Genomic DNA, 72,089 nt, shown 5'->3' with positions numbered 1-72,089 from the left:
ATTATACCTGGAAAGGTGAAATTGATCTACATGACATTGTTGATTCAATGTGTCTTGCAATCAACAATGTGATTTTCTTGTTTTTATATTTTTTAAAGATCTTCCATATGAATTAACAGTTGATAATTTATTGTTGTGAATTTCAGGGTGTAAGGTTTGATCCTGACTTGCCACAAACCTTAAGGTTGGAGTTTGCAAAGAGCAACACAAAAGTCACAAAGCCTAAACAACAAAGTCCACAGCCAGCTGCCACCCATCCTACACTAATCCACCCAATCACAGGGCGTAAGTAAAATCACATGACATAAAACAACCAATCAAAGGGCATAAGTAAGATCACATGACAAAAAAACACCCAATCACAGGTAAAAAATAACATGGTGTAAGTAACAACACATGACAAAAATCATCCAATTAAAGGGTGTAAGTAACATCACATGACAAAAAAAATCACAAAAAAAATCACATGACAAAAAGAAACAACACAATCATAACATGGTGATATAACTTCATATGACAAAAATCAGCCAATCACAAAGCATATGTATCATTTCATGACAATGTCATGCAAATTTATGTGTTATTTTTAATACAAAGAATTTTCTTTGATTGCAATAAAATATGCTATACTGATAATCAAAGATTCCTTAAGAAAGAAATGCCAAGGGAGATAATAGTTTAGAGAAGCACCACTGACACATGGGAATAGATGTTTTAAAATTTAACAAATTTTGCTTCAGTGTAACTGGTTTTTAGACATATTTTAAGCTTTAAAATTATTTAATGATGACAGATTTAATAAATTTGAATTTAATTGATAATATGAGATTTTATGATTTAGCTAGATAAATTGTAATAGCAGTGTGTTTGAAAAGAATACAAAGTTTGTTTTATTTTGATGAAATGAGGTATTTGTTGTGTGATGTGTTAGAGGGTGGTTTCAGGTAAAATTACTTGGGTGTATGTACCGAATTATTTTGAATTTATGGTTAATTAAGGGTGTACCAGCAGTAGTTAAGCTTCACTAACAGGTACTCAGCTTTTATTTTGCACGTGTGGATGGTCTCCCTTTGCTTTTCAGAGGAACTAAGTGCAGCGTTTTTCCCAGGAGCCACTGAGACCTGGGCCCCACATCCTCTGGCTGCCTACCCAGAACTGGCAGCCCCGACAGCAGCGCTTCACCACCACGCGGCGCTCATACAGCACCCCGCCCTGGCTCAAGTCCCGGTACGGGTTAGTGGTCAATTTACTATACCTCTTACTGCACACGTGCAAAACACTGGGACACAACAGGCACCATGGCAATAACGTCACCTGGGGTATCCATGGCAACCACTGTTTTTTATTTATAGGGGAATTTAAAGGTCACTAGAGGTCACTCTGTCACTGAGATTTACACCTGTGTGTGAAGTTGTGTTGTATGGATAATTTGGTTGGGAGGAATGTGAAACACAGATAAACATTGTTAAGATGAACATTTCACTGTATATTTTGCTATAGCTGAGCACATTTACTAATTATACTAGACAAAAGTACACTATAAAACAAATAAATAACAAGCAATTAATATGCAGAGGCCAAGAGAGAAGATTAAAAAAGAAAGAAAGAAAGAATTTTTTAGGTTTATTTTTAGCAAGGAATTTTTATCTTGGTCAGTTTATCAGTGTGTTCAGCACTCACCTAATTTGGACCATGTCTGCTAGATATAAACTAAAACCTTGGTTTATAAATTGTTAGACAAACAGTGAAAGTACTCATTTAGCCTTTTAGTTTCTTAATATATAAGTAAATGTGCCGATAATAACAAACAAGTCTCCTATTTCTTTCCCTATTTTACGTTAGATGTGTTTCAGCCCTCAGTCTTTTTTCAGACATGAATTTCACACTGTCCAAGTACTAGTCTAAAAATTTAGTCAAAGACATAAGAAAACTTATGTGAGCTATTATGATAAGAGAACCAATGTCTTTGGATAGCTGATTGGAAACCACTTTTGTCAAACATTAGCCTGCCAATATGATAAGTCACAAGGTTACAACTTTCATCAAATACTTGGAATCTAAGATTAACCATTATTAGACAGACTTTTGAAGGTTAAGGAAACCCTATATTATTTTGCTGAAAGTCCTCAATAAAAATAAAGTAATATATTTTGAAATAAAAGAAGTGTTTCAGTTTCTATCTCACTGGGCAGCTTGGTCGTGTGTTGTAGAGTATTGTCATTTGTTGTGATTGATGTGGGTAAAGAAATCAATGCACCATCCGTCAAATAATGGGTAAATCTGCTCATCCATAAGTCCTTCCAAACATTATTTAAAACAAAAATGTAATTTAGGTTCTGAGACTCCCCCAAGACTAATCTAGTTGTCATTTGGAATTGTGAGAATTATCAACAGGTCTGTTAGAAACAATGGGTCAATTTGGAAATCATTTTGTGTATCCTCAGCAAACATCATACAACAAAATGTAATTTAAAGTTTTGAGACTTTTCCATACTTACTTGGTGGTCATATGGAATTATGGGAATTTTCGGTTCTCTTCCTGTTGTTCCCCTGATCAATGTTGTTTTGCACTGTGTTGTAACTTGTATAAGGAGAGGCTATTTTTAGTAATGGTTAATTTAAGAATCAAAGCCCTCCAATGAAGAAATGAGATGTTGAATGATCACACACAACAGCCAAGAAATAAAAACAGCCAGAAATGAGATAACATAAGGTCTTTTCATTGACAATTAAGGTTATTGCACCTTTTTAAAACACTTGCTACAAGCAACAACAACAAAAATAAGAGAGAAATGACACATTCATTGTACCTGCATAAACACTGTTTTAGATGTGTTCATTTTAATGTTAATAAAAACAAATTTGATAGCAGCAAGTACAACCTTAGATATACTGAAAATCTTAAATTTTGAAAACAAAAATTCTATGTTGTGTGAAGTTGGCTGTTGTGTGTTATGTAGAACTATATTAAGAGTTTGACAACTTGTATGGTGTTTAATTATTAGTTAATTAACTGTGACTCTACTAATAATGAATCTTGTTTGCTTTTTCTGACTTTCTGCAAGGAAATATCAAAATTCTCTTTTTCTTGAAGAAAATTTTCCTCCTTTCTTTCTATCTGTTTTATAGCCAGATCTCCTCAGATTCTGAGTAAAGTGCAAGTAAAAAATGAAATTATTCATTTTCAAGCCATTGAAATTAATAATGTTTTTGTATATTCACACTGAAATGAAATAAGAATCTAAATTTACAAAAAAAGGGGGGGTATTTAACCAGTGAAATTTTATGTAAGGGTACTAACAAAAATAACTTTGAGAAAAAATAAATAAAAACAGAAAAAAATGTTGTTTTTGCTTTAGCATAATTCTATATGTAACCTTTTGACCTTGTTTTGTGACCTTTGACCTCTTGTAAAATTCTAGGAATGGACATTTCACACCCTCCCTCAGGTATGATAAACATTATTTACTTACTCTCTCACCTGGCACACCACGCAAACTGTTACCAAGGCAACAAACCAGCTCTTCCTAATCCCCTCAAAACAAAAAAATTCTGACACGCTATTGATCTCCCCTTCTAGCTTCTATTATTGAAGATTCTTAGCACCAGTTATATACTTTATCATGAAAAATCTAAGTACTGAAAAGCCTCATAAAAACAGCTTATCAAATTAAGTCCCATAGCATGCTAAAATATATAGATGCACTTGCTAAATTTATTTCCGTATTGGCTAAACTTGCACTTAAAAAGTATGAATTGCTCCCTCAAGTGTAAAACTGTCAGCAAAGGCTAGTTCATTCAACACCCACAGAAATTGTTAAAAATTTAATGCTAGAAATCAGACATGGATTCAAGTATTTACTGATGCACTGCAAACTTTAGCACCATGGCAACACTATACATGTAGTCATAGTAATGGGCACTGCTCCTATCTACAATATTTTGTGAACTGAAAAGTAAAAAAAAAGTATAACTGAAGCATTAAAAAGTTCAGCAGAATATGGCTTTTGTAGGTCAAATGAGAAGAAACATTTTAAAAATCCAGTTTAAACATTTCTCAATAAGGTGTTATTATACTATTATAGGAATGGATTCCTCATATTCAGGTAAATTTAACTGATTTTCAATAACTTTCAAGAAGAATATGTGTCTATTCAAGCGGTATAATGACCAGTCTTTTCTTATTTGCAAATCTTGAGTTTATTAAATTAGGAAAAGCATCTTTGTTGGCTTGGTAAACTCTGACCCGGAGCACCTAAATCACACCAGCCCTCTATAGATTGTACACCCATCAGCAATCACCAGAATTCATCTCGAACACGCTTCTGTGTGTTCTAAAAATAGCATGAATGAAGCCTGCATGTGTTTTGATCAAAGCTCTCTTTCTCTCTGATCTTTTAAATCCAGTATTCACCAATCTAACCCAACAAGCCATTAATGATTTGCCTACAAGATCCATCTGTATACGTACCATACTGTAATTATGAGATGTTTTTAATATACAGGGATCCCTTGACTAAGTAGGACCATGTTATTAAATAGATTCTTTCACTTGTTTATATAGATGCTTTGTATTTGCATGATATGTCATATATTTAATTTTTCATGGACCTCTTTACATCCCAGCTTAATGAAATTACTTTAAGGTTCTCAAAATTTTCATCTCCAATGCAGTAAATTAATGAAATTAATAATTTTCATGTGCTAAAATGAGTCAAAACATAAAATTTTGGAAGAGTCAGAAACATATTTCGAAATCATTTTACGTATTTTTTTCTTTGGATGTTTTCTGCTTTGTCCTTTTAGTTTATAATTAGAATAATCAGCTAAAGCCAATTCCTAAAAATCCTTTGATATGGTGAGAGAAAAAGAAAAAAAATCAAGAGAATTTCTTTCATTTCTTTCATTAAGCACCATTGGAAGATTTAAAAAAAAAAATGATACAAAGCTGTGATGTGGAGGGTCTGCACTTATAGAGAAAGCCAATGTCTTTTTCAGCACCCGAATTTTCTCTGTATAGAGCACACAGTACGGTGTCCTTCCCAGCATTCCTCAGATACACCTAGCCAAGGGCTGCATGCAAGGAGGGCTTCTATCACCACTCTCATTCATTGCTAACATTCACTAAAACCAACGTATCGCTCTGCAGCTTTATTTTTATAGTTTTTGTTTCTCTTATTGCATATTTTTCACTCAACGTTTTTTTGTATTACAATTATGTATTCTATACTTTGGGTACCAAAAAGTTATCTTCCTCTTTCTTTAATATCCAAAGTTAAAAAAAAAATAAAGAAAAAAAAAATAAATGGACATGGTTTAGGAGGCAAAGCACTTCATTTACTATATTTTTTATATCCTTAAGGAGTGTGACACTTGTTAAACTGTAGATTTTTCGTCCCACCTTATAAGTGTAACAGTAGAGTAAGCTTTTCTGTGTGGCACTTTCTACTCTTCTTATTTCATTGCATTAACGTAGAAACAAAAGTTACCCCGTGTTTTTTTTAGACCACATTTAGTAGTCACCACTGCAAGCGACAGAAGATCTAGCAAAGTCTTTCTTTTTTAAAACGTTTTGTTATTGATATTTCCTGCACACGTGGGACATTTACACAACAAAAATACAAATTTTAGAGCGAACCCATTTGGTAAACATAAATTACAAATTTTAGAGCGAACCCTCTTGGTAAACATAAATTGAGGAACGTTGGAATCTGAAAGCTGGCTTTAGACATAAAGAGAAGGTAGGTCGTAAGTCCGTTTTTTGGACCCAAAAAATGTAACGAATGAGCAATGAATGAAAGACATGGGATTGAAGCCTTCCTATAATTTTGTGGGGTTATGTCATCATGATCCTCACACAATTGATCAGGCTAACTCCTCACACAATACATCAGTGTAACATACAAATAGGAAAAAATGGAGCATCCGTGTGCAGACTTCCTAATATCAAATGTTTTACAGCAATATTTCTTTATTCGATACCTTTTTATTTACGTATACATTTGAGTAAATTTTTGGATTATACACCACCATGGGTTCTGAAAAGAGAAATTGTCAAAAAATGAAAGTCAAACAAATCAATCAAGACATTTTTCTAAAAAGAAAAGAAATTTAAAGGGCCTAAATTCCGTTTGGTAACAAGTCTTTTTGACCACATGCAGAATGTATGACCCCATTAAACATTTTCTGGGACTGCACACCTCCCACGCCTTATAGCTGTATCTGGGGACACAACCACATGCTGGGGAGGGGCCCCGCCACTGACGCCTGGGTTATTATTAACAGATTCACCATCCCACGGTGGTAGCGCCCCCGCAAGCCGTGTCTGCCGCTCTGCCACATCCTCCTATTGCGGCCACGCCTATACTTACTAGCCCACTCAGCACTAGTGTCAGCACATCCGGGGCACTGCAAGTGCAGACGTCCTCACAAAGCCCGGGGTTGTCTGTAGCGGCACACACCAGCAACTCGCCCTGCTCCACACTGTTTGTGGCTAATCTCGGACAATTTTCGTCCGAGCAGGAACTCAAAGACCTATTCAACAGGTGAGTACCCATAATGCGCCTTTGAAGCGTCTTTGTGACATGGACTTACGGGGGTTTCAAACGTGCTTTGAATTTAAAATATGTTCATACAATCTCTGTTTGTTTAGAAATTGGACTGTTACTTGCAAGTGACAAATCTCAGGGAAAAAAATGTAATTTAAAATATTTGTAATGAAACATGTTAGACGGTTAACTTGGTACATGAGTATTTAAAAAGGTACGTATAGATTATATTTTAAACCATGGTCGATTTTTTTGCTGGAAAGTTTCTTTTCTTTAACTGGGTGATCAATAATTTATTACTCACGTTTAACGTAAGCTTCTAGACGTGCAACAATGTAATTATAAGAAAATTAAACACGAGAACACTTTAAGTTCAATTTGAAGACTTGCAAGGTAAGAGAAGAAAATAAAAGAGGAAACCTAAAGACAGATCGAGAATTGGATTCAGTGGAATCGGGAGGCGTTAACGGGCATGTTTCCTGTGGATCGAGACGCCCCAATATTATGCATGGAATCACTCAAACCCAACTCACTAAATCATATCTTTGTTTATTTGTCCAAATTGGAAAAGGGTACACTCAGTGTTTGTTTACCTATTAATTGTTTGTTCCCAATCCCAAAACATTTTCCCCAGAATCATTTATTCTCAAGGTGTTTTACTGTGTACCTGTGTTATTTTTACCTGATATTTGATGGTCACATCTGACTGTGTACCTGTGTTATTTATACCTGATGTTTGATGGTCACATCTGAATTAGTAACGTTAATCTTGTAGATATAACGTTAAGTCTTGAAGGTAAGCGGACATGTTTAATCTCCATTTTATAGATCACAAGAACGTTTGACATCTTTACCATCATTTATAGATCACAACAAGAGTTTGGTAGACACTGATTACACCGTAGCTATATTTGAAGCACTTCAGCGCTTGGATGGAAGTAACTTATATAAGGAGTCCCCTTCACACTCTTTTACACGGCTATATTATTATATTGTTATTATTTTTCTGGCTGATTTCTCAATATATTCTGCACTGTAATCAAGGCTTGACCTTTATCAGATAAACCATTAGACGGGTTGCTGTGAATATTACAATCAAACTTTGAAAAGATATTTCATGGTTTTAACTGCAATTTGAGTTTTAGATATAGACTTATCTTGAACATCGAATGCAATGATTAAGGCTTCAAATTTTGACCTGCTTGCACATTTATTCACTATAAATTTAAGTGTGGAATACAAGTTAAATCAAACCTGCAAAAAGATGAAGCAGTATGTTTGGACAAAGAAACTCAATTCTTGAAAATTTACATGAGCCCCATTTCTCTGGTATTGGTCAGTTCTTGGTTACCTGCAGAAGTTGGACCATAGCTCCAATTCTGAAGCAGCTGATCCCAGGAAAATATGTCACCTTTCTTTTTGACAAAGACATTAGTCATGCTTATACATTTTTTTAAGTGCTTAAGAATATTTTTGAATAAAAAAAATCGTTGAAAACGCAGTGACACAAGTTCATTCTTTAAGTTGATAGCATCGAACACGTGAAAGGTGACACATTCCAATACTGATATATACGTACAATCAAGTTTCTCATTTCAACAAGGAATTTGAGACAGCTGTTATCAGAAAGGATCACATGATCTTGTTGACAATTGCTCACTACTATTCAGATTATTCCTTTGTTCTACAGTAGGAATGAATTTGAAAAGAATGAAGCATTGTCAATCAAGAGTAATCGCACCAGAAAATATAAGGAACAATTGTCAGTACTTTGTTATACCTTTTCTGGTGATTTACAAATATGGTCCTGTACTTATTGCAAAGAAAAATATGATTAATTTCAAGTTAAACATGCAATCACAAATTGCCTCCCCTTGTTCTACTTAGACCACAATGAGTTATCTCCCTTGCATCATGATTGGAATGAGGAACATTTATATTGTTTAACATGTTCAGTTTTTTAACCAGTTCTCTGTTCTATCTCTATATATCGAGCTTCGCATTATTTCCTTTATTTTTGGTCACAGTACTATATATACCAATAAACCTTTTCTTTCACCAAAAGAAGAATTGAAAGACAGATTGAAATACATAAACTATTCACAATAATGTTGAAGTAATTTTAAAGAAAAATTAGTGTAGCACGTTTATTTAGCTGCAATAGTCGCCGAATAACATCTACTGTAGCTATAGACAAAGCCAGTGCAAAGATTATCAAGTTCCACTCGTTCACACACACACCTGGGCTATAACTGAGGAAAACTTATTAAAATAAGATACCACCAAATTGGCTTACAAATTATAGAAAACACCATGATTTGGTTTATAGATATCTTTTTTTTCTTCTTCAAAATTTCACTTTATTCACAGGATATATAACGCTTTGGCTATTTAAAGAACACGTGCACGATTTTTCAACATAAATTAAGATTTTTATCTTGTATCCGATATTTGAATTTTAAATTACCTGAACCATTTTTGGATTTTACACCTTTAACAGTTTTTATGGGAACCAGATTTTTGCAAAAATACATGCATTTATATCTGATAAGGAAGAAATTCTATCACAGTGGTGAAATTACCTCCCCTTGAGTCGCCATTTTATTACTTTTGCATGCAGCCTCGTTTTCGGTCACAACACGATCCCCCTGCAGTTCTATTTTTATGGCACTGCTCCTGGGTTTGGCGCTCCACTCATATTTACTTACATCATTTTGGCAATTCCAAGTATATATTTAAAGAGAAATGAAAATGAATTCAATGAATCCAGCACCAATTGTTAAGTGTTAATTTTTTGGAAGTATTCAAGAATTTTGATGAAATATGGATCATGGTACACAAAGAGACATAAAAAATGTTTTTATATAAACCTGGTAGAAACGAAGAAAAGGTCCGATTTATTATATCGATGATATTTAAAATTTGTTTTTGACATGATCCCTTTGAAAAAAATGAAAATACCTTTGTATATCAATCCGCTAATTTGTTCATACAAGTTCTGCTTAAGGGGCAGATTTCGAGAGGGAAAACAGACAATGCAGCGTAATAAATGAGAATTGATCTGAGATTAGCTGATTTCAGTGTGATTTCAGTGACGATGACGTAATGACCCTTTCTCTGGTTTCTAGTTTCCAGGGTTTCAGCCGGCTAAGAATGCATAACAAAGGCGGATCCCCCGTAGCGTTTGTAGAATTTCAGGTAAGTGATCTTTATTATTGTAGTTGACTGTTCTATTGTTATGAATTGACCTCAGATTTGTTTTCAACTCGTAAAATATTACAGAAATGACGGTTTTCAGAAAAAAATATTAAAAAATCAAAACTTGCATAATATTAGCACACTTAAAGATGACTGAAGGAATTTTACAGGGAAAAAGTGACTTTAAACAGAGAGTTATCTCTCTTAGCGAAGGGCTGATGAACCTTAACGTATTTGTTTTTATAACAGGATGTGAGACAAGCTGGCGAGGCTATGGGGCGGCTCCAGGGCTTCGTCCTTCTTTCTTCAGATCGAGGCGGAATCCGCATCGAGTATGCTAAAAATAAAATGGGGGAGGTGGTGAGTGGACTTTAATGTTTCCCCGCCCACCTACCGATAATATGCAAGTAAGAAGTTTTATTTATAGACATAGCGCCATCATCCACTGCTTGCTGCACCTTAAAAGCCAGGCAAGGGAGACAACTATGTCTGGGAGAAGTCACTGCTTTTACATAAATAGGGGAAAGTTTATATTTTACAGAGAAGGGGACAGTTTATATTTTTGAAATAAGAATTGTGCTTAAAAAAATTCTTGGGAAAATTTATGAAGTAATTGTGGGGGAGACGGTGTTTTGATATTTTGATTTTGTATTGTAATCAAGTTTTTAACAGAAACGAAGACAAGAAATATCAAGAATTGCAACTGAGTCATATAAATCAACTTACGGAATTTTTGTATGATGTACGTGTCATTGAAAAATAACTTTTTGGGACCAGTAGTGATAAAAAAGTTAGGGTTGTGAATTTATAACCTTCTCCTGCTTGGCTTAAATAGTAATCACTTTTAACTGCATGACGGGATGGGAAGTTGATATAACTATAGATATTGTGTAATCTGAGTGGAGATAATGCAAATTATTTATAACTCCTTCAGGAAAGATAGACACATTTGATTTTGCATGTACTTAACTCTGAATGAAACTCTAAAACATGTGTTAAGAATATCACCGAAAGCAAATTGAACCTGCTTAAGGATTTGCTGAAAGTTTTACAACAGGAAGTATTTCATATACAGCTCAGTTGTATAACCAATCATCTCAGCTTGTTTAATCACGTGACACAGCAGTGCACTCCATTGTCATTTCAAACTCTCTGCATGTTATTAAAAATATATCGTTATATTTTTGCTGTGAAAAGTAATTCTTGATCATCGTAGCAAAATTCTATAAAGTATCATCAATGTAAAATCTATATTTAGCTGTAAGTTGATGAGACATGCGAGCACTTGTTTATTATTCACCAATTACCGAAGTGTCTAAATAAAAACGGAAATTATCAAATAGACAGTAAATTAAGGAAAGAAAAAAAATCATTCCTACAAATATATACTTTGAAGTTATTTTGAACTTGTAAGTTTAAAGCTGACATGAACTCTTAAAAAGCCATCATTTTTCATCTTTGTACGACTTACTACATTCCTGTACGCCTTTGTCCGCCATATTTCTTCGATTCCGCCATATTTAATTGAAAATTTTTGGTCACCTGTACCTGCTATATATAGCCTTGTACGATTGCTTCACTTGAGCGATTTTCTAGCCTGACTGTCGACATGTACACATCTCCGATAACAAAGTTTTTAGAAGTCCATAAACTGACCAAATACATGTTTGAAAAGTAAAAAATCACCAAAAAATAGAACTATACCGAGAATTAAATTATTTTTGAATGCATTTGCTGCAATATAGAAAATAAACTAACACGGAATACATACATGTACATCAAACACCCATGCGGGTCGAGAAAACGCGTCAAACGCAGTGATAAAAACATTTACCTGACTACTGCTATCGTTACAGGGATGTGCACATGTCGAAAGAATTATCCTATTTTACTTTTATTGAAAAATGCATCTCAGAAGTCATGTAATCCACTGCTAACTCAACAGTAAAAGATGCTTGGACACACGTGGCCCATGCCGATCATTTTATTTGGTCAGGGAAAATATCAAAGGTTGAAAGCTCAGTGGGGTTGATTGAAAAAAAAAATGCAAGTATTTTTTTCAAAAATAAACATTACTCTTGTCTGTACATGTTGTAAATAAAATTTACGATTAAGTATATGGTTTAACTTCATCAAATACATAAAAAAAGCAGGCATTTTTACGAATCATTCACCTTTGAAGATATTTTCCCGTGATATGAGGGGGGGGGGGGGGGGGTGTAATAAAACATGCATAACACTCTCAAAAAAAAAATGTAAGAAAAACGTCTGAAACAGATTGGATTTTTTTATGATCAATTATTATCAAATAAATACTGTGTATTGGCTTTATTAGACCTAATATGATTTGATTTAAAGTTATTTATAATTTTATGCACTATGAAAGAAAAAGTGAGCACGTTCACATACCCCACGCTCCCCCAAAAGTCGAGGTGCTGAAATTCCCAGAAAAAAAATAAAGGAATCGTAATTTCCTTGTAATATGCACATCTATACACATTGTGTCCTAAATATCTGCAAAGTTTGACGAAATTGTGTGCAGCGGTTTATGAGGAGTTGCGCTGACAAACAGCTCACCTCTATATTCAAGATATGACCAAAATCTAAATGTAAAAGTGCGGAAATTCCTGAAAAATAAAGAATTCGGAATTACCTGGTGATGTGCAAAACTACACACACATTGTCTCCTATAAATATCTGCAAAGTTCGACAAAACTCTGTACAGTGGTTTATGAGAAGTTGCGCTGACCAAAAAAAAAAAAAAAAAGAAAAAGACTGACTGACGGGTCAAAAACATTATACCTCACGCGTGGGGTATAATAAACGAGTTTGATTCTTTGGTACAATGATAATGAAAATAGAATTTAATGTGAATTAAATTTCTAGACATAAATAATTAATGATTATTAGAAAAAGCATATAAGAATAGAGAGTAAACTCCTCATGAGAATTCCACATTCTACCTAAAACTAGCTTTTTAAAAATTCTCTTGTCTGTTGTCCAAGTTCGACACATACGTTTGAGAAGGTATTCGAGAAAGTCCCCATTCCTGTGATTTATATTTCACGTTTATTATATCCCCCGCCTGAAAAGTGGGAGGTAATCGTTACGTCCGTTCGTCTGTCTGTTACGCTTTGGGGTACCCATCTCTTATCCGCAAATCCTCTTACACCACTTTGAGAAATTTAATGAAACTTTCAAAGAATCTTAAGTTTATTACATATTACCATTATGCACCTCCTATTTTACTTTTTGATCTGACACGTATGGGTAAATAGCGAAATATGGACTTTGCCATTATAACCATATGGGAGGCAGGGGGTATCATTTAGTGAGTTCATTGCTCATAATACATGTACGTCTAGTTTCTCTTTCAATTTTAATAAAGTTATTATTCAATTAATGAAGTTTCGACATCCCGCCTGAAAAAAATCCTTGATCTGTCCTAACGCATAATAAATGGTACAGCACAAAGTGCGTAGGATTTTATACCTATCATTGCCCCAACGGGTGGTTACAGAGAGAGAGAGAGAGAGAGAGAGAGAGAGAGAGAGAGAGTTCAATATACAAAAGAATAAATAATAATTATCCGTATTCAACCAGTGTAAAGTATCCCTACCCTAACTTTTAAAATTATCTCCCAAATTCACCTACAGAAATCATTTATATATGTATATAAAAATACCTAGACTATCAGGCAGGGATACTGAAATCTCGAAATACTTCCTGTAACAACATAATTATAAAACAGTTACATTCCTCAAAATGCACATACTTTGTGGTCGGAGTGACACATTTTTAAAAAAAATCTCAAAACTGAATTCGGCAGAAATGCCTGTCTTCCAAGAATATTTAAATAACGGTCATGTCAATTATTTTTGTATGCCCCCCCCGTCCAAAAAAAATCAAATGCCTAAATGTCAGTCTGAACAGGGGATGGCCTTTCTCCGTGTGTGTATGTGTTAAAGAATGTATAGATGTACACATAAAAATTTGTATTCTGGTTAATTGCTTTTAAGATTAATTTTGAAGTAAATTATAGCCGTACATCAAATTACTTTGTTTAGATTTGAGATTAGTACTAAAATAATCAGTTATTGACAAATGAATTTTGCGACACAAACCAACTGCAGAGTATATACATGACTTTGTATAGAATGTTTATTAGAACTACATGTAGGTAAACAATTCACAATTATAGCTTATGAACATCAGTTATAATACCCCCCCCCCCCCCCCCCTTTCAGCCGCGCAAATACCAAATAACTTCTCTTTCCACTTTTGATATTTTCCCTGACCAAAATCTGATCAGCACGGACTAAGTGTATCGTCGTGCTAGTGTGTACGGAGTAATGACAGTGTGTTTACTATTGAGCGTTTCTGGAGTTTATTTCTTTTTTGTGATGCATATTTCAATAAATGGAATTCAGGGTGTATTTCACTTGACTTGTGCACATCTTCGAACCGATGCAGTAACCTTATTACCAGGTATGGGTACGTTTACAGCGTTCGAGGCGTTTTCTCGATATGCATCAATTGCATAGGACCTGCAAATCAAAGACGTTGGTTGTTTTGTTCCATTCAAATGATATAATTTCAAAATGTGTTTGCAAATTTTACTGCTTTTTATTTCAAGTTTATTCTGCATAAATTGGCGCACTGTAAAAATACGTACTCATGCATCTAAATTTCTCTTCCAAACTTGCATTTTTTTCTTTTGATTCAAATCAATAATCATTCAAAAATATGATTATTATGTTGTTTATTTTGTTTTTGAAATGTCTTGATAACCTCATGTGTTCTCATATGCTTTACCATCGGAGATGTGCACAAGTCGATACCCAATCCAAAAAATCATTCAAGTGTGACGAGCGCATTGGGGTATACATCGTTACAGTGAGACAAGGTATCTGAAAGAAATATGGCGGAATACGGCTATAGTTGGTATGAAACAAGTCGTACATAGATGAAAATGTTGCGTTTTTAAGAATTCATGTCAGCTTTAATGTACAATGAGACATATATATATATATTGGTTGGTGTGAATTTATTGTTACATGTGTAAACATAAGAATGCTTCGAAACATGGCTGCATTATTTGATATTGCACTGAAATATATATTTTTGCTGTCAATTATATACTCACCGTCAATAGAAACGCAACACCCTAATTTTAGGGATGAAAATTACATACGGGATATAACCATGTACCAAAAAAGTTAGGACATCTTTTACTTTGCCAAATCAGTTATTTAACGGTTGAATGATTTTCATTCCATTACCGGAAGTTGATTTTTAGCTCCCTGAACAGAAATCAAAAATTAGCATTTTTAATAAAATTATTGACAATATTATGGGTTTTCAAGGTTTTGTACCTGTTAATTATAAGTCTTGTACTAAAAGTCCGGAAAAAATATCCTTCTTTCTCTTCCGGATGTGATGCCTGTATTTCCTCAAAGTAACTGAAAGAACGCATTTCCATTGCTTATGTTGGAAATTTTCAAAATAAAGAAAAGGGAGAGTTACAAATGCAAATATACACTACATAACGACTTTTCGGGCTCATGTGTTTCAAAAGCATGAATGACAGTTCCTTGACCGGAAGTCCAAGGGTTACTACACTATGCCAAGTTAGAGAAAATTCGACCTCAGTATCTGAAAAACAGGCATTTAAAAAAGGACAAGAATATTTATTTCGCTCAGATTAAGACATTGATAAACTTAATGCATGGTAGAATTCGGGCTGCTTATGTTGTACCTGGCGGACTAGCACGTTTTAATTGAATGGTCGGAAGGGGGGATGTTTTAGAGTTATGTGTTACTTTATAAGGTTTAAAGATAAGATTAAGAATGAATACATAAATGTAAAAAGTAAATTTTCAAAACAATGATACTTCATTTAAACTTTAAATGTTATCTCTAGACCTTAGAAAGTAACACATAACTTTTAAAACATCCCCCCTTCCGACCATTCAATTAAAACGTGCTAGTCCGCCAGGTACAACATAAGCAGCCCGAATTCTACCATGCATTAAGTTTATCAATGTCTTAATCTGAGCGAAATACATATTCTTGTCCTTTTTTAAATGCCTGTTTTTCAGATACTGAGGTCGAATTTTCTCTAACTTGGCATAGTGTAGTAACCCTTGGACTTCCGGTCAAGGAACTGTCATTCATGCTTTTGAAACACATGAGCCCGAAAAGTCGTTATGTAGTGTATATTTGCATCTGTAGCTCTCCCTTTTCTTTATTTTGAAAATTTCCAACATAAGCAATGAAAATGCGTTCTTTCAGTTACTTTGAGGAAATACAGGCATCACATCCGGAAGAGAAAGAAGGATATTTTTTCCGGACTTTTAGTACAAGACTTATAATTAACAGGTACAAAACCTTGAAAACCCATAATATTGTCAATAATTTTATTAAAAATGCTAATTTTTGATTTCTGTTCAGGGAGCTAAAAATCAACTTCCGGTAATGGAATGAAAATCATTCAACCGTTAAATAACTGATTTGGCAAAGTAAAAGATGTCCTAACTTTTTTGGTACATAGTTTTATCCCGTATGTAATTTTCACCCCTAAAATTAGGGTGTTGCGTTTCTATTGACGGTGAGTATATAAATCTTCATTAAATTTCTAAGACGGTCATTGGTAGAAAAAAAGTCCATTTACTTTTAATGAAATATAGAGATAACATTACTTTTTGTGCCCCTTAGTTAAGGGCCTAAAAATAGAATCAACATTTCGAACACTTCCAGAAAAATACTCACATTACACAGAGATTAAATGTTGTTTTTATTTCACAGGGAAAGAAGGACGAAGCACTCGGTCAATCCCCAGTGGGCGTGACAACGATTTTCTCATGAATATTCATATGGTTGTGTTTCCATAGGAACACCTTTTTTTCTCTCTTGTCTACTTGAGGACCCTCGTCTGTGATGAAGGAGATGTAACATTTTATTTGGAGTAAATTTTTTTTCATTCTTTGATAAAAATCAACGTCTCATAATGTTTGATTGATTGTTTTTCTGTCATTTTATTTATACTATATATAGTAACGGAGGTTTTTTTTGGTATATCTGTTTATCTCTGAGATATTATACATATAATTATATGCGTATACAATATGTTTCTTGACATTGTAGATAATTCATGTTACTTAATGTTTATTGTATATTTGATATTATCTATGTAATGAAATTGAACGCATATTTATATATATGCATAAATTAATAGATTGATGGTGATTAGAGAGTGGAGGTCAGCTGATGTCAACGTCACAAGATATGTGATCCAAGAATACGTCACAAAAATACAAATCTTGAATACATTTAGAACAGAACGCTCAATATATACTGAATGAAGCTAACCTAAAAAGAAACTATTTCGAATTCAAAAGAGAATTGATTTGTTAATTTTCAGTCTCTACCATGTCTGGTATAGATGAAAAAAGTTGAGGGATTTTAGTTGAACACGTGACATGACGTCAGCTGATCTACTTTTGTTGGTATTTTGACCCTCTGGGTGTGTGTGTCAGGTTTATTATAACGTATTCATTATTTTGCTGTGATGTAAGGTTATTTATTATTGATGTTTACATTTTTGTCAATTTCCCAGGGAGTTTTTAAATCATGTTTTCCCCTGTTCTTTCTTCGTCAGAATCGTCAATTTTATTGACCTGATGGATTTCCTGTGAACAAATCATTTTCAAAATCTGGGAACCCCAAACTGATTTTTTTTATCATTTAGCTGCTAAAAGCTAAGATATAAATAAATCATAACATGCATAACAAGAGCTTGATTAGAAAGAAAATGCAATTTATAATCATACAAATCCATTTTTTCACTGAAAATTTATAAATTCTGAACATAAACAAAATTTTAGGTCATAAAAAGTTCAACTGGACATGTTTAAAAATCATCTGAAGGAAAGTATCAGATTTTGTAAAAATCAATTACCATCAAGCAAGAAACTCGACTAATTTGAGTAAGAGTAAGTACAGTAAAACTTAGTCATAAGGGAATAACTGGAACTTCTCGAAGTTTGCTTCCTTAATTATTGATCAGGAAAATTGAGGATTAAAATAAATATCATTAAAGTATTTTATCAAATGAACTATCGTAATGAGAGACATCTTTTTAAGCAGATTTACTATATTATAACTGACTTCAGATGAACAAAGTAATAAAAACGCGTCCGTCCATACATCCCAGACATATCTTACAATAGAGTTGTCTTTTTATCAGCACAAAACACGGTCATTTAAGCTATAGAGTATATGGTGTATCTTTTTTTTAATATTCCACTTTTGTTCCCTCATTTTATTTTTCATTTTTTTAGCTTTACTGGGACTGTCAAATAAAAAAAATAAATGAAATTTTAATCACATCCGTTAAGGTATTCTGCACCTGTGTTTTAAACGCATAACTGTGTTCGAGTCGCTTGATCTCAAAATTACTACTTGTAATGTTCTTAGAGAAATAAAATACGACAAGTAAAACAGATTTTTGGGTCATTAACCCCCAGTTAATTGTTCTTCAACAGCAATATTGTGTAGACTGCTAAACTGCACCGATGCACTTGTTAAAGAAATCAAACAAGATCACGTGATTGTAACCCCAACCCGTGTTAAATAGAAATCGGCACATCCCTTAGAATTTTTTAAATAAAAAAATAAATGACACAGTCTAGGAAAACACATATTTTCTTTTCTTTTTTCTGAGTTCATCATTCAAGGTTTCACTTACCAACGAGGTTGTACAGAAAGTTAACATTCCATTTTAAGCCAATTTCCCCCTTTTACACCATGACATTGGATGAACACTTCCTAAAGGGTATATAGATCTATTTCCCAGCCTTTGTTCTTACGTCACAACACTGTTGCGTCACACTACTGTTATAACGTCACAGTACTCTGTAAGATTTGTTCCGTTTTTTTTTCTAAATCACACCTTCAGTAAAAATACACCCTTTTTTAGTTGAGTTTGTCTACTGAAATTTATAATCTGTGTATTATTTTATTTATGATAAATAATAGTAATTTATTGTGTGTTTTAAAATTACATGTTGGTAGGCTAGAGTAATTGAATTCATATGGAGTTTTCGCAAAAAGTCGACAAATATGCAAATGTTTCTAAATTTATGTTGTTGATTCGTAATAGTGCTGTAGAATTGATGAATGGAATGGGTGATTGTTATTATTATAATGTTGTATGTATCTATTTGCGTGTTGACCAATAGGAACACTTGTTACAAAATAATGCTTATTATCAATTTTATATATATTGCTTATATGAGTTTTGATTGTCTGTCTCATATTAATGTGTTACTACGAAATCCAGTGATTAATCATTGAGGATTGACCAATCAAATATAACACCTAAATTGATTGACCAATCAAATAACTTGTTTTAGATATGGTTGATTTGATTGACCAATCAAAGGAAAGATTATAGACAAGGCTAAATCTACTTCGAGCATAATCATACCATAGTTTATAGAGGGCTATAGTCTTGTTACACAGGGTATAAAATATAGGTATTTCTCCATGGACATTTCACAATCAACTTCGACTTGCGATCAAATTTTCTGTTCTTTATAAGTGTTAAATACTCATTACTTTTTGCAATATATATCTGTATTATCAGGCCATACAATTTTTTTTATTGAAAGATAGAACAAAGGGAGGTAATAATCGAAATATCAAAAATAAGGGTTGTACCAGGGAATTAATTATATGCAGAGCCCCTTAGCATGCAAATTATTCTATGCAGTAGTTGATACAAAGTTTTGTATAGTATCGGTAAAAATATGTGTTGAAATTTGAAAATTCACAGACTCTTTAGTTTCAATTGCAAAAAATATGAAGGATTTGAGGCTTTACAGGGTAACTGTCGGTATTTCACCTTTTTGCGGTAATCGCAATTCAGCAATAAGATTTCTTAACTGTAAGATAGAAATTGATTTAAAAACGAAGGGCTTTGGAATTCGGATAGATTTCTTTTTTATTTCACTACAATGAATTTTTTATGTCTTTGAAAAATGAATTTTATGTAAATGGAAGTATTAAATACCTTGCTTCCTCCTCAAACATTGCACTTTAAACAGTTAATTATAACATACAAGAAACACTGTTCGTATGCAATATTCGTTTTTACAGATATTTGACATCGTGGATAAATATCAGAAATATGTAGTGACATTAGCTATAGTCAATTTCATTCTATTTGTGTATGACGTCATTGGTAGTGGGTTTTATGTAGACTTTTTGTGTCTGAAGGACGTTAAAACTTTCAAGGTCACGCCAGGGTAGTCCTGATGCTTTAGTCTATTTTTAGATAATGAACAAAATACAAAACGTAGCATTTGGTCAGTTATGTCACAACACAGTTCTGTTTCCATGGTAACTCTTTTTTCTTTATAGCCACATGCAGTGCAATGACTGTTGTTTTGCTCAAGAACTTTATTTAATAGAAATGTGTTATAACTTTAGAAAATATTGTAAGTGGGACATTTTACTAATACTTTACTTGTGGAATCTTCGATAGATTAGACGAAAGGGCATTATAATGCTATCTTAACATCGAAATAGTCACGTTCTATTTTCCCATGATGCTTTGATTTCCCACATTATATAGACAGGAAGTTTTCTAAAGTATTAGTGTTACGCCATTGATGTACATCGTAGTTTTTGGGTCACATGACTCTATTTATGTAAATTATATCATACATGTCTTTACATGGAATAAACGACCAACGTCATTTCCTTTGTTTTGTTTATTTGTTAGACTTCTGACATGTGACATGTTTCAGGCTCCTTGTACCCACTCCATAAATAAAATCAAAGGCAATTGAAAATTCGAGGCCAAAATTTTCAAAAATTGTAAGACCGCGGAACATTAACTGGCAAAATTGGAAATATACAGCTTACATCATTTCTATCTGTTACAATCGAAACATTCAGTGATAGACAATGAAATGGGCGGGTATAATCCGACACGGACGTGGGGAAAACATCGGATTGAAATTGCAGATCGAAATTCATTTTCAATCCACCGGATTGAAATTGCAGATAGAAATTCATTTTCAATCCACCTCAGCTACGCTAGATGGCACATTATTACTGATTGACCCAGAAGACAAATAATTTCAATTTTTGTACAGTTTGAATTTCTTTTGTCTAGTGTTTTAAATGAATTATAATATCTAAGGGACAAATATTTCATTTTCTGTTTGGTAAATATATGTATATCTTTGTGTTGGTGTGTGTGTGTGGGGGGGGGGGGGGGGCTGAACGATTTTTAAATAAAGTTGTCCAACAATTTTCAGTGAGAATAAGTATAAAACTCATGCACTCTTATAATCCTAGAAATAAAATATATTGTCATGTTAAGCCATGACCTGACTCGACAATTTTTACCCCCAAACTCGACAATTTTTACCCCTTTCTAGAATTAAATATCTCCTGAAAAATAATCTTTGTCTTCTATGATCTTTCGCGTTCTTAAAATTATAAGCTAAAACTCATATTAATGTGAACTTCAAACAATATGTATTTGGGATTTGAAATTAGTTGAAAAAAAATTATAATTGGCTACGTTCTTTTTACACACAATAAGGTATCCTTCAACACGGATTTCATTTCTTTTCAGAAGGAAAATAATACATGTATATTAAAATTCCTACATATGGAAGTTTCAGAAATCAGACTTAAGGTAGGATTCTTCTCTGGTTTCTGACTAGATGAAACATTCATAGTATATTTGCTTGAATGTCTTATATATTGAGGTGTAAAGGATTTAAAAGACCATATCTTTCTTTCCTCATCACAATTGTACAACTTTGAATAGAAATGGTAAACTGTGTTTGAAAACTAGCAGGCACTATATTTTTGGCGGAATGGTGGCGTATGAAAATATCTTCTTTTCTGCCTCTCAAAATTATAATAGAACAATGAATTTAGCTATAATTTTTACACAATCAAAGACTTGAAGAAATTTTCAAATGTAAGTTAAATTAATAATGAGGGACTAAACTTTCAAAATATATCAAATCAATATGATTTTTCAAACAAATTAGAACTTTGTTAGCTTTTAAACGCTTCCTATCAAAGTGCAGATTTGAGCCAAAAATCCATAAAAAGTATTTTTTCCCTCTTAGTAGACGATCAAAACTTTTTGTTTTTGTATCATTTTGTACATTTATAAGACTACTTTATTATGTGCGAAAATAAGAAAAAGTTAATATAGGAAGCATATGAAAATAACTAATATATCTTAAAAAAATTAAGAAAAATAGAGAAAATTCGGATTAGCCAATATCCGGTTTAGTTAAATTATTTATGTAAATTTGGTAATATCATGCTATAGACCCGATATAGTTATATCTTTTTATGCAAAAAAAAAACAATCTTTAAACTTTTGAAATAGAAGTGGGTATCAAATGATTAACAACAGTATTTTTTTAATCTTAATGTCAAGGAAAAAGGTAATGACCTTGATCTGACCTTGCCTCTAATATAAAACGGTCAAATTTAATCTCACTGATACTGTCACTTACTGATATTGTCTTGTTGATTCTGTAAAAATTTCATTAATTTTTAAATATTAGAAATATGAGAAGAATCCTACCTTAAAATATAATATGTTATATCAAAAATTGTTTTAAATGGATGCAATAACTCAATATTGCAAAAGATACTGCGAACGATAGTATTGTTCTCCCTCCTACCTCCAAGTCAAATTTAAAAAGTTAACATATTCGAAGGATTTTTAAAGATTTTTATAGATATTTATATGAATTGTCATAAAACATTACTTATTTGGTAAACAAAGATGAACAATTCTATAATTTTGGTAGAAATTGTTCTATAGAAATCAACGGAAAACATTTTTAAAAACATCCCCCGTGAAACAAAAATTCCTTTTTTACAGGTAATATGGACTGTCATTTTACAAATGAAGGATATGGAAATAACGAAGAGTATTCAATATCAAAGTCCATAAAACAATACAAACTGCTATACTCTTATAAATAGCTTTCTAAAAATTTGTTACTAATAAAAAATCCTACAAAGTAATGTTGGCCTGCCAGTCCAACATAAGAATTGTTAGACTGCAACGTAATTAATCATCGTTCAATATCGGCGACACGGAAATAGCCAAAGCTGCAAGAATTGTTGCTACCAGCAAGGTAAGGAAGAAGGGAAGAGTATGTTTTGTGATATATAATTTTTGTGATATGATAATTAATTTGTTCTTTCTCAGCTATATTGTATTATATATTTACTGATTAAGCCATAATTTTCCATATAAAGTAATTTTTGATAATATAGTGTGTAATTATTAAATCTTAAGTGAGCACTGACAGGTATATCAAACCAGTTGTAGACTGGGATTCGGGCAACATATGATTTGTTGGACCTGAAGGTGAAAATGGTGCTCGAGGTCGCAGTCCTCGTTCAACATTTTAACCCTCAGGCCCAACAATTGATATGTTGCCCTCATACCCAGTCAATAATTGTATAATAGGAGCAGAGCAAATAAACATCAGAGGTGGGATCAGGTGAGTCAAAGATGTGCTGAAGATTGTGTATAAATTGCATAATGTTTATCATGAAGTTCTGTACATTCCGTTCAATAATTATTTGATAATTGTTCATATTTATATTGGTATATAGGTGTTTGATTACAATTTTTCTACCAAATATATTTTTGTATAGAAATATACATTTTTTTTTATAAATACTCACAACGTAAATCTGAAAGTAACCCCAAACAGTAATTATATAATTATTATATAATTTAATCCTGTGTAAGTGCAAACAGGCCAAGAAAAAGTAGCACTGGAAAAAAGCTTATCTTTTTTAGTTTAAGCGGAGATGCAAACATTTTAATCACTTTTTGTAATCATTTTGGTATTTTCTTAATATTCAAGATTGAAAACATTCTGACAAAGACTTCAGAAAAATATTTACTTTAGGGTGGAAAATTGACTAAGAATAAATAGAGTTCATTTGCCTATAATTTTTTTTAATGTGGACTTATCTTTTATTTCAATTGAAGAAAAAAGAATTTATTTTCGCAAAATGTTGTTTAATGTTTTTCAGTTATATATTTTGAAAACAACAATGTTTAAAGAAATGCATTTGTGATTTTTTTGGTCAACTTTGCATGACAAGTTCCCATAAAAATGAGTGAAATTGTGTATTCACAATATGTAATTACCATTCCAAATTACTATATAATATGTAATTACCATTCCAAGTTTAACAGGCTGCACTATATTTTATAACAAAGAAACATGTGATTTTAACTGATTGTTGAGCAAGTGCAAATATATCACTTTTAAAAGTTTGCAAATTATGTGACAAAGACTTCTCCGACATAGTTTTTACCTTAAAACGTAGGTCACGTGTCACGATAGGCGCTGGGCACGACAAGAACCCTCACTGCCAAATGGCCCTGAGTGTTTTTCATTGAGATGATTTAAGCAAGAGTTATTCCCTATAGCCCTATAGCCGCCATATTGTAGGGCAACAATCCCAGACACAGGCTAATGAGGTAAAGATAACAATATTATTTTCTTATTACCGGGCGGTAATACGTATGTTATAGCCTCCATTAATTCATAATTTTAAAATTATAAATCTCCTCCCCCATATATTTCTTGCATGCATGTTTAAAATTGTTTGCTCGATGAGAAAAATCACTGCTTTGCCTTACAAGGTGGCGACAAAGGAGAATAAGTCCCCCGCAAAAAATGTCAAGAAAACCATCTATAGGTTGCCATCCGAAGCATTTCCGAACGTCCTGTTAATTAATATACAATCAATCAAACCAGTGGATGTAGCATTCACGTGCTCAGATTGATCAAATATTGCTACATTGTATTTCAGAATCAGAATCCAAAATGTTTTTAAAAGTATTTATTCTGCATTTATTATGCATGGAAATAAAATTAAATATAAAATTAACAAAGTAACAAATTAATTTAATATAGATCAATCTTTTGTAATCATGAATTTGAAAAATAATTGCAAACGTAAATTCACACAAAGTCATCAATTCAAATAGAGTTAAAGTATCCCGAATACTATTTATAAGCTTATTAATATATATATATATATATATATATATATATATTATGTGAAATTATGTACATGAAATTTTGAAAAATAAACATTTTTAAACAAAAACTTTTCAATTATAACAGCATAGAAAGGAGTTATTTTAAGACCAATCATTCGCCGTTGTCTACTTCAATAACTATAAAGCGTTTCAATGTATTGGTTAACATTTCAACACTAAACAGAAATAGACAGATTTCATAGAGTTGCATGTATATCAATTATTATTTGTGAGAGAATGTTTCTGATTAATTATTACCCTTCAGATGGCCCCGCTTCTCTATATATCTGTATACACATATAAAAACTCTGTTGGAAAAAAATGCGTCTTCATTGAAAATGTATATGGATCCGACCCAAAGATGATGAGTTTTATTATTAAAGCACAGGCTCCATGGACTTCTTACGCCACGTTCTGTTGTTTGTATATTTGACAGGAAATTGCCATCCTTGTCAAGAATCTGGACTTTGCTAGATTTACGATCAAATACCAGAATGTGTGACAGCACATCTGTACAAATTCCATATGGTTCTATTCTTGATCCTTCTGAATATCCTGTGTAAGAAAAAAGATGCCTTCCAATTCGATTTGTCACCACTACTCCACGGGACGAGTCAGACACAATTACATCTCCATTTAGGTTTTCTGTGATGTATAACGGATTCTCGTACAGCTCCTGGTCCCTGCTATTCTTCTGTATTGTTCTAATCAGTTTTCCTGTCTTACTGTAACGAAGTAACTTTGATATTCCTGGCAGTTTTGCAGTTATCCCAACCAGTAGATCGTCATTTATAGGGGAACAAAAGACACACGGTGCTACCCGTGATTCTATTTTCTTTACCAGCGTAGACATTGTTTTGTTTTCATTTGAAAGTTTTGTAATGTTATTATTCTTATCTATATAGATAAGATCACCTACACTGTTAACCGTATGAGATCCAGTATAACTATTTATATCTCTCAAACGATGAAGAATTTCACCTTCTATATTTATCAAAAGAAGGTTGTTTAGATCATTCACCCAAACTTTGTCTGGTGCCACACAGGAAATGTGCAATACACCATTCACGCCTTCCACTGTGATAGATCTATATAACACTGGTTGAGGCAGAAGCTTCAGGAGATATTCATGTCTTGTTCCTGTATCTGTGATAATATTTTCGCTCAGTAATTTAATCAAGTTTTCCATGTTGAGTTCGTCGTACAAGGAGTGCGGATGTTGCTTTGTGAAATTTGGAGTATCTCTTATCTTTGGAAAAGGAGTTTTCTTGTGGAAAAAAAGAAATTTAATCGGCCATTGTGTTACCTTTTCACTTCTACGTTCGTACTTCTCAATACAGACATTGTTTCTTTTTCGTTGTTGCACACAATGCATAATTCTTCTGTGCAAAATTTTAAAGTCATCTACAACTGTGATAATATGCTCCTGCAGACTCTGGGCTCTAGTTGCCATTTCTAATTGAAAATTGGAAAGTTTTGTGTGACAATTTCTTCTGTCATCTTTGATTTCTGCTAGGAGAAAATAACTGATATAAAGAGCCTCGTACCCAATGCTTTGGAAAATATCTTTACATTTTTGACGATATGATCTGTAAGCGGATTTAATGTCTATGTTTTGGGGTTTAGTACATCCTTTACACTTATAACAGAAAGGAAGTTCACATGTCTGACAGTATATTCTATAGATTTCATCTGGATGTTTAACACATCTTTCTGTACGGATGAATTCATATCTCTCACGGTAAATCACAACATCATGGTATATGTTATTTGGATCAATAACATGTCTTTCTTTACACTGTAGACACAGGTCATGTGAACACGTCTTACAGAAGAATTCTGTTTTCATTTGGCATTGAAAACACCGTCTTGGTTTACACTGGGCGCTGATTTTCTGTTGAAAATGGTTCAATATTATTAGCTGCAGAACTGTAGTGGTTATGTTTTTACAATATATATTAGCCTTTGACCTTAACGCTACAGATGCTAAAGAGAGGAGAAACGCAACCAAAAACAGCGCATAAAATAGAGTTAATGTGAGCAACAAGCTCAATAAATGACACCCCCTTATGGTTTTAATGACAAAGTTTCCGTTTTGCTTTTGGAGACTCGAAATACGTCTCAGATCAAAAAGTAAATCAAAAAGTAAAATAGATGGTGCACAATGGCATTATGCAATAATGAATCTGTAAAAGGTTGATGATATTTTATCCAGGTGTATAGGAGGAACTGCTGATAAGAGATGGGTACTCTTAAATATTGTAAGAAAAAATGGCATTGTCAATGTACATGTTATGCTCTGAAACGAAAAAATATGTGTCCTAACAAAATTAAATTAGGTAGAGAACAATGTCATATATTTACATTCGCTGTGTTTTTCTACTAAGCCAACAGTGAAATTGATTTGAAAATTATTTTTGTGTATACTCACGCGTACAAATATACACGGAGAAACGTGCGATAACGTGACGTCACAATAAGGCTACAGCGACGTTAGTAAAAGAATAACAAAATAGGGCAGCGAGAACTTCAAATATTGAGTATATTTTTAGCGCTTCCAAACATGTAAAATGTAAATATAAGGAATGTTTTTAAGTTTAGTGTGAATTATTGGTGTGTGAATCACACAGACTTGCACGTAGGCATATTTTTCATGAAGCGCTAGCGCGCTTCATGAAATATGCCTACGTGACAAGTCTGTGTGATTCACACACCAATAACTCACACAAAACTTAAAAACATTCCTTAAATATAATAAATTCATTAAGGTATTCAATGTATTACGAAGAGATTTTGCTAGATAACGATAAAAGTGAAATGGACCAAACTCACAAAACTGATAACACGTAAGGAGAAAGTCATTTTGCACATTAAATGTTTTTGAAGAGTTATCTGCCCTTGATGAAAAGAAGAAAATTTTTTGATTTCACAAAATGTCTGTCTTAAATAATTCATTTTATTTCAAATTGTAATAAAGAGGTAGTTTATGCATATTTTCACCAAGAGATTTGTTTAAAGTTCAAATTACTTTTTACAATATCTTTTAAAAACGTGCGGTGCCCATAGACTTCAATGTAAAGTTCAAGGTGATATTAATTGGCCAATAATCAAAATTTTGTAAATTCCTTTGGTGGAGCATTTTTGTTTGATAACATCCTCAAAATGCTACCATGATTAAAAATATCGGACCATTCATTTATTAGGCACAAAATATGGTCTTTATACATTGAATACCTTACAATGTAAATGTCAATCAGTGAAAAAAGAGGATTTGCGGATACGGGTTGGGGAACCCAAAGCGTAACGGACAGAGGGAAAGACAGGCAGGCAGACGGACATCCCGATTAAAAAAAATGATTAAAAATATCGGACCATTCATTTATTAGGCACAAAATATGGTCTTTATACATTGAATACCTTAAATGCCATTCAGTGATAAAAGAAGATTTGCGGATACGGGTTGGGGAACCCAATGCGTAACAGACAGAGGGAAAGACAGGCAGGCGGACGGACATCCCGATTAATATATACTACCCCTCCCCTCCCGCTAATAGACTGCCCTGTAAATTTCATCTTTTCTGTATCATGAGCGTTATGGTCAAAGACCCATTTACATGTATTAATCAATAATGCTACAGTCCTGCAGCTTTACCATAGCATTAACAGTTTTTTTTCTCTAAAATTTCTGAAAGGAAAGCTGTTTATTTTATATAAAAATGAGAAAGTAAGTGAAATATTTATGTTGACAGAACTCGACATTAGATATCACGACGATGTATTATTGATGTCAATAATATTCATATGTCAATAATTCCAATCTTCATTTTATCCATTGATTTCCTGTGTTTTGATTAGACGAGAACACGTTCCAGAAAATTTTTACACATCGATAAATTCTTTCAATCAGAACTACTTTCTTGATGACACTACTAGGTTATCGTATAAACAATGAAAGCAGTTATTTCTGGGTCTGTTCTGGCTAAATAATGAATACAAGAAACTTTAAATTTAATTAGGGCTTAAACAAAACTGGCAACATACTAGACTGCCTAACTGATGGACGCCGTGAAAATGTTTAGGCCCTATGTCACTGTCCGATCACGAATGTGAATTTTAAAAATCGCTGTCTCAACGTTCATACGTAGAAAATAAGCTCAGTCTGTATCGTTTTGACAGGGAAAAGAAACGTACCTCAAACTCTTGCCCTATTAGCATCAAATTCATATTTACTTTCTATATTGTTCCTCAATATTTGAATAAACAAGTGAAAATTGAAGGCGTCGTCAGTCTGCTCACTTTCGCTATGAGAGTTGTTGTTTATGTCAACATGGCCATGGTCAAAGACGAACTATTCTGAAGTAAACTCGTAATTACGATATTTGTTGACTTAAACAACATTCGATTAGTTGTTATAAGTTTATTTATCGATTGTTTTGACAATTTAAGTTGAACTCTATCGAAATTCATCTCGATTACGTTCCTTTACGGTAAAATGTATTCCTACGCCGTCTAGAAATAACGGATTGTATGGAGGCCTCAAAGAGAAATAATTTAAATATTTTTAAAAATTCGATATTGGAATTATAAGAATTAAACGTTCTTTTTGAAAAATTTATCGATGTGTAAACTCTTGACATTTTACTCACAAACTTAACATAAAAGTGCTTCGCACTTTTATTTAGTTTGTGAGTAAAATGTCAAGAGTTTACACATCGATAAATTTTTCAAAAAGAACGTTTAATCCTATAAAAACCCCGTGTACCACGGAGTATATCACAACTGTTTCATATATGGATATTTATTATACCCCCTGCAAATGAAGGAGGTATTTAGGAATCAGCTTGTCCGTCTGTCCGTGCGTCCGACCGTCTAGCTGTCTGTCCATCTGTCTGTCGGTGCAAACGTGTCCGGTCCATATCTTTCTTACGGAGGAACATGAGAATCTACTACCCCACACAAAAAATTCTCATGACCTAAGGGTGTGTGACGACCTTGACCCAAGGTCATCTGTGTAACTTCATGGTCACTGTAAGAAAAAATGTATAATTCATATTTGGTACATATCTTATTATGCAAAAACTAGAATCTATTACTTCACACAAACATTGCTTATGACCTGGGGTTGTGTCATGACTTGAACCAAAGTCATTTATGCAAGTTCAAGGTCACTGACAGAAAATTTCATAATTCGTGTCTGGTCCATATATTTAGTCTATTAAAAATGTTTTAGTATTTCTCTCTTCTCTTAGATCCATAAATTATTCCTGAATTAGCACCTCTGATAAAACCCAAAGGGGGGCATTTTGTCCCATTTGGACAGTTCTAGTTTATTGACTAGGTACAAAAAGGATCGATTTAAACCCCTGAAACCTACATTCCCATTTAAACGGTTAGGTAACGCTTAAAAAAAGTGACTGTACTTAAACAAACGCAAAGGGAATGTTGATTGAACCATGTGTTATCCCTGAACGCAACTTGGTAAAAGTTTGGAGAGGAATAAATAGTGATCGATCGCAGCACGCGAACGGTGCTCAAACGTAAAGTAAACGCAGCACAATTAAGGTTGCAATTAAAATATCAGCAATTTTTTAAGATAAAAAATACATAATATATATATATTAGGATGGGCGGTTCTTTTTAGGACTTCACTGATATAAAAAAATGTAATGTGGTTTAACCTTCATGTCAGGGACATTTAGATTTTTTATTTAGACATCTTACGTGATGTCGACGTCACATAATTTTTGAAATTATACTTTCGGTTTAAAGCTCGAGGTCATCTATAAATTCCAATATTGCAAGGGTATAACCAAGTTGAAAATCTTAGTTTAATTTATAATCCTTTTTAACACTATATGTAGTTTGTGAAAAGTGCTGCGAACCTATATAGATTCCAATTTTTTAATGCTAAAATTTAATTTGTTGGACGGCAGGTCGAATATTTTGCTGGTCAACTACATTATATATAGCTTTAATTAATTCATTTGCGAGATTTCATGAGGTTCGCAGCACTTTTCAAATATCTTAATGCTTCTTGAGTTTATGTGTAAAAGCTTTACAAGATACAGTGAGGGTATGCCCTTGCAATAAATCGATTTATTAGGGCCCTTCCATTATTTTTTTAATTAATCTGCATACAAACACACGACAGTATCACTTGTCTGGAGAATGTACAGTCAGTTTATAAATAGAATACTAAAATAGACATCGCATCCAAGTTAACAGCCTTTTATTTAATAGCAAATAATATTTTATTGTGAAAAAAAGACAATTTTATTGTACAAAATGTGACTTGATTAGCCTTTCTCTATGTACAAACTGCGTCATTTTTGCAAGGTGACGTAACATTGACAAGTGCATTGTGATCGATGCATCGTTTATATACTGTTGTGTGGGATTTAACAAACGACAAAACTGCATGTAATAGTAAGTTTGTATGTAGTACACAGCGATCCAGCTGTTTGAAATTGCAAATAAGTTCATTTTGTGGTATTTTGAAGACTTTATATGATGTGTGAGGTCATAGTAAACATTTCCCGTACAAATAAGGCAACGCCTCCTTACTTAAACCTTAACTGTGCTGCGAACGGCAAACAAACATCAAACGCGAGAGGAAGGATTTATTCCGAATGCCCCCGATTTTTGTTTTGCATTGAAACAATTCTATTGTAGTTTATGTCAGTGCAAAACAATGAGCGTACATACAACTTTAATTGATTTATTATTTTTGCACATTGCGTGTATCGGTAAATTAAATGTTGAATTATAAAATACAATTGATACCATCAGTATGCCGGGCGACAGACAACGACATCTATCTTGATTATAAACTTAATTATAAACAGATTTACGCACTCAGAGATTCGATGAAATTTATCAGCGTATACAACGGGTAACGCGGGGGAGTCGCTAAAAAGTATGGGGGAGTCGTGTCCAACGTATGGGGGAGTCGATTTTCACCGCTTCGGAGTCAGAATTGATGTGGGTCACGTCTTTTTTCCGTATATGTAAGATGTATTTACAAAAAACAACTAGCCCGCGGAAGGTAGCAATAGTTAAGCTTTCTGTTGGTCATTTTTCCGGCTAGCATAGTTTTCTCAAACACTTCGAAACTTTTCGACAGATTTCATATTTACGTTGATCGAGTGGTTTAAACATGCATAGTGTGCACAATCTACGACTTGTGTAGGAATTATAACAGATAAAATAGCAAAAGCAAACATTAATCTTTCAAATGCAACAATTAAAATTTGGCTAGACTTTATAAAAATTAATAATTAAGACATTTTCTCTTCAGAGAGTAATGGTTACGTAGGGGGGGGGGGGGGGGGGGGGGGGAGTCGTTTCTGGAAAAACACAACGCATAGGGGAGTCGCAAAATTGAATTGTACTATTTTTTAAATGTCTTTTTCTTTTGCTAAATGCTTTCATACATAACTATTTTGATAACTTTATAATTTTAGTAAAATGCAATATGAATAAAGATCAATATAAGCAATATGTACATGTTAAACTAAAAACATGAAGTGCATGAGTATATACCAGTACTTCATATACATTACTATATGTCATTTGATATGGTTTCTGCACAGATGAGCAGTGTTCCAGCATATTTCAAAATTATCAGCATTTTAAATTAAAAACCGTTAGGAAGTTTTAAAATGTCTCTATGTCCGTCCGTCTGTCTGTTACGCTTTGGGCTACCCATCTCTTATCCGCAACTCCTCTTATACCACTGAGTGAAAATTAATGAAACTTTCACAGAAACTTTACTACATACGAGGAGTGATCAAAAAGTTCGCGAACTAATTGAATAACTTCTATAAAAGAAACAATATTTGGTTTCAATGTTGATTATATCTTAAATTAATCCTCTCCGATTTGATGCATGCGCGAATCAAGTGATATTGGCGGTCACGTGACCCCATCCGTAGCGTTCTGTCACAAAAGTTGAAAGATTTTTCTGATATTTCTTCCAGAGTGAGTTGATTTTTATGACAAGAACAGTTCATTTGTCAGAAAAGGTCAAATCTCGGCAACAAAATTGGTGGATAAGAATATTCTTTCCAAAAATAAGCATGGCGACCATTAAAATCCAAATCTTCTGTCTCGGGAGAGATCTTTATTCAAGGTGGATAGAGAATGGGTGCCTCCTTTTTATAATATGTTTAAAATCTAAAGTAAATGATATCTCAGGTATTAAATAATAATATTATTGTTCAAATATTCTACTGGCTTTCAAAGTGTAAATTGGAGGTCTTTGATAGCAAATTGCTTATTTAAAAACACATATCTTTTCAAACATGCTTTCACTGGGCAGTATGACAAGTACCATTTTAAACCATCTGCCTTCCTTCACCAAAACGATCAATCCAATCATTAATTGAATTTATAGAAACTCATTAATCTTAATAAACTGTGTACAAATTATTGTATGATACTGCAGAGGGATTTCCAGGATATTCAATAAATTGTACAGTCGTTTGTTGAACGAGTTCGACTGAGACAACCATTTTTCGTCACAAGTGACCTACATAGTGACGTCATTTTCACATTGTGACGTCACAAACAAGGAGAAAAACTTTATTCAACATATGCTATTTAGAGGCGTATAGCTATGTGTGTACCGAATTTCATTCTAATCTGAATTGTGGTTTTGCAGATATAGAGATAGTTCGCGAACTTTTTGATCACCCCTCGTATTGCCATTGTGCACTGTGGCGGATTTAAAGGGGGGCGCCCCTAAAATTGCCAAGGTTAGCGTAAATCATAGTTTAGTCTAGAAAATGTAAAAATTGTCTACTCGGTTGACCTCATTTTTACCCTACGAAATCTCTAGAATCCTGGAGCTTCCGGGGGCTTTGCCCCTTGGGTCCCTAGCCCCCCCCCCCCCCCCCGCCTACTCCCCCCCCCCCCCCACAACTTCAATTCCTGTATCCGCCCCTGGTGACCTACCATTTTACTTTTTGATCCAACACATATTTTGGGTTTCCCGGCCACAGCTAAACTTGAACTTTGCCATTATGGCATGGGGGGGGGGGGGGTATCATTAATGAGCTCATTGCTCACAGTACCTCTAGTTTTCTTGGTGAATTTTTATAGCTCTTATTAAAATTAGAACTTCAGACTCTGCCCTTACCCATAATAACAATTCTGAAATACATTGCACGAAACAGGCACGTTTGAAAGGTCTTCCAGCGTTTTCGTGCAGAATAGTTAAATCATAGTTACTAGTATATTAGCAAAAAATATATTAATAAAATTTGATTGAGAAATCCTGTTGTAACATGATTCTTCTTCTAACCTTTTTTCTTTGCTTGTCAAAATTTTTCAGATAAGTTGTTTATAATTCTTTTTTTCATACTTATGAAAAATTGTTTTTGTAAGAAAAACTATAACTAAAACAATGTTAAGCCTTTCTACTGTTTTCCTGAGCAGCCAAATAAATCGCTGCTTAACAGTGGAGTGAGATGGACCTGTCGATGAGCTATGGCACCGCTTGCTTCACAGTGTCATGAGTGTGGGTGGGGTCAATGTCATAACTTTACGAAATTGACCAAATTTAAACAGTTTAGCAGAGCGCGTGAAAAAAAAATTTCATCATGATAATATCATAATAAACAATATAACGATTAATTAATTAATTGTTCTCGGACAAAAATGCTTTTTGTCGACTACTCAAACAAAACTTTTTGCCTTCGGCCTAACAACCTCAGGCAAACAGTTTGGTTCTTCTGTCCGAAAAAACGCATGTTGCCCTCGAACCCTGTCTATGAATATATACATATAGCACTGATAGTGTACACCCCAGATAATCCCAAATATTCTCATTTAAGATACATCGTTTTTACCTGAAGATGTGTTTATATGATAAATGAAAAATAAATTATTTATATGTCGACCAAATTGAAAGCATATACCAGTTTAAAAATCCCTCCCCCCAAGAAAAAAGAGGTCAAGGGGCGGGAATGACGCGCCAGAGATTTCCACTTTTCTAATAGAAAAAATGGTTGATATTATTATGAAGAAATTCTCCATATTATAAATCTGGTTGTTCTTTTATATGGAGAGGCTGACATTGTTGAAAGTGAGGATATGTGATCTTTTTGAATTTTTGTGATGTGTAAGGAAATTACATACTGAGCTAGGGAAGGGTCTTGTCCCAAAGCACATGTGCTCCGAAGATATATAATCCAATTGTACATGTATTCTTAAACTAAAAACATCACCGCATTAGGTCATGCATTTCACTATATATATATATTTTTTTCATATTTTGCGACTCCCCTATGCGTTGAGTTTTTCCAGAAACGACTCCCCCCTACGTAACCATTACTTTCTGAAGAGAAAATGTCTTAATTATTAATTTTCATAAAGTCTAGCCAAATTTCAATTGTTACATTTGAAAGATTAACGTTTGCTTTTGCTGTTTTAACTGTTTTAATCCCTACACAAGTCGTAGATTGTGCACACTATGCATGTTTTAACCACTCTATCAACGTAAATATGAAATCTGTCGAATAGTTTCGAAGTGTTTGAGAAAACTAGACGTATATGCTAGCCGGACAAATGACCAAAAGAAAGCTTAACTATTGCTACCTTCCGTGGGCTAGTTGTTTTTTGTAAATACATCTTACATATACCGAAAAAAGACGTGACCCACATCACTTTTGACTCCGAAGCGGTGAAAATCAACTCCCCCATACGTTGAAAACGACTCCCCCATACTTTTTAGCGACTCCCCCGCGTTACCCGTTGTATACGGTGTTTATTGAATTAAAGAACAGTATTAAAATTAGAACGTCCATTAAATAATACAAAACTGGAGCAGATCAAATATTGTCCTCCTCAAAATTAGAGAGTGATTATTGTCAGTCCAGTGTATGTATATATAATGGGCTAAAAATAGTATGAAAACGTCAATCAGCATTAGACTTATGATTAATTGTATACTGTGAAATCACAAATTTTTGTGTGGGGTTAATTTTCGTTGTTTTCGTGGTATGAAGAGACCCACGAATTCATATCCACCACGAAATGTAAATTTTTATATGCACAACTACTAAAAACTTTTTCATCCACGAAATCCAATCCCCACGAACCAACGAGTTTTCCTCAAACCACGAAAGTTTGACCCCACGAAAATATGTGATTTTACAGTATGCTTATATAAGGTTATTGTATTGACAATAGAACTAATGAGATGATGGCTTTAAACGGGACTGCTGATATTTTTGGTTCAGGAATTTGACTCTCAATAATTTACTTCTTGTAAGAAATTGTTCATGCGTAAAACATGCTTTTGCGTATCCAGTCAAATGAAATATAGAAAACTCGTATGCACATGAGAAAGGAATATTGCTGCATAATTAAGAATTGCTTTGTTGTTAGATATAACCATTTACGTCTTCTTCTAGTGTTATATCCAACCCAAATGTCAGACTTTGTGATATTTTTTATTTCAATCTCAATGGGGTATATTGTCTCGGCATTTGAATGGGAACAACCATTGTTAATCGACAATACGTCGTCACTATATATTTTAATGTCGAGCTAAGGGTACGGCAAGTTTTTTCACGTATATTATGAACAAATCAAGCTTCATCGAAATTCTAAAACAGGTCAGTTAATAACAGGGAGCAAAAGGTACCTCTGGGAATTCCAATTGATTGTTGGAAGACCTGATCCCCCAAAATAATATATATATATTTCAATCAGAAACTGGAGCATTTCTGAAATAGCAACATCAGAGTACTTGTGTGTACAATCCTATTTTTTTTACTAAACAACTTTGTAAATGACCAATGACCAGGTAAATAAATTACGAGTTGCATTTTTATTTATAAGTCGAATGATTTTTCCGAATTTATTTTCACAATTTTGCTTTTCATCATAAAATATACCTATCTAATTAACTGATGAATGTGTAATGTAAACATCTAAGGTGAAGATGGTAGAAGAAATTCAAAAAGGAACGGACTATATTAATATTAAAGCGGTGAAACTCACTAACTAATATAATCAAATATGAGATCTCTATAGCACAGCTACCTGAACATTGGTAATTTCTAAAAATATTTAAACATTTTCTGATTGTACATGCAAATATTCTGAAATTTATATTATAAAGATGCTAAGATTTTGGATTTTGTCTATTTTATCTCAGAGACTATATTTTCCAACAATCTGTGGGAAATTCCATAGGTAACAATTGTGCGCCGTTCTTAACGGACTCAAATTTGTGTTTATATGACGTAGCATAAGTTTAAAATCTTTTAAGTCAAAATAAGAAAACAAATGCAGTGGTAAATTTTCGTTTGAAAATTTTCGAGTTTTGAGGATTTCGATTGAGCATTGAGGGATCTTTTTCTTGCAAAAACCTAAAGCGACACAGGACCTCGGTTTAAGCGATCCGATCTGAAGAACTGATTCCATGTTCCATAGTGGGACTCAAACCCGCCACGTTACTATCAAATCCCTACTTAGCGACTCTACAGAAGTTGCTATACCAACTGTGCCACGCAGACAACATTTATGAAAAAAGTGATTACTTTGTTATCAATCGCCAACTTCCATTAATTATGAGAAAAAATATACCTATATCGCTTGTTGCCCGCGTGGTGCAGAGATAAAAGCGTCTTGTCTAGAGTCACAGAGAAAGGAATCAATCTTTACACGTCGCAGTTCGATTCCAATTGTGGCACAAAGAGGCAAAGCTTCGTATGAAATCGTAAAAACCGAGTTTCCATTTTGCAGTAGGTGTTAGCACGAGAACAGTTCAATGGCTTTGAGTGCCGAGTTTAGGATGATTTTTGCAAATTTAAAATTCTATTTTACTGATTTTAAAGCCGAACAAGACTCGTAAATATGCTTTCAACCATTTCAATATCATTATCTACGATACATCAACATCATCACAGTACAGTTAAGGCAACACACAGAAAAAAATGAACAAAAAAATGGTATTGAGGTCATAATGAGGTCTGACGTCATGACAGTTGCTCCGCCCTGATTGATCCATATAAGGAGACAGATCTCAAAATAACTATTTACTGATGTTTGCAGGAATTTGTAATAAACGGCAATATTTTCATGTGTAAATAGAAAATAATTAGTGTTTTCTCGTATATAAAACAGCATTATTTAGAATAATTTTCTTTTGATGTGTCGTTTGGCTGTATTCGGCTTCCGCCAAGCGCTTTTGTTAACATCAAGGAAAAAACGCGAGTATGTGCATGTTCATTAAGATGTATTATCACAGTCAGTGAAAAACTGTAATGCAGTGCAAATTGTGTGCAACACCCCCATGCTTGTATGTCAAGAGACAACGTCATTAATTGTTAAGGGGTAGCGAATCATTGACTGAAACAATAAAAACATCTTATTTAATTTAGTTTAAATTTCTGTTACTGATGACCTCCTTTACTACTTATATAGTCTCAAAGAAAATTAAAATTATAATTATTATAAGTTCTTGTCAATTTGCTAATTTTCTACACAATATAAAAAAAATTATCAGTTTCATCATGTTGAGACGTAGAACCTCCTCATGCATTTTTACTTTTATCATTGTAGCTGTCAATAGTTTCAGGCAGAAAAGATGAATGAATAAAAAAAAATGCATCAATTTCTCCATAGGGTATGTAAATTTCTAAAGCATTTCACATTTTTTTTAAAGATATGTATGCCGTGTTAAACAGTATTTTTGCACAGCTGAAACCGAACAAAAATTTCTGGAATATGATAAGCTACCAAAAATGAAGCATTCTTGCAAATTAGACGAAATTTTATTCGGTATTAACAAAGTACTGGTCAGGAAAAGAACACGATATTCTCATGCATATTTATAAAGGACTGACGTTTATCCTGGATCTGCGCATGTGCGCGGGAAAAGCATCGCGAGAATCATCAGGTCGAGGAAAATATTTTTTGTCACGTCTGTTCAGTGAGGGACACAAATAGACCAATCAGCTCAATGAGTTGCATTTAATACATTTATGGGTTACTACATAAAATACTACATGTATTTTTCAAAAAGGCTAGTTTTTAAAATCGCTCTCAGAAAGACTTGATGCATTATGTACATTATTATCTACTAATCCCATGCTCATATTTGCATACAAATGATTAACAATGATGAAAATTAAAGTTTTCCCCACTCCATTGTACAGGTCCGTTTGTTTAGAGTTTCCCCGTGCTGTACTGCTAGTGGACATTTTCGGTTGGGTGAGCATTTACGGATCTTTAGTATGGAGCGCATTATGCGCAAAAAATATTTTATGTCAAGTACAATGTTTGGAAAGTAATTTAAACTGCTATGTTTACACCCTGAATGGGATATCGTCAATTATCCCTTTTAGTTTTTTTAATATGAACTACATAACATATATAGATGAAACTTACATACCATACATCTTGCCTTCTTAGAAATATAGTTGGGCTAATAAAATAAAATTAGTGAAGGAATTCCAGGCCTCTAAAAACTATTCCAGTTTGAGGGCACAACCAAGCATTTCGATGAACACAACACCATTAAGAAAAATTAATTCAGGTAAGTAGCATCGTGTCTTTTTAAGTGGGGGGATAGAACAGTTAGAATAAAAATCAACTAGCGCGAAGAAATCTGACAAGTAAAATAGGTTCCAATATCTTTCACAACTAAATTTTATTCATTCACTACAATTTACTGCCAAACTCCAAATTTCACTTTCAAATTAGCCCGAGCCCATGCTGTTATTTGTTAGTAGTATTCTTGTTTTGGCATTCGGTATATTGTGCAGATTTATACATGATATTCTGTGGAATATTTTTTGTTGTTTTGAACTATTAAGAAATGCAGATTCGAATGTATCTAATAACCATTTTGATTGATTAAATTACTAGTATATCATTTGTTTGTATTACATGTAGTTATTTTATTTTGGCACAACATGGTTTCCACACTTCTTTATCCAAAGTCGCTGATTCACCCAACCGAAAATGTCCATTGAAAAGACAATTTCACGTGATTATTCCTCGGTACAAAAAGCAACCAACTCTGAGGTGCTCTCAATATTGACAATCCCTAACTCACGTGTTTGTAGTAAAAACGTAGTAGACCATCATGCTTTTCGGTTCATTCACGGAATGGACCATTGTTTGCTGTAAACATGTGAGACAACGTGATCATGAATATTTCAATAAGAGGCGGTTTTTTATCCGACACGGAGAGAAAACATTTTTTACCAAATAATATTTCATACATTTGAAAAGTGATGGAGTGGAATTGTCTTATTTGCAGAAAGTATATAACTTATATAACTTGATGAGACACCACATATATTTATTACTTTTAAAATAAAACACTAATACGGCATATATAGCTTTAAGTATGCATGTGCTATATAGCTTTGTTTTTCATTTTGGTAAAAGTGAAACTCAGAAATCATTTTTAAAAAATATTCTAGTATCAATAACTGTTGTTGTAAATGAAGGAAATGGAGATAACAAACAGTATTTATTCTCAAAGTCCACAAAACAATACAATATAAGAGCAGAGCAAATACGGACCTCCGAAACTTTTTTTCCCATTTATATATATGAATTATTCAGCTATTATAGTATAAATTCACTAGAGTATAAAATGTAACATGATTTGTTTTTTAAAAAAATGTTTACTAAATAAATTTCCTAGATAAATAACAATTTGACTTTTTCATGGATTTACTGTACAGGTGTTGAAAAGGTTGTTAATAATTAAAAATCTTAACTTGTATATATATTTTGTGTGGAGGGTACCAATGACCATTAATATCTTATTTCCAGCATGTTCATTGTGTTCATTCCTTTTTCAATAATAGCACCAAAAACAGGAGACTAAGGATCCCCATTATTGATTCAAAACAGGATAAGGAACCATCATTTTATACTGGGGAGGGTGGGGTGGGGCTTGCAAGTTTTTCATGTCATCGAAGAACAGATTGATATTTATTTCCAATCAGTAAGATGAAGGACAGATTTTCTAAATTTATTTTTACCTTCATTGAAAACTCTAACAAGCAAAATAAAAAAAAAATAAAAAAAAAAAACTCGTTGGAGGGGGAGATCACTTGCCTGCGTCAGATTATTTATTTCTTCTCCATTCCTTTTTTCTACAATCCTGGACAGATTGTTTATTTTCAACATTTCAAGAAAATTTCAAGAAGAAATTATTTTTTTCTGCCAGCCACCCCCCCCCCTTCAGGTCGTCCCCTTAACAAATACAGGAGTATACTCCAATGCTTTCGTTAGTTCCTAACACTTATAACTTAGTTTAAATCCCTTAATAGTAGGAGGTTTGATTGAAAGAATCTTGTATGCAGAAGAAAAACCTTTTATTAACACAAGTGTATGTACCATAGGCTCGGAAGTCAGAAGCAAATTGAAGGAGGGAGGGGGGGGGGTTATTGAAAAGGAAGGGGGGATGCTAATCCAATAAAAAAGGTAAATTCCAATTTAAAATGCCTGTATTATGTATATAATTTGCACAATAAAAATTAAAATAAAACTCCCCCCGGTTCCAAATCCGATGTGTACAGTAGTAAAAGAGGGCTATAGATATCTAATAAGTTATTGATGGAGGCTATATATTTATTATAACCATTTGTGTTTTACATAAAAGCGTGGCAATATTTAGACCTATGTGTGTGTAATACACATCTTTGAGGAAATGCAGGAGGTTTGAAAGATGTCTTTTAGCATACTTTAAATGTATATAATGTATAGAGAACGAATACACAAAATACAAAGAAATGTCAATGAGCAATACCGTTTTGATTTAGTAAAAAAAGTGAAAGGGCAAGGCGACGATATAAAAAGTTGGTTTTTATTTTAAATTATTCATTTTATTGTATTGTTTTCAAAAAGTGATGCTCATGCCTTTGAAATCCTATACTTAATTTATAATTCCCGATGAAATTTTTTTCATATACTACTGTCTGTTGTTAAATTTCTTTCCCATTTTAGTATTTTCCTTGTTTTTAACACTGTGCAATCCGACACCCTGTCTATTCCGACACAAAATTTGTCTCCCAGTGCATGTCGGATTGGACAGGTTTCACTGTATATCGGAAAACTAACTGAATGAACATCATTTTTTAGAAAGAATAGATACATTGGGACAATCTAAAACATTGTGCAGTTATTTTTTGTTTGTCTTGCCCTTGCACGTTTTGATTGAATTTGAAATTTTATTTTTTGACTTAAAATCGGAGCCCACGTGACTTTAGAGGGTCATATGATGTAAAATAAATACCGATGTGAAAAGCGATGGACATACTCTTTAAGATAAGAAATAGCTATGTTGCAACCACTATTGAAATAACGACCACTATTGAAATAATTATATCAATAGTGGTTGAAAGTGCATTTCAATAACAAACATAAATAGCAACTACTATTGAAATGCGACCACTATTGAAATAATCATTTCAATATACGCTGAGAGTTCATTTCAAAATAATAACCATATGTTTCAACCACTATAGAAATACGAGCACTACTGAAATAATCATTTAATAGTGGGTGAGAGTGCATTTCGATATGGTAACCATATATTTTGACCACTATTGAAATACAACCAATATTGAAAGAGAAGTTTCACCGCGTCAGTAACTTTTGAAATTATTATGTCAATATAGATTTGATTCATTGTTCAAAGCACTATTGAAATCAATAATTTTATGCATATTAAAATCTTTATTTCAAAAGTGAACATTATTTCAATAGTGGTTGCAACCTGTTTGTTATTGAAATGAATCTCACCCAATATTGAAATAATTATTTCAATAGTAGTCGTATTTCAATAGTGGTTACTATATATGTTTGTTATTAAAATGCACTCTCATCCACTAGTGAAATAATTATTTCAATTGTGGTCGTATTTCAAAAGTGGTTATTACCTATGTTTGTTATTGAAATGCACTCTTAACCACTATTGATATAGATAATTCAATAGTGGTTACTAACTATGTTTGCTATTGATTGATTGACTGTATACTGTTTAACGTCCCTCTCCAGAATATTTCATTGATATGGAGACTTCGCCGTTGCCGGTGAAAAGCTGCAAATTTGGGCCTATGCTCGGCACTCAGGGCCACTGAGCAGGGAGGGATCTTTATCGTGCCACACCTGCTGTGACACGGGGCCTCGGTTTATACGGTCTCATCCGAAGGACCGCCCCATTCAGTCGCCTTTTACGACAAGCAAGGGGGTACTGAGGACCTATTCTAACCCGGATCCCCACGGGGCTGTTTGCTATTGAAATGCAATCTCAACCACTATTGATATAATTACATCAATAGTGGTCGTTATTTCAATAGCTATTTTAACTAGAGCGTCTTGATTAAAAATAAATCTGTTAAACATTAAATGTATCGGATTCCATGGGTTTTTATAGAAAGTGTTGTCTTACTGTACTGCAAGGGTACACTATTCGAATTCGTTAAAACCACCTGCTTTATTGTCACATGTATCAGCGTGGAATGTTGCCACGTATTGTTTTGCATTTTTTTGTTTACATTTTTTTGCAGTTACGTGTATCTGTGTTTGTATACTGCACTGACCTGTGCAACTGTTGTTTGTGTCTTTGGTATTTTACCTTCCTGCATTTGAAGAAGACATCCAGGTAGTTTTTTTTTTGTGAATACCGAGGGCTGAATATTAGCAAACATGTGTGTACACCGGTGTCAATTCACTGACTAAGTGTTCAACTCTATTTATAGGGACCCTCAGATTTAGCGACAGATCGAACAAATTTGGCGGAGAAATGTATTATACGAATCGTGTTCAGCTTTAAGTGACAAAAAGTATCACAAGTTTGCAACCATCTTCGGAGAACGGAGTTGAACGAAAACAATTGGCTAGTGAAGATGCTATGCAATAGATAAATTAATTATATTTAAATATGGCACATTTTCGCAAGCCTAATATCTTATTAAAGATTTTGTTTCCTAGAACAGAAGTTTCAAAATAATTGGATTGAATGCATATATTTGCCATTTTACAGACTTTCAGTACTTACCTGCCTTTTTCTTATCTTTATTTTTAGGGCATTGCTCAGTAAATTGACAACATCTTTTACATCGATTTCCTCCGTCACAAAAGGCAGAGTGTGTCCTTGAAAATTATGGATTTTATTTTTCATTTGATAGATGCCTGTTTTCTTCAGATATAAGAGGAATTTAACCGGCTCGTGTACTGCATGTTCAAAAGCGTGTTCATATTTTTCTATGCTTGAAATGCTTTTCTTTATTGTTCTTCTCTTTTGTAATATTTGTGATCTTAAGAAGGTTTTTTTGTGACTAAGATTAATATTACATATTTCAGTGTCAATAGCTTTTCCTATCCTCTGAACTAAATGACGACTGAAAATTCTCTTTTGGCAATTCCTTATATCATTTTTTATTCCTTCTAGGAAAAAACATCGTTTGTAGAGAATCTCATTTCTGATGGTATGAACGACATTTTTTTCCTGTTTTCGGATTACTTCACACGCTATTCCAATGTCCCTGGTTTTGTGTTGTAAATGATCGTTACAGTACGAACAGAATGGGAGTTTACATTTCAAACAGTACCTTTTTAAAACTGCATTTGGATGTTTCTTGCATGGTTCTTTTTTGCGGAACTGCTCATGTTTATCACGGTAATACACAACATCATGGTATCTGTCACATGTATCATTATCAATCAAATGGTTCTCTTTGCAATGTAAACACATGTCAAGATTACACCTTTTACAATAGCACTCTGCACTCCCCTGACATTGATAACACAGGCGTATCCGATATGATGTGCTGAAAGGAATTCTATTGGTCTTGGTGGCCTAGAATTAATCCAATATCATATTCTGATAATTGGCTTTATGGCAAAGGTACTTTACCATATAAATTTACAATGTATCAAACTGCTGAGACATTTTTTTTTTTTTTTTACATATAATGGTCATCGCTTTATATGACCTTAAGGAAACTAATATATATATGCGAAATTAACTTATAGTGGAACACTGTCTCGCAAGAATTAAAATATATCGTTTAAAAAGTTATTAACAGCGTTAACTGATTGACAAAACGTAGACCCTTAAAAACAGTTTCCTCTGAGAGTCCACAATAAACCTTGTTCTAAAAATGTCCCTTTAAAAGTTGGAACGATATGATAATCACATGCCTGTTTTTATATTTTTGGTCATTTCAATTCTTTACATATATATCGTTTTATTCTATGATTTTATAAAACATATGTATATCGAACCCGACAGACTGTTGTACTTTTTTAAAACGTCTTTTTTCTACTTTATCATTATACATTGATTAAAGGTAGTTAACAATTTTCTTGCATTTTTGTAAAATTTGCGACATTTTAAAAGAAAAAGAAGTCATAGGCTTACCATATCCATCGTCATCAATTTCAGGATTACCAATAAGAAAAGACATGCCCACATGTATGGTAATCGAACAGCAAGGAATAACAGACAGAAAAGTAAACACATAAATAAAAATACTATAATTGGTATAGCAATGAGGTATAATTTCTTGATTAGTTCCGAGATAAAATTTGCAACTGGAAACATTGTGTTGATGTTAGATTCCACGGACCTATTTAGGAAGCGCAAAAGAAAATTCTTGATAGTAAGGTCTTGTAAGTTTCCGTTGGCGATGTTTATGATGAAATTCTTCTCTTGTATGACTTTCCTTGGCTACAGGTACATTATAGGCTGTCGCTACAATCAGAAAAATATATAGAAAAAATATAACTTTTCTATCATATGCTTTTTTTTTACAACTGAGAAGAACGCCTTCATTTTCAACACATTATCATGTTTTGATATCTGAGTAACATTTCCTTTTGTTGATACGATATTGTTTAGAGTATACCGTATAACGGGTATTTTTTGAGACTGGATATTTGCGATCTAACCCCCCAGAGATACCAAATTATTTTGTGTTTTCGATTTCTGCGTTGCACTAAACTGCAAAAGATTATTTACGGGATTTATCATCGATCATCGAATTCTAAGATTTAATATAACACTGCTATGATTACCATTTGTTAATTCAGGCAAATTAATGAATGGTGCATGAGAACAGGTATCATGCTATTAAACTTGATTAAACTACTAATTTTAGGTACTCTTTGTAACATTATGCCTAGATCCAATTGAAAATAATTATTGTTGTAACAATACTAGTCCACTCAAACAAAAATTTAAATCTCCAACACCGGAAGTAATGTTACAAATGTTATTTATTCATATTTTTATAGATGTGATAGTGATGGGTCGTTTGTCATCCATGGATAAAATGTGTACAAGATGTACTTTTAAAATTCTTGTGGATTGTCCTATGTATGGACAAGTCAATCGTTTAATAGTTTTAACTGAATTAAGTCAATCATTAAATCCGCTTATTCCGATTCTAATCGCAGAATAAATATATTCGCTTTTCTTCTTAATGAAATTGAAATTAATTGTCCTTAAATTGTTTCAACTTTTGTCAAATTACGAGGGCTGTTCAAAAATTACGCGGACTTGTTGCACAGAAAAAATATTTGACGACATAATCGGGCAAAATGTCACACATAATATAAAAGAATCTTTACTTACATGGCCTTCAAAATTTCATATCAAAATGTTGTAAATTGGTATCAATTTTGAGTGATTTTTCAGGACATATCATTAAGTCACGGAGCAGCAAAATCTTTGACGTCACAGGCATTATAAAACAATATGTGATTTATCTCTCATTTTCTCAACATTTCCCAAGAGTACCTGCACAGTTTGAGTTACCTTATCTACTCAACATCAAAACACCATTTCTTGTCAATCTTAATATCTATTAAACAAGTAAAGAATAATATTTTTTTTGTTTAAAACCAAAAACTACAGGTATCTATGAGATACAGTGTGATATTAGTGACTCTCAATCACGTTAAGTACAGTCCGGATAAAGTTTTCATCGAAAATCTTCTTCCCATCCTCCCTTATAGCCTTTTTTCAGAGGACTAATGGTCTAAAATTTCAATATGCTATTTGTGGACGAATGTCACGAATACCTTAGTTTACCACTTGTTTTATTATTCATGTTTTGGATCTATGTTGGAGATATTTTGAGCATTACACATAATTTAACAAAAGTGTGGTGCGCCGTCAATTCAGGAGACGTCATTTTCACAGTCGTTTTCACGGGAATCGCATCAGAGAAAATTCACTACATTTCTGTTAATACTTCAAATATCACGTCAGAAATCTAAATACATAATAATAGAACAATTTAAAGATACATTTGAGAAAATTGTCGAAAAATATCGCGAATTATAGAAAATAAATGAGTTAAATTTTGGATTCCGCATGCTTTTGCTTTAAATCTTTTGTCGTGCTCCGTACCTCTCCATCAGCGATGTCAACAAACCGATAATTTTAGTAGAATTTTTTTTAAATACAGGAATTTTGCCCAAAATTTATTGGATTCTTTAAGATACATATTTCTGTGAAATTTCATAGCTGTATGACGTCTGTAAGAGTAAATAATAGCACAGTCCGCGTAATTTTTGAACGGCCCTCGTATATCCCCAAAGTCTTTTTCTTTTAAAAGATATCAAAGGAGTATATATGATTAGAGCCAATTTTGGCCCCCTAAAAATAAACATTTTAAAATGACATTCACATATGTTTAATCGATATTTATTTTGTAGAAGAGATTATATTAAAAAAATTTCCAATATATTTTTTACATTTATATGCACTCACTAGCTGTAAATGACATGAGAAATAATGGTATTTTTCCTCTCTAACAAAAAAGCCAAAAATATGCGTTTTTCTTGATGTTTTTTCTTAAGGAAAACATAGAGCGCAGTGTAAAACATACATAATTTTTCTGTCACTAATTAGTTTTGAATAGATACATCTTTGGTAAAAATATATATGAGAAAAACTGCTTGAAAATAAGCAGTTTTATACAAAATATGCTAAAATGGCGGGATAACGCCATTCCTATGATGTCATATTTCTAAAATAACAGCGTTTTGATCAAAATGAAAATGACCAATAAAGGTTGCATATATAGCTGTACAAATTAAAGCTTCATATAAAATAAAATTAAGATATTCATTTTAAGAGGCCAATTGAGACACTTACCGTATATCGCTCTTTTAAAAGTAAAAAAGCTAAAAAAAAAAAAATTGTTAGGCCAAAACAAAAAATAATCCTTTGTTGATATCACGTAAAATTACCTTCGAAAAATATGATTTTTCGCTTACATGTACCGGTATATCTCATGAAGAACAAACCCGATCATTTTTTTTCCATAACAAAGTTATTATACCTGTGCACGGACAATATTTTAAACTTCGTTACTAAACTTCCTTTCAAAAATCTTTAAAAATATTAGATTTTTCTTTATTCATTAATTTCGTGATTTTTAAATGGACATACCCCGGTAGGCTTTTACTAATGTAAAAAAAATACTCGGGTTTGAATTATCTTTATAATAAGATATAACCGACAAATTTATTTTATTCAAAGGTAACTTCACAACAGATCTGAACTTCCAGTTAGGAACTTTTGTTTGTCAATAAGGTTTTTGATCTATGTTTTCCATGTACATGTAAGGATTGTTGTAATAAACTATTAAATCAATCTTACAATTTATTTTTATATATTATCTATGTAATGAAGTACTTTTTTGTGTGTAAGATAATATGTGCCTGTTTCGGATCAAGCGGCTTTAAAGATACCTTAAACAGGTTGGGCACCCCCCCCCCCCACAAATAGTCATTTAACCACCGTTTGGTGGTCAATCGCCCATATCGGCGCTTTTATTACATACCAAAACGGTTTTGTTCAGTTCTCTAGAATGACGTGATTGTTTAAATATATTTTTTTTTACCAAACTATACACAACAAAATAATTTTTCGTATTGTTTGAGAAAATAGTTCGCCCATCACGAACAACTGTGGGTTTTTACGAAGTTCCAAAGGAATTCCACATGGAAAATTGACTTAATTGTATTGAATGTGCAGCAATATGTTAATTAGAATTTCCCAGTACCTAAGTAAATGCGCTTTTGCTTTATTTTGATAGAAATTCGATTTGAATAAAAAAGATCACCATTTGGTACATGTAGGTAAAAAAAGACGCCGATATGGGCGATTGACCACCGATCGAGGGTAAAGTGACCATTTGGGGGGGGGGGGGTGCCCAACTTGTTTAAATGTTAATTTGATCAAGAATGGAGAAGCATTGTTGATAGTTCATCCAAGTGCATTATTTATAGGATTTTTTAACAGATTTCGTCTAGAAAATTATCTACTGAATTTACCAACAGATTTAAGAGTTACACTTACAAAACAGAACACTTGTAATCACCACTAATTGTCAATTGGAAAGGGTAGATGGCATAATATTGACAGAAATTTAAGAATATGTACCATTTGTGATTGCAAAACTGTTTGTGATGAATATCATTATGTTATGGAATGTATGTACTTTTCGAAAGACAGAAAAATATTTCACCCAAACAGATATTGTAACAATCCTAACACTTTCAAATTCAATGAACTAATAAATAGTATAATGCAGAAATACAAAAATCATTATCAAAATTTATAAAGAAAAATTTTAAAACAAGCTGACTACATGGTTTTCTCACCCTTTTCTTTTTTCTTGACCCTCGTCTGTAATTTTTATTTGTATATATGTACCTTTTGTACCAGTGATCTTGTTTTGAGCGAATAAAGGATTGAAAAAAAAATTGAAAAAACACCGCAGACTTTAATTCTAAATGATCTATCGAAATAATTTTAACAAACTTATAGATAATGATAATTAATGCCTACAAGCCATAATCTAAAATACACTCAAAATTAACTGCCATCTAAATTACATTGGGGTTTTCATTTTAAACTACAAGAAACAGTAGCGTGAACAACCACCCCAAAAGCACACCTGCCACGTGCATTGAGGTCTAACTAATACTATCAGGTGTCTGCTTTGGATGACAAGCACAAGACAATCAAGCCATAGTGTATACACAAACAATTGTTTTAATTACAGTCTCAAGATAAAAGACAAGATTGAAAAGTGGAAAATATGAAAGAAAAAATACCACACTTAGTTTGAAGCTATCAAAATTTCAAGGTCACCCAAAGTTTCTCGTTAATGAGAACACTTCCACACATGAGTCTGCAGACGCACCACTTATCATACTTGAATGTATAAAATACTTGAAAATATTCAAAATATTTTGCAATTGTAAATTTTGTGGATTTGTTTATCTGCAAAATTCTGCAAAAAAAAAAAAAATGGACAACCGCAGAAATACCAGTTAAGGTCATACGCAACGTAGTTTGAACTTTCTGGGATTCTTCCCTAGAGTTGTAGAATTCCACTAAACGAAGGACCTGTGTGCAATATTTTTTTATGTCCATATATGGATTTTTACACCTCATCTAAAACAATTTTTGATGAAAAAAAATCTGGAATTTATGTTTTATAATTTGTGTACATTTTTATTTGAATAATGCAAAATTTTTCAAAATTCGATATCTTTTCAAAATATCTGGTAACGCATGCTGATTTCTTGTTTAAGAACATGTAATGATATTATAACTTTAAATTTTTGAACATCTTGGAAAATCATCAGTAGGTAAGGTACGTTGCCTATGTCCTTAATATGTACGGTATTTTTTTTTTTTAGATAATCGTATTTGTGTTATATTCATGTTTTACGATATTCGGCGGAAATTCAATTATGAACTAGTACACCCCTACTAATGTTATTGTTATTTAAATTTACATCACGTGGTTTCTCTTGAACTAGTCAAAGGTCATTAGGTTCGCAGTAAAGGAGAACGTTCACACTTATAGTCTGTTTTCTATATATAACCCAGATCTTGACAAAAGAGTTACGAGCAATTCCTTTATAATACAGTTGTTTAGACCTGCAGGAAATTAAAGCTCCTCCCCCCCCCCCCCCCAAACAAACACAATTTCTTCTTTTTTTCTCCCATTTTCATACTTCTTTACCTTCAACCCATCTCTAGGGTTTAATAAATTTTCCAGAGCACTGATATTTTTATTGAAGGCATGGATGGTTCCAGGAATTCTTTGTCCACATGAGTGGTGGGGGTGGGGTTGTTACATACCAACACCCTTAGTCAGAATCATAAAACCATAAAAATGGGGGGGGGGGGTGTAAAAAAAATGTATGAAAAGACACACACAAATCTAATTTCCTAGTCATACCTAGAATGATTTGGCAAACTTCAAAGCCTTATTACCCTTTCAAATCTAGCTGACTGTTACATGTAGGTGTCACATGATCATGATCTTACACATACTTAGTATATCCCTGTCCCTAATGTCAAGTTGGACTAAAATGTTCACATTTCTTCACATTGTGCCTTTTTCATAGACCCAAAAGCATTTAAATAAATATCTAGAATATATACATGTACATGTAAGCTCTTTTTACACCCAGTTCCTTTTAACTGAGATCATACTTGAGAAAAGATCCAACAAGATGTTTTCTAAATATATGTTTTACCATATAAAATTTATTTCTGTATTTTAATCTCACTCTGTGAAATATTTTGAACCCCTAGCTGTATTAGCCAAACACTTCTGGCCACAGCTCCAATGAACAGGGTTCAATATATAATCATGTCATGATACAAAAATACTTTTTAACATTAGCACAGTTTATTTCAACATCATTAATAAAGAAAAGCAGATACTGAACACAATGAGGACATTTCTAAAACATATAAAATAAATTTATCTCTTTGCTTTTTGTAAAACAGTCATGCATATATCATTCAGATTTTTTTTTTTTTACATTGTGAACAAGGGAAATAACTCTTTGGCAAGATCAATTATGTGTACAGATATACATGTACATATTTTTTAAAATAGCCATTTCATTTGTTATATAAAGATGTACATGTACTAAAGACATTTACACTGCTTGAGTTAAAATCAGCAGAGTTCAAAACAAGACCTTTCCCACGGTCCAAAATTAAATTTATTACATTTGTTATTGTACATAGAATGCACTACAAATCTAAGGTTAAGGGAGACAGATCAATAAAAAGCAATATGAGCCGCAATTCAAACTTCATAAAAAATTGAAATGTTCATGTTAAATTAAAACATTTTTGGTGTAAAATTGTGGTTCATTACTACAGTATTTCAATGACAGTAAAAGAAAGGATTACAAACTTCTATTAATCATACATGTACTTACATTAGAAAGTCTTTTTAGGAAATTCTGATTGAAAAAAAATTACATCTTTTATCCTTCAAAAAATATTGATTCCTACATAATATCGTTACATTATATATCAAGCTTTATACAGTTTTGAAATAAGCCATTATACTTATATAGAACAAAATACTTAGTATTCATTGTCAACCAAATTGGATCAGTATCATTTCAACCACAGAATGAAATCATTCAAAATTGATCACCATCATTCTGGCCTCATTACATTTGCTTCTGCGAGCATCTGTTTCATTCGGCAACCGTTCTTTATTTTCCGTGTAAAAAATACAAGGTCTCAACTCCAATCTTAAGGCAGTGCTGATATGCTGTCATCTTTTATAAATGCATGATCTGGATTTGAAAAAAAAATCAAACATCAATTCAGAGATTATACATGTACATACTGCAGATTCCTTATTTTTTGTGAGTTCTTATTATTGCAAAATAGCTCTTAAAAACATCAAATCGCAAGAATATATATTTGTGAATGGGCGGTTAATAAGGAGAATGTGCATGGGTTTCAGTACCATAAAAATAAAAGTGAAACATTTTATTTTGCAAGTGAATATGCTACATGAAAAATTGCAATAATAAATTTCTTGTGTTTAATAAGGAATTTACAGCATATCACATCAGTCTGTTGTTGTATACATAAAATTGAGTAACTTTTAAAATAATCGCATAATAAATTGTGTAAAATGTACTCAGATTTATAATTGACTATAAGCCTATATGGACCATGATGCTCCTCTGAGACATGTCAATTGAAAGTAAAATACAACCATATTTTCATTAAACATGTTAAAAATGACATTCTACACATGAAAAGTGTGACTAATCCCTAGGTGAGGGTCAGTCAAAAAGAAGTCACAATATTAAGTCAGATTATATATCTGTGTAAAAAAAGAAATATCCAGCCAGTGTCAAATCAGAATATAGGGGTGGATACATTAATATTTTGTGAATTAATTTGTGCCATTTCTTGTCAGGAATTCCAGATTTTAATTCAAAAGCACTCATGTATCCACTCCTTTAAATGTGCAGATCTGAATCTGCAAAAAGACTGCTTATTAAGTTTTGCATGAATATGAGATTGTCATTGTGTCATTTAGTCTAACCATCCTCCTGAAAATATTTGCTTTCGATTGGTTTGGGACAAACATGAATGTACCTAACAAGAATCAGTTTTCAAAAGTACAATGTACATGTATAGTTCAAATTTGTTAATAGTAATATCAAATGCATCATTCTTGAAAAAAATTGCTGATCTCAATCAAAACCTAAATCTTCTTTGAAATTAGCCATCCTCCCATTTGAGATACAAATTCCAACATCCAATTTAAAAATACTGAACATCCTCCCCAATGTGACATATACATTTTCATATGTTCATTTTCGAATTAAATAAATAAGAAAAAGTGAAGCATTCTGCCAATTTATCTATCATTTCATACAATCAGCCTCTCAAAAAGATTTTAAAATTTCTTTTTGGACAATGTCAGTTAATGAAAGCATGTCAGTTAATGAAAGCATGTGTTGAACTTTTCTTAATATAATATGCAATATCATACCAAATTTTTGCATGCATGTTCAAAATCAAAATCAACAATTTTACCGTGATAACCCTGAGTCCAACATGTTCCATTTCAATGGTTCCTTTTCCTCATCCTTCAAGAGTTTTAAGGAGTTTCAATATCCACATCCACAAAGGTTTTAAACCTTCTTTGTCAAAAACACCTATAAATAGAGTGGAATATTAATGCATTTGAAATAGTGTGTATTATAATGTTAATTTCTTCTTTGATGTCAAGGAAGTTAAGAAGGTCATGTGTAAGAAATTTATCAATGAATATTGTCTACAAAATTTATGCGCGTACGGTTCACTGTTATATGTAGTTGTATAAAACATTCAGTATAATATAATAAATACAGCATGTAGTTGAGTGTACCATTGAAAATTTTCACCCATCGAAAACCATTGTCAACCTCCGCTGCACCTCGGTTGACAATGGTTTTCTTGGGGTGACAATTTTCAATGTTACACACAACTACATGCAATATTTATATACTGTCTCACTCATGAAATAAATTTTCCATATTCAACTACAAAACATTGAATATCCTCAATATACATGTGAACACTTAACTGTACTAAACAAGAGGCCCATGGGCCACATCGCTCACCTGTAGCTTTGACCATGCTGTTCTTTACCAAATTCCCCCACTGTAATACATATTGTGACCCAACCCTCCCACATTGGTCATAATTTGGACAATTTAAATCTACACTACACACGGATGCTTCCACACAAGTTTCAGCTTTTCTGGCCCAGTAGTTCTTGTGAAGAAGATTTTTAAAGTATTTTTCTATATCTTTCAATTTAAAACTTGTGTCCCCTATTGTGGCCTTGCCCTACCCCTGGGGGTCATGATTTGAACAATTTACATACACTACCTTAGGATGCTTCCACATAAATTTCAGTTTTTCTACGCCAGACAACAGGTATAACAGAAACTCAACTGTCAGTTTTTTGCTCAGGTGAGCTAAAATCTTTATCTCTTCTGTCGCCCTTTCTTTCGGGGCTTTGTACCCTATCCTCCAGGGCAATGATAACAAATCTATATCTGCTACATGTTTACATGTCAAGACAGCATTTATGTCTGGACTGTCCTTAGGAAGAAGGCATTGCATTTTCTTTAAAAAAAATTTTCTTATAACCTTTATTCCCTTGTTCAAAAATAATCAATTGTGTCAAGTTGGTTGAAAGTGGCCCAATGGAGAATGTAAAAAGTTTATATACAAAGATGACAACAAGGGCAACAATACTCACAATAAGTACACCAATATACAACAGACAAATTTTAATCAGAAACTCCCTTGAGCCTCTGGACCTAGGGACTTACACTTTTGACAAATCCTGCTTTGTGTGTATTTTGAAATTGCATCTGTACATGTTTTTATGTCTCAGTGGACAGTTTCTTGAAGTTCTTGAACAGATTTTCTTACTTGTTTGTGATCCTGACATCATCCTGTAGGTGATAGATTGTCCAAATCTCTTCAGCACTACTGTCTTTCAATATATTAGGGGTAAGATCATGATGATGGGCGACTGGCATACAGCATCAGAATACTGATGTGAAATAGCATTCCTGTAGAGACCTGAAAGTTAAGGTTCAATGTTAAAAGTTAATCAACAAGAAGACAAATGTTGTACAACATTTCATAAATGATAAAACCATTTAATTAATATCTTATAGTCAAGATCTAGTAATTACTGTCCTTTTGTTGCTACTAGATCTATCTTGATCAAATCAATGATATGATTCTGAATCATCTTTAATATAAACTTACTTTTCCCTCTTCTGTATGTAGAAAATGAAGAATTTTCATGGAAAAATTTGAAATCAATCATGTTAAAAGTAACCATGATCATGATGATACCTTTATTCAGTTTAATATCATTTTAAAGCAGAGTGAAGAAGATAATGAAAAATAAAGTTTTCTGAGAGATGGTTCAATGGCAATATCAATTTATTTCTTGGTCTGAGCTCCAACTGACTTACAGTCATACATCTGCATGATCTTCTTCATTTTTCATTGAACTGAATGCAGTTTAATACCGGTACATAATTATATATTACTGAGTTTACCTAAAAATTATATCCCAATACACCTTTAATTACCAAGCTACACTATCGTTGTAAAGAATCATTAACAGATTAAATTTATACCTAAAATTTTAGAATTCTGTAGCTTGCTTGCATATAAATTTGCATAAGAAAAGTCACATGTAAGATGCCAAAAGTAAATTCATCAATGTTCATTTGGTGTACATGTTTTTCATCATTATTAAAGATTAAATCTTTAAAATTTGTCTTTAAGCGAACTTGTCCCTCCAGTATATTGCTATAAAATAACTTTTAATACCCAATTTAAGCAAAGTTTACAAAACAAATTTTGCAAAATTAAATTGTATGTGTATTCGAACAGGATTTGAACATGTTAAATTAGTAATCAGTTGGCCATAATATTGTGCTATTCAGTGCTTTGCCAAAGATTATTTTTCCTCTTATTTACTAAATGTTCATGATGATAACTACAAGCACATACATTTATTTATCACAAAAATTATAAAACAGGTACACAGATTCAGATGGGGAGGTGGGGGTTTTAACACACGCACAAGAAAAGTTTTAGATATGATGCATATAGTTCTCATTGTTGTACACTCGATGTACACTGACAAAGTAAAATCAGAGTCAATTCTGTGTCAAAATAAGGTTATCTAATTGTTGAGGGATCTTTTTTGTGCCAGCATCTACTGTGATAAAGGACCTTGAGCAGTTTATACAGTCTCATCCGAAGGACCGGTCTCCAAGTCCCACAGTGGGATTCGAACTTGTGATATAAGGATTGACTCCTTGCCTCGCGACTTTAGAGCAGACACTCTAACACTGCGTCAAGCAGGGATTTGGGGCGAAAAAATGCAATGAAGCTGAATTCCCCTGGAAAAATAAACCTATAAACTAAGATTATGCCTGAAGCAGAATTATGCCTACTTGAAAGTCCTTATTATCATATTATAATATTGTGACTTAAAATGCTGTACAGCCAAGAAAAGCAATTGAAAGTTGACTTACATATTGTAAATCAGGCCAAAAAAAATAATAGTCTTGTTTCCTGCTACCAGCCAGAAAAAATGGGGTAGGTAGGTAGGAAAATTATTTTATTTTTTAATTTCATTTTATTTTTTCCAATGGTATATTTTTGGATATGAACTACTACAAAACAAAATTGAACATGTCAAAGCTTAGATAGCTAAGGTCAATATCATCTTTAAAAATAAAATTCCATATCTTTGGATGCACAATTCAAGTGGAATTGTACGAAAGTCCATATTTTAAACATATGTTTCATGAAATACAACTTGACTGAAAATATATAAATTTTTTCACTTTTGAAACATGAAATTTCTAAAATTTTAATTTTTTCCCCAAAAGCTAAAAAAACTTTAAGGTCGATGCAAAAAAATTGGGTAGGTCGGGTAGCAGGAAACAGGACTATTTTTTATTTTGGCCTCATATTGATTTACAATATGTGTAATGCTGACTGACGTTTAATTTAATTTTCATACGAATTGTTAGTCCATTATTTATACACTGAATTGATGACAGATTTTTCCGTTATTTCACGATCATGACAATTAAGGAGCACAAGGTGGCTGTGACCAGTCGACAGGGGATGCTCACTCCTCCGTGGCACCTGATCCCACCTCTGATGTTTTGGAGGTCTGTGTTTGTTCTGCTCTTATTTTGTGTTGTTCTATGGACTTTGATATTGAATACTGTGCTCATTATCTCCATATTCTATTTTTTTAAGATAAGCTAAATTAGTCTTTTATATCGTGACTGTAAGAGATATTTTATTTCGATAATGATCAATCATTTTAGTCATTAACATCTAAAAATATTATAAAAATATATGAGAATTTATTAAAGCAATTATATTTCTTTGCATAAGGGACACTGACACACACCATCATGAGAGTGAAATAGTTATGTTTATAAGAATTTGTCAGACTTTTTGAAATATTTTAACACTCTAGGCATGATAATGAATCAATCAAATTACTTACTAGTACCATTCATGTGCTCAGTACTCTGTACTTTACAGTTTAAGTGTCTGTATGTCATCTAAGATTGTGATCAAGGAAATTTAAATAATCTTCAGGGTCGATAACAAACAATTTCTATTTGTACAATCAAATTAACCAGGATACTGAATCAGTCTTTAAAATTCATACAGTCAACATCATGTAGAAACATGGGCATAGTCTGAAATAAGCTTAATTAAGTCATGCACTTAAATGTTACAAAATGTTTTCATTTATTCATCTAATCTATTTTTATCAATTACTCCTTGGTGCAAGAGTTGAGATCGGGAGACAGAGAGAGACCTGTAAAAAAGTTAGTTCAGTAGTTGTTTATAACAGTGGCAGATCTAGAGGGGGAGAGGGGTTACGGGGGCTGCAATGAAATCCAGTCAAAGTATCCCCTAATTAAACCGTCCCCGTCAAAGCGTCCGCTGATTTTGGGGAGCTTTGACCAAAACCAAGGGATGCTTTGACCATTTCTTGGGGACAGTAAAGATTGTTTATAATAAGATATAAATATATTTTTTTCTGTAAAAATATGTAAGGGGGGGGGGGGCGCTCTGACTAAAATCAGGTCATACTTTGACCAATATCAGGGGGCCCTTTGACTAAAATTAGTGGACACTTTGACTGGGACGTTTTTATTAGGGGGCGCTTTGATTGGCTCCCGCTGCACTCCCTCCCCCCTTTTGATTTGCAAAATAAGAGAGCTCGAGAGAAAGACCCAAATTTCTACAGTGTATTAATGTGTTCTTATTATAGAAAAATGTCATTGAACATGTTGAAAGGCTAACGTTGTAAATTTGTAATATATAAAGAAATTTGGTTGTGATAACAAAATGAAACCCTACTTCTTCACATAATAGGATTTACAGGTTCAGAGATTTATTTTTCACTTTTTCAAAAAATTTCAGGTAATCTATAGGTACAAGCAGGGGCTGACAAATAGATTTTTAAGGCACTTGTCCAAGGGCAAGTACATGGTCAAAATTGACTTGCCCTACCTGAATTTTTGCTTGCCCTACCATTAACCAATTCTGTATTTTTAAATCTTTCAAAAAAAGAGGAAGACAAATGCTGAGTAAATCATGCAAGCCCCTATGCCCAGCTTTAAATTTTTGGCCTTCAAATAATTTCTATTTTTGATAAGTCACTTGCCCAGGGGCAAGTGGTTGATAAAATTTTACTTGCCCACCCCTAAAATTCACTAGCCCCGGGCATCAGGCAATGGGATTTGTCATCCCCTGTACAAGTATTTTTTTTCACAGGTTGATCCACCTACCATTTTTAAAAACTATACTCCACCCTGTATCCTACTGAGTTTTTTAACTACATGTACATGTTTATGTAAAATGTAAGTTATATAAACTCTTTTCCTCTTTACCCCCCCCCCCCCCCTTGAAAAATTTCTAGATCCGCGCCTGAATATTATCACCAGCTGATCACTTGAGTGTTGTTTACATTGTCATTTACCATTTCTAATCTTTTGAATGTCACATTCATTCTATATTCATTTATTTAAGCACTTCCACGTTTATTACATGTATATTGCATGTAAGTAACTAAGAAATTGTGTATCTGTTATTGTAAGAAGTAAAACAGACTATAACATTTTCTGCACATTGAATAATTTTCACCTCTTTTAATACTGGGGTGAAATATTTCACAACACCAAGAACAACATAAATAAATTAGTATAATAATTTAAAAACACTGACAAGCCCGTTATATTTTTATAGCACCAAAAGATTTTTATTTTTCCAACCACGTGGAGGCATGTAAACAAAGGACGATAACTCTAAATGTACCTGATTTAATGTTTCTCGTTTCATGTGTTTGAGGTAATAGAATTCGAGAAATAAAGACTAATTGAATCAAATTTTATGTGCAAAAAATGTTCCAGTGAATGAAGGCAAATAAAATGAACTTTACTTACATTAAATGCATAAATCCCAAAACACACATCTACTTCCTGTCTAAATCTTACAGGAACTGGTGCAGATCTCGCACGGTCTCGAGGCTGGTCTCGTTAGAGGTCAAATCGACCACTCGGATGTTACGCTACACTTAACAGCGATAAAGAATATCATCCGAACACATTAGTAGGGGTGTAGTAAATGGAAGTTTGATTTAGCGTATCTTATAAAATTCTTCTTTATTTGTATATGTACAAGACATTTAGCGCTGTACTTGAATTAGCAGAACTTGCTTTCCACCAAAGCGCTAAAAAGAATAAACATACAAATGGAATACCTCTACAGAGCGTATATATTGGTGAATGTGAGTAAAGAGCTTAGTAAAACTAAATTAAATCGAGTCATGGAGTGTTTAATTTGCGTTGTTACAATACAAATTTTATCCCTCCTATGACATTTTTAATCTGTGTAAAGAGAATGAATCTATAAAATAATAATTTTGTTTTCATATGCAACAGAATTTGTCCAAATTTTGTATGCGAAAAGAAGAAAAAACACTTGTTGGGGTCTTCAACTTTATATTTATAAATATCGACCACCTATTGTCATTTAACAATGGTACAAGTAATTTTATTCTTATGTCGCTAAAACATCCCGGTGAGACAAATTTGTTTGATATTTGAATATTTTACTTGAAAAGGACATTAATGGTAATCTAACAAGCAATGCAAGCTCTATGATAAATGTGAAGAATTATTTGTATTTCTTTAAGAAGCAATGTATATTCTGCGTACGGGGTTTATATCTCTCAGCTGATTCGATGCGCAAGATCTTGCTCCACGTATGAACATTCTCTACAACGAGGTAAACAAGCTAATTCAGAGAATTTGTGTCCCCCGCTAAGGGAAAAAGTAAACCATGCACAGTTCGGGGGAGGGGGTCAGATCCCCCTCAGTGAATTTGTAAAATTATTAAATGTATACATGTATACTTAAGTAAATAAAATATGCTAATATGGATATAAAGATGTGATTGCTTATTCTTTATTATGTGTATAGAAGATTCTTTTTGTATGGAATATTTATCACACGATAATGATGATTTTATGAGTTTGTACAAGCCAGACCTCATAAATTTTTCATTTCACGTGCTGAATACTATCATTTAGTAAACAAAAGTATTCCGGAAAAAAAAATGAAAATGGAACGCCCAAGATTCGAACCAGGGACTTCTCACATGAGAAGCGAGAGATATACCACCAGACCACGAAACCGCTCTCAACTGACAAAAACTATATGCAAACATGAAGTCACATACATATATATTATTCAGATTCAATATCGTCAAAATTTTACACAATGCTCTCCTCCTGTCCCTATGCTAAAAATAGCGACATGTAATACGATAAATTATAATAAAACAAACGGGGCGGGACACTTTGAGAGGGGTGAGAGAGGTCTAAGGGAGTTTGGTATAACATTACATTGCAAAAGCTCAAAATCGTCTTGAAATATCGCCCGGAAACGATAGTGTTACACAGAGACAAAAATGTATAAAGAACTATTTGCTGTATTTTGCATATCTTTGCCCCCCCCCTCCCCCCCGGGCCCCCAAAAGTCAATTTTTTTTTTTTAAAATGTGCTAAGTTCTATGAATTGTAAGAGAAATATAAATTAACAAAACACATTGTTGTTTCAATGTAGTTTAATTACAGTTTTTGTTTTTATGACGTCACAAACTAGTCCTATTTTTTATAATTTGTTTTAGAAAAAGGACTAAATGGACAAAATTTCAACAGTTTTGGCTTATAAAAATTGACGCAAATTTGTTCAGGAACAATATTTACATATTTTATTGATATTATCATTCTACATATTATATGCAAATATGGAGCCTGATCAGACCTGAGCTCGGTGTTTTTTAATCAAAATACCGTTGTAAAATATACATTTTTCTGTAGAAATCATGGAAATTTTAAATTTATGTCATGTTCATGACGTCATTTCAAACATATGACGCCATTGCTTATGAAAATATTCAGCGCTTTGAACTCAGCATGTATCCCCCTGTTTAAGAACATAATTAAATATTTCTCCGTTAAAGTTTATTTGGGGGGGGGGGGTTCGAATATTAGTTATTACCGAATAAAGTTCTTTACGACCTTGAACTCTGACATTTTGACCTCAAAATCTATAGGGATCTTCCTTAGGCCACAGGGAGTTGTTATGTAAAATTTAATTGCAAAAGCTCTCGAGATATCGCGCGTAAACGAAAGTGTTATAACAGAGAATGTGCGAGTTTATGACCTTGACCCTTTAACCTTTTGACCTCAAAATCAACAGGCTTCTTCTTTAGTCCATAGGGAGTTGCTATGCAAAATTTCATTGCGAAAGCTTACATGGTTCTCGAAATATCGTGTGGAAACGAAAGCGTTACAGACAGACAGAAAGACGGACAGAGGGATGGACCGACAAACCCAAATTAATATTCCCCACTTTTCAAGCAGGGGACAATTATTGACTATCAAGTTAATGAAACAAGAATAGCAACAGTCTCCTTTAAAATCATAATTTTGTAAGTTCTATAGTCGATATAACTCATGACCTTGTTTGTAAATACAGTTTATCATTGAGTCAAATACTGACTTACGTTTTTCTTGTTTGTCCATTATTTATTCATTGACGACGGGATTTCTTATTTCCCGATCATGACATGGAGCCCACGACGGATGTAAACGGTTGGCTGGCAGAGGATGCTCACTCCTCCATGGCACCTGATCCCACCTGATCCCACCTTTGATGTTTAGGAGGTTCATGTTTGTTCTACTTCTATTCCTTATCTTTTATGGACATATATTGCTAACTTACAACAATATTTCAAACACAGAAGAAACAATTGTAAATATAATACAGTAGCATAAGACTACACAAATAAATTGTTATAATCACAGAAGACAGTTTTGTAATATCATCGTGTTTGTTTTCATGATTCATTATTTGACTGCAGTTTATTAGAAATTGTCATGCTTACGGAGGTTTTGATTTAGCACATGCTAAGATGCATTTGCATATCACTTTGTAAAAAGGGAATTCCTGAAAATCAAATTCCAGTGTTTAATACTTTGAACATTCAATTTCAAGTTCATCAAAGTGAGTTAAACACCCTACTTATCTTCAAATGAATCCTTACAAACATAATACATTGCTGGTCAAGCAAATGCACTACCATTCACCTATCTTAACTATCTGTTTTGGAGGGGTGAAAATCGTCAATGCTTTTCTCAACTACATGCAATATAATAATTTATTAAATGTTTTATAAAATACAAATTACAGTAAACCCTGAGCACATAAATTCTGTATAGTCAACATTTTATCGAATATCACCGGTCGTCAAGCAATGTTGACTGTTGCTACACTAGTATACAATTATAGCCTTTTGATGAGGTCAATCCCTCGATATATAGACCTTAGTGAAAGCATATCGACCGAGCACGAAGTGCGAGGTCGATATGCTTTTCGCTAAGGTCTATATATCGTGGGATTGTACCGAATCAAAAGGCTACAATTGTTTTATTATTGTTTATTAGATAATGAAATGTTCTTAAAATCCTTCTTTCTAATACTCAGTACCTTCTCATACAAGGCATTGTTATGTCATTGAATTAAGACGTCACAGTAATGAAATACAGCTGCAGTATCTATTTTTAGAAACATCCAGTCTATAAAGACTATTGTGAGGTCAACACTATTGCTGCTTCACAGAAGAACGTTTCCAATTTTACAAACAGCAGGTTTGTAAATTTTTAAAATAGAAACATCCAGCCTGTAACACTTTTTATACTTGATCATGTGATCCAGTTTTAGCCATTCAGATAGTTGGAATAATAAAGAGAAATTATTAAGAGTGTTATCTCTTTATTCAGCGGGTAATAATGTTTTTTTTAACTTCTATTTTTCAATGAAACAGAATTAATCAAAACAATGTATGGTTTTAATACATACATTGCCCAGAGATCTGCTTTAATATAAAAATGATGTAAAAAATGAAAAAAAATATTTGCTGAATCATTGAAATTTATTGCAAGAGAATAACGCAAATCATTTTTCTCACATGAATTTCTAAATGCTTATAGTGTCGTCGGGAAAATGTGCATTTTCCCGTATTTTCTTAAATAGTTACAGAAGACAGCAATTTTCAATTAAATTTATCATCATATTATATTGTTCACAGGCTGTGCCCAAAACGATTTTGAAAAATTCTATATTTTTTTTATTGAATTTTACACAGCATACCCGAAAATTAAAGTGGGCGACAGCTGTGGATACCATTTTTTGAAGGGAAATTAGCCTTGAAATGGACATTTTGAGAGGTTTTTGTTGTTTAAAAGGAGAAAGGCTTCAAATCAATGACGTCTTATTCCAGGAATGTACTCCTTTATGTCATATTCTTTCCTGATTCATCACAGTCTTTAAATCGACTTATATTTGAGCCAGTTTCAATACTTTTTTAAAATGTTGGATTTTTAGGGCACAATAAAGCTAAAACCAAACCTTCTTCTTTACATGAAAGTTTAATTTAGCAAATTGTTGGCGTAATGTTAATCAGACATTAAATCACAAAAACTTCATAGATCTTTTAGAATCTCTTGAAAATCATTACTAAGCCAATCTAATTCAGTATATGGTATGGGTTTTAATAAATACTTTGGATTGATTGATTGTATGTTGTTTAACGTCTCTCTTGAGAATTTTTCACTCACATGGAGAGAAAAATAGTTAGAAAGTAAGACTAACAAATTTTATTTTCCAAAACATCTAAATGAAGAAAAAAATCACTATATTGTGATTGTCTTACTAATGTTTATTAGATATACCTTTTTGTAGATAAAGTGGTAAAGGTCATATTTTTCTGATTTACACAAATGTCCAAAACATACTTTTATTAAATCGTTGCTGTGACGTCATGACTTGGTTTTTGCAGTCTACAAATGTACCTTTAGGTCCGATAATAGTGATTACCAGTCCGATAATACATTATCGGCTTGGTTGGACATTTACTGGAACACACAATGTATATTTGTTTGTAAGGATTCTTATGGAGTTTCGGAATCCAATATATATAAAGTAGTTAAAATTCATTTTGGCTCTATTGAATAATACAAATATTCAAAACTGACATAATGTGAAGAATTTCTTCCTTAGAAAAGGGCGTACGAATATAAGTAGGATTACCACTTGTAGAATTCCAGAATACAATTTATATAATGAGTTCCACAAACGAAGACAATGTTGTTACCCGCTTTGTCGGCAGGGACCAGTACCTACTGATGATGTAATCTATCTATAGTCTGTCCCACGACCGGAACGTGACTACTTTTTGCAAAATATTTCAAAATGAATAAATACCTTGGCTTTCTACCTATGTCCGATCGGTAGATAGATTTTTTTTCAAACTTTCTGCATTTATCCGAACCCTCGGGGTCAACCAGTGTAAACATACGGCGGCAAATTCAAAGTCTACGGGGATTTAACATTGTCAAAATGACCACCGCTTCGGAAGGGGATTATACATTGTTCGTTATTTTCCGTACATTGCCGTCAGTAAGAAAATGACGTCACACGTTCGGGAGTACTCTATGGTTGTAGACGTGTGAATAACCTATAACGCCAAAGACTACCAGGTATATATCTGTATTGCAAGAAATTACGTCTTCAACAAAACTTTCATACCCAGACTGAGAACGACGGGATCAAAGATTCATAAAAGGGTTATACACTGCATAAAGCAAAGAAGTATGACTCAATTTATATATAACAGCGTAAGGCTTGGATAAATTGCAATCTTCACCTTGCTATATAAAAAAATCGAGTCAAGGCTATCTCAGCAAATTTAGCTTAAGTGAAATGACGGCTTTTGTATAATTAGTTAACTACAGTAGTATTCAGATTTCAAAACAATGCTGCCTTACCTTAACGTTTTTCCCTAGCTCTTCATATAAATCCAACCCCTTATAGTTTGTTGTAAACTGTAACACACCGTCAAAATAAGCATTATATCGTTTCTACGTAAACAAGTGATGTCCTAAAATACATGCACATGCCACAGATTTCCTGACTTTGTTAATTTTTTTTTTTAATTTATTTTTTTTTGAACACAATTCATTTCATACAGTATATTCATAATTAGTCATTGTGACATAATTGTGTATTTTTACATATAGAGGGCGGTAGAGAGAGGGAGAAAGAGAGAGGAGGTGGGGGGGGGGGAAAGAAGGGGAGCGGGAAAAGAGTGAGAGTAAAGAGAATCACAAAAAGAGTTGGTTCCACCTGTTCCAATGATTGTCAAATTTTTCTTTTTCTCCGTTTTTATATGATATATATTTTTGTGTTTGGTAAAATTGATTTAAGTGTGATATTGCAGAGTGCACATTTAGAGGTTTTTCAGTACATCTAGAAGTATAAATATAAAATTATAGCCATAAATCTATGATATTCGCTAATTCATTATTTTTTCCTTTAATGCCTAAAATAATTTTTTTTGGTTATGGGCAACTGGAGATTTCTCTGTTGAAGATGATATTCAAAATTTTCAAGGAATAATCGTACAAAATCACATTCCCTTAGGATATGTACAATTGTCTCTACTTCTCTTTGACAAATATTACACTGCTTAGAATCTACCTTTCTGATTTTGAATAAAAATGAATTAGTTGTAAATATTTTATTTAGAATTCTGTACTGAAACCACTGGAGTTTACAGTGTTTTGTAATTTAAAATGGTAATTTATGGATTATGTTGGATTCCTTGTTATCTAATTCAAATAGTTTAATCTATTTCTCAAAACCAGCTGTCATAGAAGAGTTTTGATTTAATATTTCATAGCATTTTTTGATGTTTTTTTACATTTTGATACCAGATAACAATTAGATGTAATAAGACGATTTTATGATTTTTGTAGATTTTTCTCAAAATTACTCCTCTTTATCCAAGCTTAAACTGCATGGATTAAACTAGAATATTCTAAAAAATTATCTTTACATCTGGATAAGTATTGCAAAAGCATTCATAGCTATAGAAAGTACCATCTACTCCAATGAAATAATTGATATAACTGATATTATTGTCAATTTTTTTTACTATAAAAGGTTGTCCCTCCAATATGGATATTAGGGTTGTAAAACAATGGACAGTCCATATTTACCTCAGAATTACTACAAATTTTATTCAAATCAATCCAGAATTTCTTTTAAATTTTTTTTATAAGTTGAGTGATGTATTAAATTCCACAGGATGTAAATTTATACATGTTCATGTTCTTAATGAAATTTTCCCACCATTTATTTGTATAAACCAGATGTCTAATCCAAAATAATTTCAATGAAGCAATGAAAGAATATCAATTTATCATTTTCAGTCCTCTATCTTCGTAGCTTTTAACAATGACATATTTCTTAACTCTGTGTGTTGTGTTATTCCATAAGAATGAAAAAAAAAAAAGTTTTTTTCTAATTCTTACAATAAAAATTAGATGGATTTGGGATTGACATAAGTAAATGATTTAATATCGTTAAAGCCAAAGTCTTTATCAGAGTAATTTTTCCTACTGGTGTTAAAAACATTTTTCCCCATTGACTCAGAATGGATTTTATTTTCACTAGCTTTGTTTGGTAACTTATTTCAGGCACTTTTTCCAAGTCAACATCCCAATTTATTCTTAACAAAGTAAACCTAGCTGTTCCCCAATTAAGTTGGTAATTTGAGATTTAAACCTCATCACTGTATTTTTTTTTTTATCCATTCCACACAGTGTGTGTTTTTGAGTAATTAATACATAGTCCAGACATATCCGAAAAAGTGTTCAAGGTTTTCAGTGTTTCTAAAAGAGACTCTTCACTTCCATCAAGAATAAGAGAAGTATCATCCGCCAGTTGAGATATCTTTTTTTCCCTACATTTCCAATGGTAATACCTTTTATTTTTTATTATTCCTAATTTGTATAGCTTAAATCTCAGCGCACATCAGAAAAATATATGGAGACATAGGGTCTCCTTGTCTGCATCCCCTTTGCGTAATAGACATAATATCATTCCTGTAACCATAGTTTATAGATCCTACAACAAAATGCCCAATATATTTCCAAAACATTTTTAAAAAACTCTGTGGAAAAACCATCTGATCCTGGAGATTTGTTAGCCTTCATATTATAAAGAGTATTATACTGACTTTGTTATACATCCAACGCTTTAAACACATAAATCATTTGTTCATATTCTATTTTAAATCCCAGTGCAAAACAACATTTGTTGTCTGCATCAAACTATTTCACCAATGAATTTTGACCTTGCCCTTCCAAAACTTCCTGTAATATCAGTGTTAGGTAAATCCAGACCCAGGATATACAATTTTCTTCACCACAAATGTTAAAGAATACCAAAAATTAAAATATTTCTATACACATTTTTAAAAAGTTTTCTATAAGTTGAGTGATGTATTAAATTCCACAGGATGTAAATTCATACATGTTCATATTCTTTATGAAATTTTCCCACCCTTTATTTGTAAAAACCAGGGGCTCGTAACATAAAGCTTGCTAAGTTTTTGACTTAAGTAGGGTAATAAGTACGTTTTAGGCACAATCTTAGGACCTGCCTAAGTACTACTTAAGTATGTCTTAAACCGTAACATAATGCGAACTTAGGGAGGTCTAAGCTAAGTCAAACTTATGTCCAAAATATTTCTTATGAATCACCCTATATTTTTTTTTCATTTTATTCAGATATATTGATACAAAATGACTCGGTTACGTTTTAATTAGATAAATATATAAGTTAACGTCCTTACCTTAGATTTTGTATTAAAGATATAATTTTGTTATAAATACACTGCATATTTGATTAAGAAAAAAATACTGAGCGGTCACAAAAGCGATAATTTGTGGTTCATTGTAAATGTATAACTATTGTTTATCCCTCAAAGCTGCGATGTTTTCAGTTACCATATATTGTTCTTTTGTTTTGACAAATGTTCACCTGCTTTGTTCTCGTAGACATGTCAAGATATCCTAACGTTTGTCTACTTGAAATTAAAGCTCTAAAAAAAGTACAAAACATTTTGAATATATTTTCAAAGTCAACATACAGACTAATGCTGTGTTCAATTTAATAATAATGATTAGTGGATTAGTGTTTATAACCGATCTAGGTAGGTTCCACTAATTTCAGACGTATTCCTAAAATTTTAATTTTGTACCGCTATTTACATGTACAGTGTCTTGAGAGTAATAGTGGAATCATTGATAAGTAACCACCTCCTCCTCCCCTCCCCCCCGACGGAAAAAATCTCATAATAGTATTTAATAGGAATAATTATTTTCTTTAATGCATAATATGCATAGAGGAATGCTTTAACACCGAAAGTCAACATAAAATAGTTCTAAATAGATATATAAGAAAGTTAAGATATACTTAATATTAAGTCACCTCTACCGGCCGCCTAAGTTTTGCTAAGATTGCCAAATCTTAGCACGCGTCTAGTTCGGGTCTTAAGTTTTGGACTGTACTTAAGTCCTACTTAAGCATGGCCTTAAACTTAAATACCCTATATGTTACAACCCCCAGATGTCTAATCCAAAATAATTTCAATGAAGCAATGAAAGAATATAAATTTATCATTTTCAGTCCTCCATCTTCGTAGCTTTTAACAATGACATCTTTCTTCACTCTGTGTGTTGAGTTATTCCATAAGAATGAAAAAAAGTTTTTTTTCTAATTCTTTACAATAAACATTAGATGGATTTGGGATTGACATTAGTAAATGATTTGATATTGGTAAAGCCAAAGTCTTTATAACAATAATTTTTCCTATTGGTGTTAAACAATACATAACTGTGTTAAACCATAAGTACCTGCAGATATATTTTATAAGGTATGATATAATGCAAATGTCTTGAGTTTCGTTTTCAGTCCCAACAATTTTTTTCTTAAGTATTTGTAAATTTTCAAAGTATGTTTATTCATTGAATTCCCTAATACACAAACATGTATATTCCTAATTCACCTATATCATACAGTCCCTGAAACGTTCTACTTTCCCATTTTTCCGTTCGCTCACCGTTCGTTCACCGTTCGTTCAGCGTGCGTTCACTGTTCGTTCAGCGTGCGTTCACCGTTCGCTCTTCGTTCACAGAATTGCGTTCACCGTTCACCGTGCGCTCGCGTTCACCGTTCACAAAACGTTCACAGTTCGCTCTTCGTTCCGTTTACTTTGCGTTCACCTTGCGTTCACCGTTCACTTATCGTTCAGTCTTCATTGTCATTCGGAACTCCGAAGTGAAAGGACTTATCTTTTTGATGGTAAGGATTAACATGTTTTTTAATTAAATAACTTAGATATCGTGTTTGAAGAATGATTATTTCATTGCAAAAATTATCTATGATATTTATATTTCTATTACTATAACTCAGCTATTACTTATTTCATGAATTTTCCCTGGAAAATAATTAATACATTAAGAACCTAAATGTACGTAGAACGATACTAAAATATTAAATTAAAAAAAGGGCAATGTACAAATGCTTCACGCAAGGTATCAATTTGATGTTATTTTAAAGAGGACAAATTATTAATGGATGTATAATTATTAATCCAAGTCTTTTCAATTCAAAAAAGGGCAATGTACAAATGCTTCACGCACGGCATCAACTTGATGTAATTTTAAAGAGGACAAATTATTAATGGATGTATAATAATTAATTCAAGTCTTTTACAGGACAAGAATACGTAAAAAAAATATGGGATGGGAGAGGACTACCTAAGTTGTTAGAACTTGTGTCCGATCCCTTTGACATTTTGTCAATAAAATATGTTCAAAACAACAAAAAAATATTTCTACAGTAACACCTATTTAAACTACATGTAGGTTTGGGATTTATGAACAGTACTGCAAATATTCAATTTATTAAATGTCTTTAGAGCTAATTAAATTTATGGTGTGGTTTTAAATTTTAGAAAAGACCAACTGTTTGAAATAGTATATTATTTGAGAAGAAAAATTCCTTCCTTCACTGTACCTCAACATATGTTTAAAAATATCTTTGTTGCTATTCAGTATAATTAAGACCCCCCCCCCCCCCGTTGCCTTTTCTCCCGAAATAAAATTCTTTTTGAGTTTTTTTTCAGTATATTTTAATTTATATTTAAAATCTATTGTAACACAAGAAAATCAGTTTTAAAAACAACATCAAACAGTCATTAAACAATAGAATTAGTATAAACTTGTGCCGACAGTAGTATTTTAAATTGGCAGGGAATATGTTTCACATTCAATTTAAAACTTAATCCTTCCAAGTATATATTCGAATTATTTTTTTTAATGCAGGAATGCAAAAATCAGATCTAGAAATGATAGGGAAAATATTGAAATTTCTTGGAATACTAAGTGACTCTTTCACACCTCCACTGTGTCGAATTATTTTGATTGACAGCACAAGCACGCTATTACAAATGTAGCACGGACTTCCTGTGAACTGTGTGAACTTGATGATGGAAAATAAAAGCCAATGATTACTGTCAAATGGATTTGTTAATCTAAAAAAAAAGATTACATTTATTGCTTGGAATATTTAGGAAAAATAATTAGAATTTTTATTCGATACAACATATATCTGTGAATCGAGGGGGTTATCTTTCTCTCTCACTCTCTCTCTCTCTCTCTCGTACATTTCTATGTTCAATAAAAACTATGACAATACATTACTTATTTAGTTTTGAAAATTTTATCTACACATGTATTACAAATAATTTGAATGCCTCTTTCCAACATCTTAACCGAGTATAATCACGGCCGGGAAATGTCTACAGATACATCAAGAAGTTAGCTAAAATAATCGTTATAAAAGAATAAAAAGGCACATAAATATAGAATATTTTGCAGTAGAATTTAAATAAAAAGAGAATTTTTATGCAGTACGATAACAGGTGATTAAACCATGTTATTAAAATATCGATTTAAACATAGGTGTGTGCAGAAAAAAAAATGTTTTTATTAATTAATTTATTAATTAATTAATTTATTTATTTATTTATCTTTCTATTGTTTATCTCAGTATTAGTTTTATCTTCTAAAGTCCACATTATTTCATTAGTTAAAAGAATAAGCATAATTATTCACTATATAAGATTAATTTATTTTATAACTACACGTGGTAACAAATACACGTTTGACGGCGATTAAAATCATGTTATTGAAATATCGATTTATATATGTGTATAATTTTTTTTTATTTATTTATTTATTGATCTATTTATTTCTCTTTTGTTTGTCTATTGTTTATTTATATTTATTTTTAACATTTGAATTATAGAA

At 32.7% G+C, this 72,089-nt stretch overlaps 2 protein-coding genes and 1 long non-coding RNA gene across 13 annotated transcripts in view; 1 reads left to right on the top strand and 2 right to left on the bottom strand.

Moving 5' to 3' along the window:
- Nucleotides 1-20,509, top strand: part of LOC134267212 (protein couch potato-like) — a 74,311-nt gene extending 53,802 nt beyond the window's left edge. For 4 of the 10 annotated variants that reach the window (XM_062749434.1, XM_062749433.1, XM_062749439.1 and 1 more), the window contains exons 5-12: nt 147-285; nt 1,082-1,233; nt 3,423-3,449; nt 4,086-4,106; nt 6,286-6,545; nt 9,677-9,746; nt 9,996-10,106; nt 16,554-20,509. In XM_062749434.1, the coding sequence (XP_062605418.1) occupies nt 147-285; nt 1,082-1,233; nt 3,423-3,449; nt 4,086-4,106; nt 6,286-6,545; nt 9,677-9,746; nt 9,996-10,106; nt 16,554-16,613 (840 nt within the window). In that variant the 3' untranslated portion in view covers nt 16,614-20,509. Of the gene's footprint in view, nt 1-146; nt 286-1,081; nt 1,234-3,422; nt 3,450-4,085; nt 4,107-6,285; nt 6,546-7,323; nt 7,345-9,676; nt 9,747-9,995; nt 10,154-16,553 lie in introns of those variants that run through there. The other 6 variants (XM_062749435.1, XM_062749438.1, XM_062749436.1 and 3 more) reach the window with 6 other exon arrangements.
- A 3,654-nt stretch (nt 20,510-24,163) lies between these two features.
- LOC134267209 (uncharacterized) lies at nt 24,164-26,725 on the bottom strand. The gene is made up of 2 exons (XM_062749431.1): nt 25,283-26,725; nt 24,164-24,301 (listed from the first exon to the last, which is right to left on the bottom strand). Exons 1-2 carry the CDS (start codon nt 26,723-26,725, stop codon nt 24,164-24,166), a joined length of 1,581 nt encoding a protein of 526 aa, XP_062605415.1.
- Nucleotides 26,726-51,008: 24,283 nt separating this feature from the next.
- Nucleotides 51,009-59,917, bottom strand: LOC134267211 (uncharacterized). Of its 2 annotated transcripts, none has more exons than XR_009992112.1 (4): nt 59,743-59,917; nt 55,057-55,312; nt 53,768-53,889; nt 51,009-52,503 (listed from the first exon to the last, which is right to left on the bottom strand). It is a non-coding gene; the product is annotated as an uncharacterized LOC134267211 (long non-coding RNA). The 2 variants fall into 2 exon arrangements; XR_009992111.1 differs by having other exon boundaries at nt 51,014-52,503; nt 55,160-55,312.
- Between the last annotated feature and the right edge of the window lie 12,172 nt (nt 59,918-72,089).

This window comes from Saccostrea cucullata, unplaced genomic scaffold (genome assembly GCF_032062105.1).
Source record: "Saccostrea cucullata isolate Sc308-1 unplaced genomic scaffold, CSIRO_AGI_Scuc_v1 ctg989, whole genome shotgun sequence".
NCBI lineage: Eukaryota > Metazoa > Mollusca > Bivalvia > Ostreida > Ostreidae > Saccostrea > Saccostrea cuccullata.
The sequence above is the reverse complement of the archived record's forward strand: the minus strand, read 5'-3'. Positions and strand labels throughout refer to the sequence as shown.

What these genes read in the sequence shown, in the direction of transcription:
- LOC134267209 (XM_062749431.1), bottom strand. Translation starts at nt 26,725, where the DNA reads ATGAAAACAGAATTCTTCTGTAAGACGTGTTCACATGACCTGTGTCTA. An exon ending in TACAAACAACAGAACGTGGC is followed by an intron (nt 24,302 to 25,282) that starts GTAAGAAGTCCA and finishes TTACCTCATTAG; the next exon opens with CCTGTGTCTGGGATTGTTGC.